The sequence below is a fragment of the Manduca sexta genome, chromosome 7 (assembly GCF_014839805.1).
Source record: "Manduca sexta isolate Smith_Timp_Sample1 chromosome 7, JHU_Msex_v1.0, whole genome shotgun sequence".
In the NCBI taxonomy this organism is placed as follows: domain Eukaryota; kingdom Metazoa; phylum Arthropoda; class Insecta; order Lepidoptera; family Sphingidae; genus Manduca; species Manduca sexta.
In genome coordinates this window covers 5,832,268-5,903,906 of record NC_051121.1, presented here as the reverse complement: position 1 = coordinate 5,903,906, position 71,639 = coordinate 5,832,268, and the positions used below count along the sequence as shown (strand labels likewise).

Genomic DNA, 71,639 nt, shown 5'->3' with positions numbered 1-71,639 from the left:
CTTTGAGTTTTTGATATGTACTACCTGATAATTTAATACAATATTGACAGACTATTGTCAAATGACCTCTAAAAACTGTTTGAATAGAATAAAGATACCTACATGATGTATATATAAACGTATGTCTATAATGTCCAAATTTACCTACTCCTTATATAGGACGCATGGCATTACAAGCATTCAAACTACATTGACGTATCTATAACTAGGTGCTGCTCGCGGCTTCGCCCGCCTAAAAACTTTTCATTTAAGTTCTTGAGTGCCTAATAATAGCTATAAGCCACGACAGTGCTATCTTTTAAAAAAATCTAATATTGCCTGCGAAGGCAAATAACCGGGAGAAAAAGTAGTCTATATGCTAATTGCGAATATAATCTATCTGTATGCCAAATTTTATACAAATCCGTTCAGCAGTTTCTGAGTCAACATCTGACAAACATTGAATCATATACTCATATATTTTCACATTATAACAAGTAAAATAAGATATTAAATATTCCCTGTTAATAAAAGATTTTAAAGTTTATAAATCTGTATACATCCTTTCACCTCATCATCCCCGTTTTTACTATAATAGAGTAATCATTATATAATGTTCATAACATGAGATTAGCGACAATGTAACTCCATTTAAACATACTAAAATGAATATGTTCTAACTCGACTTACATCACATAACACGTAGTGTGCCGTGAAGGTGCGAGCGCTATTACTTCGAGCGGAAAATATAGCAACGTATGACCAGTGTTAGTTGAACTCTCGGATGTAGGACAGTTTGAATTTGTTACTGTAGCCATCTGAGAATTGTTCCTGTGATTATAAACTACTCTGGACTGAATGTTTTATTGTAGTGTAGATAGTATATATCTATAGACTACGCTTTAAATCAAAGGAATTAGAAACTTTGGTGGCGTAGCTGTACTGCATGCGCGGTTCGGTAGCGCTCTGAGGCATAGGGTTCGAATCCTGGGTCGGGCAGTCATATCAGGGTGTTTCTGCTCAGTATCAGTCCGGAGTCTGGAATTTGTGCCTGATGTGGCGATAGGCTCGCCTCCTATCAAATCATGGGACGGAATACACTTGGCGAAAAATGGGTGCCTTGGTTGAAACAGTATAGTCAGTATTCTTCCTTATACGAAGTTATTTTGGAACATATATAAAAATTTCGCAAAGCTATGCTTAGTTAAAACACAAATTTACTCAATCAGCTGTAAGTCAAAACCCGCCATCTTGCCTCTTAATAAGGTTTAAACTAGGAAACCGGTGATGTTTTTGACAGCTATTTAAGCAATTCTTAAGCACCTCTTAACGCTAAAACAAGTTTATAAGTAAGACTGATAAAGTCAAAGAAATATAAGTCTTAGGTTTTAGGCTACTAAGTCTATTTCAACCAACGAGCTGCGGTGTGCGAGCAATGTTGGGTAGGACTTGAAGAACAGTGTAGCAAGTAAAATTATTGAGCGTTACGAAACAAAAAATTTGAGCGCAATGCAGTGCAATATTTAACAAACAATACGAAGCTCTTTAATAGTGCTATAGTTTTATTTTATCCGGGCTGACTGACCCCACTGCAACTGATGGTAAGTGGAGTGGATTAGAATGTCTTCTAAAGAGAGATGATTACCCCTCGATAGTCGACACAATTATGCCGGCTTGTTGGAGCCGGATATATACAGGCTGACCCCGGAACGCGACACACTTACATGGGCCAATATGGCGGGTTTTAACACTTAGTATACCGTGGTTGCTATCCGGGCGGATATAAAATATATTCAATAACAAAACCAGTTGCTCGGGCGAGTAGCTAGCTCGTACGTTTATTTAGATATCACTACTATAAGTTTCAGATTTATTTACGTCTCATTATCTAAACGCTTAAATTTATTGCGAATACACACCGTAAAGGAAACGGGAATGCAGATATTATATATTTTTTTTAATTTACTGAGACACCATCTCTTTCTGCCAACCCACTATCCATTATATTAAAGTCCCTGGGCACAGTCGATTGTTCCACATAACAAAATCCGTTGTGCAAAGATTTATCATTCGGTAACGGGAGCTTGTCACACCCATGCCTATCACTTACGCGCCATGACTAGCGATAACAATGTGGGTGGTACCATATTATTCAATTTATCGTCTCGTTGGTTTAGTGAACGCTGAAGCGTTATGGGTTTGATTCCAGGGTCTAGAAAAATCTGTTAAATACACGGTTGAGTTCTCGGGATTGGAATTTGTGTGAGGTAGAGCAAACTTACTCGCTGACATTGGTAAGAAATTTTTCATAATAATATAGTTACTAACCCTACAGATGAAAGGGCGTAAAAATGAATTTCATTGGTACATTTATTTATACAACACTGAAAGAAACGAGTTTTATTCTTAGCATAATATACAGTTACAAAATCAAAGTACAATTTTTTGTATAAAATTAATTAATGTGCCAACAATGGGCTTCTAGAGAATAGAGCTCATTTTACTACTTTACTATTTCCGATATGACCACGGGTCGCGTATCTTGTATGTGCCATAGTAAATCTATATTTTAAGATATTACGAGGTATATCTTATCAAGGTGGGTGAACTGTTGTTTGAACAAATGTGACGACATCTAGCAAGCTATTTTCTCATAAACTCAGTTGCACTAGCGAATACATTTTGAAAAGAAAAGCAGACACTGTATTTCACAACTTTACTAAGGTAAGTCGACAGGAATCTTAAAGTAAAGACCTTTGACACTTATCAGATGTCTTAGAAAACAACTTCTACATTTATAAAATATCACAAAATAAAAAGGAATGCTCAGCTGTGTCTGAAGAAGCAAATGTAAAACTATTTTATCTTGTCCGACAAAACCTTTCAACCAGCGACCTTGTCGGTAATGCGATTTATATCACTTTAGAAGTAAGGACTCGGAGTTGCTAGATGTGTCAGTTAATGTACACTTAACATTTTCTTGTTTTAGTGAGGTTTCGGTTCGCTTACAAGTTTTTAGTCCTATCTCGCGGCTGAAGGTCTTATGTAAACGACATAAGAGCTTTTAGCGAAGTGTAGTTGCGTGAATTAATGCTTGTTAAAGTTAGATTATTAGTTCTTTATAAGTATTTGTGGCTGGTGAAATATTTATTGTTCAAACGTCATAAAGTATTTTGTTTATTGAAAGGTATAGTCTATGTTGAAATTAATCAGATTAATGACAATTGGGCTTGCATGATCGACCAGCGCAGGTTCTTTGCCCGAAAAAGATTTCGCGCTATTCCCACCACGAAACCCGTCTTTAGCTTTATAGTATACTAGCTTTTGCTCGCGGCTCCGCCCGCATTATAAAGTTTTTCGGGCTAAAGTTTTCCGTTATAAAAGTCTTGCTATATATTTTCCCGGGAGCCTATGTTCGTCCCAGGGTCTCAAACTGTCTCCATACCAAATTTTATCCTTATACGTTGGGTAGTTTTTGAGTTTAACACGTTCAGGTAGACAGATGCAGCGGGGGACTTTGTTTAATAATTTATTTTTATTGAACTTTTTAAGAGGAGCAATCCCGTCATAGATCATTGCTGCATAACTTTAACCGTTTACGCAGCGCACGCACGGAAGCTCTCAAAACTACAAAATTTTCCCCGTTTTCTCAACATGTTTCATTACTGCTCCGGTCCTATTGGTCATAGCGTGATGATATATAGCTTATAGCACTCCACGAACAAAGGGCTATCCAACACAAAAAGAATTTTTCAATTCGAACCGGTAGTTCCTGAGATTAGCCATTACTGCTCCGCTCCTTTTGGGTATAACGTCATGATATATAGCCTATAGCACTCCACGAACAAAGGGCTATCCAACACAAAAATATTTTTTTTAGTTTGATCCAGTAGTTCCTGAGATTAGCGCGTTCAAACAAACAAACAAACAAAAAAACAAACTCTTCAGCTTTATATAACAGTATATAGATTCTGAGATTATCTAACAAATTCTTTAAGCTCTGATAAGCGCAGGTCACGTGCTTTTTTTATGCCCGAAAAAGATTTCGCGGCATTTCCACTTCGAAACCACGCTTTCGTCACATTCAGTAATTTGAATTCTAGACACACACTTTCTGCCTTTTCCAAACACATGTGCCAAAAGTTTCAAACCTCAAAGGAATGTCCTTTTTATTGTGATAATTCTATACTCGAAGAAAAAACGTTAAGTCTTCCCCAATGGCAAATTATAAAGACACTTGTTTTCAAACTTCTGACAAAATGTATTTGTAACAGAAATATAAGAGGAACGAAGTAAAACATTTTCAAGATTTTTTTCTGGAAAACACTTTAGTTTTTAATACGATTTTGTAAAGCACAAATAGATTAACATATTTTTTTAAATTTCTAGATGCTGTTTCCACTTTTTATAAATAATTAAAATATGTATTGAATGTGAATTCATGGCATCATGCAAAGCATACTAGTCAGGCCTCCCAGTTTTCAAAAATTGCTAATATAGTTGACTGCCTCGTTGGCGTAGTTGTACTGCATGTGCGGTACGACAGCGCTCTGAGGTCCTGGGTTCGAATCCCGAGTGATATTTGGGATTTTCTGCTCAGTATCAGCCCGGAATCTGGAATTTGTGCCCGATATGGCGAGTATGGCCCAGAACCGGTCCCTATGGCGCTCAATGGAGGATGCCTATGTCCAGCAGTGGACGATTCCCGACTGAAATGATGATGGCGAGTGGCTCGCCCCCTATCACATCATGGGATGGAACACTTGGCGAAAAATAGGTGCCCTGATTGCGCCTCTGCATACCCCTTCGGATATAAAAACGTGATGTTGTGTATGTGTTCGCTAATATAGAATATTTCTAAGGTAAATTTATCAATAGTTTATGTGTTTAGTACATAATACTGAAGGTACTTCCTATCTATTACGGAAAAGGTTTGACGACTGCCCACCCATGAAGTGCAGCTTCGTAAAGGATTTAGAAATCTTATAATATCATCCCTGTATTATATACTGTCCCACTGTTGGGCACGAGCCTCCTCTACTACTGAGAGGGATTTGGCCTAAGTCCACCACGCTGGCCTAGTGCGGATTGGTAGACTTCACACACTTTCGAAATTCCTATAGAGAACTTCTCAGGTATGCAGGTTTCCTAACGATGTTTTCCTTCACCTTTAAAGCAAGCGATAATTCACAAAGAATACACACATAATTTTAGAAAATTCAGAGGTGTGCGCCCTTGGGTTTTTGAACCAGCGGATATTCGTCTCGACAGTCCGTTCCACAACCAACTAGGCTATCGCCGCTTTTTTAATCTTATCTTAGAATACATATTTTTTATCCTGACTTACGTTTGTTAGCCTGACAAGGGTCTGCTTATAGAAACATACCAGACTTTGGGATGAGCTCTTTAGACGCTTGCAACATTTAAAAATTAAACAACCATGCTAACGGCAACCCACTAACCGGTTACGAACCTCGGATCAGAACGGTCACTGGGAGTGAATGAGGCATCAATGATTAGGGACGAACGTACTTGACAATCTATTACCTTATTCGTGTGCACGCGGCCGGAACTTTTAGAAGGGTTTTGATACGGCGAGGTACTCGGTGGTGAGGACGAAACTGCGGTCTTGTGGAGTGTAAGAATATTAAGTCATCTTTAGAGATTGAAGTTGAGTTGAATGAAAGTAACTTTTTGGTACATACTTACCTGGAATAAAGTAAAAAATGTTTTTAGATAAACAAATGGTTAAAGTAAACTTGAAATATGTCATTTAAAATCTTGAAATTGTTTAGCTGTTTTTGTGACTGACTGTCCATCTAAGTTCGGCACGCCATCCAGAACGGCCTGATCTGGTGGAATTGACAATAGGTGAACATGACGTGGTCAATCTAGTCATACACTCATTCTCTTCATTTAATGTTAGTTCCTTTTCTCCTTTCCTAGTTCTAATCCTGTATCTTGTACCTGCCATACTATCTGTTCTCTATTTATAGTAGCCCATGCTGGTTCCATAAATAATCTACCTAAATGATTTAATTATAAATTTTAAATATGGTGACATTGTTGTATGGGTCGAGCAAATGATGTAAGGTTTTTATACTCAGTATCAGTCCAGAGTTTGGAGATTGTGCCCGATATGCCAATAGACTCGCCGCCTATCATATCATGGGACGGAATACACACGGCGGAAAGTAGATGCACCAGTTGCGCTTCTGCCTACCCTTTCGGGGATAAAAGGCGTGAGAGTATTAAATTATTTCTGTATTTGTCAAAAGAGCTTTTGAAATATCTACATGACTAACAATGTATTGCCTATTACTTATAATAATTATATCAGTTACTTCATCACTACCCACAATAGAATAATACCGCTTGATACTGAATTATAGGAATATAATAACTTGTTCGCATTATCTATTCAGTACGCACACAAAGCAGTAGATTTCGCGTGATTACGTAAATGCTCGATGTAAACCGGCCCAATTTTGGAGTTTCATACACTAAGCGTACCGAAGTTTTCTCATATGGGAAGATTACTCTTCATCTGTCTTATATAACTCCCAAACTTCGCAGTACAATACATAATTTTTACCTGGCATTGTTCTTAATATAAGAGAAGGTCCATTTCCTGAAATAAAATTGCTTAAAGAGAAATAGGTTGAAGATCGTTGATTGAGTATTGGTCCTTCGAACCGGATGTACTACATTATTATAAATTATGTTTATATTTGAAAGAAGTAATCAGACAATCTTGCAAGTTTACTTATATTACTTGCGGTGAAATAATATAAATAAAATCATTAAGTCGTTATCATATAGTGAATTGAAATTTGAAATTAATTTAATGATATGACTGTTATAAAGGCGTTTTAAGGGCATGGCAAAGTGATCGACCAATGCCCCTGATAGTAAATGAAGGGTTGACCATTGGAGAGGCCAAACCCAAGAGTGGATGGTAAGTAGTAACCTTAAATTAACTTAACATTAAATTATTATAAACACGATTATTATCGTGACCGACTAAAGGCCATAGCTAACTCTTCACATAATTCGAATACGAACAATAATAACGTTTGTTTTTATTTAAATAACGTTACACCGCAATGTTGATTGCGTTCTGTATTTTCCATCGGAGACCTTTTGACGCGGTAAATATCGGGTTTTTCCTTTCAAACCAACATGTGAAGCTAACGACGGTCCACGCGCTAAATTAAAAGCGCCCTGTAGTGAGACATGCTGAAAATATTTTCATATTTACATGAAAATGGTTTCAAATATTTTGTCGTGGAAATATCTGAGTTATCCAGGATCAAATCTTTCGGGTTTCGTGACAGTTTGGAATAATGGATGGGTTATATTGAAAGTTCGTGTAATTTTTAGTAAGCGTGTTTTTGAATATATAGGTAACTTTATGGACTATGACACCGAAAGTATCAGGTTCCATTACGCTTTAATTAATTTTGTCCAAGAAGAAATATGTAGTAGTAGTAGTGAACTTTTCATGTGGATCTATATTCCTATGGCAGGTCTCTCATATGTAAGCCCGCCTGAGTAGGTAATTACCACCGCAATGTCTGTCTCTGCCGCCAACCAGCAGTGTGTACTGTGTAGTCACTGTTGTGTTCCGGTTTGGAGGACATTGCAGCCTGGTTAACTACTGGATATAATAAGATGGCGAGCTTAGTAGAATACCACACAATACTTTCTAATGCAAGGTGTCTGATGGTGTTTCTACAGTTTATGGGAGGTCGTATCGCTTACCATCAGGCGAACGGGAAGCTCGTCTCGTCATTCACAACAATAAAAAAAAATGTTACAAATCAATCAATCAATCCATGTTGTTTTTAGGCGACGCGCAAATCCTATGAACTTGTTGCCAGAGAGACACTAAATTTCCAAAGATTTCAGTAACCATCAGTTTCACAGTAATGTATTCCTGAACTTAATAAAGTCTGCGTGGTGCCTATTATTCATAAACGGATTCTAGTTCCCAAAACACTTTAGATTCACATCGCAGAACAAGTGACGGGGGAATTCCTTTAATCTTGGTTTTATGATCAGTCAGAATTACTTCGCTCACGGAGGTAATCTTCAATTGTGCCTCTAAGTTGAGATCTAATCTCGCCGTCTATAATGAGCTCTCTAATGGAACAAGCCTGTATTTTGAAAATGTTTATTGTGAACATTTTAAGTATTGTTTTACTATTTTTTTGCTACTCCTGGGAATCCCTAATATCAACAATATAGGACTTCGCGTATGGTTTTTAGATGTATTTATAGGTTACGAGCCGTATGTGTATGAATTTAGGCTTTACATTTCAATGTCATGTAATGTTGGTGTTCAAAAGTGTTCATAATTACTTATTGTCAAAACTGCTGACTAGTTTCTTTCATCATCTGGATGTCCACTGCTGAACGTGACCCCCCCCCCCCCTAAAGATTTCCGGATCGCCCTATTGTAAGCGGCCCACATCCAGCGACCACCTGCGACTTTTATGAGGTCATCTGTCCACCTCGTGGGTGGATGCCCGACGCTGCGCTTGCCAGTTCATGGCCTCCACTCCAGAACGTTCTTGCCCCATCGGCCTAGTTTCTTTACCTCTTTTAAAAACATCATCTTCATTGCTTCATTTGGAGTTTATAAATATTCCTTGTTTTCAAATAAAACTAAAAGATGCTTGGTGCTACTCGTGGCTTTGCCCACGTTAGAATCCCCTAAAACACTGTATGATAATCGCTATCTATCATCACCAGTTAAAGCATTATTTCCCATGGTAGTCAATTACTGAGATAAAAACCTATGTTGTATCTAGGTCATTATGTACCCATGTGCTCAATTTCATCCAAATCCCATCAGTTGTTACTTTATAATCGTACAAACATTTACACAAGCATTAGCTTTTATAATATTAGTAAAAGTAATATTAAAAAATAATCCATTCCCAAATCAAAAATAAATTTTAATTTTCCTAGAATTATTGCTTCGAAAACTCCAATTCTTGCAAAGTTTGTAACGAAGAATGCAGTGTTAATTAAATTCTGAATTTATAGGGTCATAAGAACACGGATCTCGATGTTATTTTTGGGAACTTAAAGGTCAGTCGTAGAAGGGTTGAGAAGTGATTGATTGTAGGCAACAATGAACAAACGTTGTTTCGGAGTTTTGTAACTAACTTCGTAACACTGATGTATCATGCCGTCTACAGAAACAAGTCTTTCGAACAATATCTTTTATAGTTAGGGTAGCAAGTACCTCATAAGTAAGTACTTAAAACATCAATAATTCCAAAGGAATAGACGGTGTGTTATTGATTAGTGAGCCGAAAGATGTTTGTTGAACATAGCGTAATAACTAAAATATAATTATTTTGACATAGACATAATGTAATTGCCGTCACGTTATGGAATACATCCACGGAAACCATTCGTTAGTAACAGCCACAGGAGTAACAGCGAAATTTCTACACAAATACTGCACGAAATTTGATTCAAAACTTCACTCATATCATTCAGAAACAGGCATCCATCCACACAACAACAGTAGTCAGCAAAGTTCCACACACACACTAACCTTTATTATATGTTATTTGTTATACTTAGTTTAAAGTATGTTACACATATAATTTATTTTATAAATATTTATAGTATATTATTGTATGTTTATGTCCCGCTAGTTCGAATTGGGTATATCCTGTAATTACTGTCTGTTTTGAATAAAGAATAAATAAATTAAAAAATCTAGGTGATTCCATTTTTAATGGACCTCGCTTTCCCTAAGGATCTTAGAGCGTGCGCTCAGTATACCGATTTAAGTTCGAGTAGATAAAAACTTCAAAATTTTCATTGTTTTAATAAATCAATTTTTGAAAGCACTGTCGTTCGTTAATTATGCGGTGAAATGCGGTCTTTTATCTATAAGTTTTCTGCCCTCTATCAGCCCAGAGTGTGGAATTTGTGACCGATATTGCGATAGGCTCGCCCCCTATCACATTTATACGACGGAATATTCTGACATTAGTTGTTCATCTACCTATCCCTTCGGGAATAAAGACGTGATGTGTATTAGTTGCTTTCTTATTTTTTAACGAATATACCGCAATTTTATGTCCACGGGTAAAAGGCTAATTGACCTAAAAGTATTTTTTGAGTGCACTTTACAATTTTTTATAGCAGTATCATGCATATTATGGATCTAATGTTTAATTTATAAATACCAACTTAGGACTTAAAAAGTCTCAGATATTGTACCCTGCTTATTATAATCAGAGTGTAGATCCTATGGACAAGCGTGACCCTTAATAATGATTAACGTGTCAAGATACAAAGAACGATCATCTACACTATTGGTACTTTACAGAATTATCTTCGAATTACTGAACACATTGTATTAAACGTGTACGACTGCCTTAGTAGCGTAGTTGAATTGCGGGCTCAGTGAAAACGGTGTTACGTTTTCATATCCTGGATTCTAATTCCTTGTCAGGCAAAGAAATTAGGTTTTTCCACTTAGTATTAGCCCGCTGTCTGGAACTAGTATCTTATATGGCGATAGGCCTGCCTGAAATGTGTGTGTATTGGTTGCATCTCTGCCTAACCTTCGGCGATGGAGGCATGAAAGAATACAGTAAAGTGGACGGTTTTCCAGATTTCAAAATCGTTCGCAATTCCATCGAAGATATGAACAATATATTATAGTTGCTTGTATAATACCCAATATTTATAAGCAACACTGAAGGCTTTACAGTATACTCATAAATTTTGAAGCTAACCTCGTGACGTCACCATCGGCATCGCGTGACTGTCTGTAACCGATCGCTTATTGTAGATACATTTCACGTAACCTTCTGTTTAACTTGGTAATGTATTGGATTATATTGGAATGTAGCTTTTATCTTTATTTTGGTCTTAACTGAAGTGGTACCTGTCTCCAAAAACTGACGTGGATTAAATTTGATATTGTGTTTGACTTTGTTAAGGTTACCGAAGACCAAACTATTGTAGGTTCCGCTCTCGAGGCAATTGCGTTTGGTCTTCTTGCCAATGCGCGCCCATTCATAGAGGAGCATTTATAACCCTAGGCAGATAGTGAAGTGTGTACAGCTCATGGTAACCAAATTCACATTGAGGACTATAAGGGGGGCCCTTCCAACATCTTCACTACTTCTTCACTCCACCCATTCTAAAAAAGGTTGCCATTCCTCTGGGGCCCTGCAGTCCTTAAGCTGTGGGACTCCAATATCCCATGCTCAGGTTTTCCCTGGGCGTAGACTACAGGGCCCTATTAAAAAAAAACCTATCATAGAAATTAAACTAATTTTCGGATTCTATCGCGGTGTTAGTATTTTATTTTCTCCCGACGTTTCGAAGACTTTGCAGCCTTCATGGTCACGGGGGGGACTGAGGTGTTGTTCATCCGTAAAGTCAAAGTTACAATATCTACTTACATTTTACAATTATACAACTTTTTTTTAAATTTTAAAATTTTTTCGCTGTTGGTGGTCCGATCTACGCAGAATGAGCTCACAGTGTCTTGAAGTCCTATCATAGGTTAAAGTGAAGGTGAAAAAACAATAAACAGATACTCTTTTTTTCTGCCAAGTAACATTGTGTTTACTCTGGTATTTTAGAGGACACAGTAACCGATGTATTTACCCTCAGGGTGACGATCACAGTGCAAGTACTTTGTATTTGAAATTCAGGTGGTGTTGTTACTCTTTATGAAGAATCGTAATGCCTGTCATCAGGCGACCAGCTTGCCCCTCTCATTGTTCATTTGGCTAAAAATAGTCAACTGAAACGGAGATCTCAATTCCAATGCTGTACTAGTTTCATTCTTTATCTTTCGTATTTAGTATAAAGTAATAAGGATTAATTTCCCTTGTCCTTTATACACGTAATGGTTAACGAATACACCGTTAGCAGCTGCGTACTAAACCCGAAATAATTGGGACTGGCGTTCCGCCAAATTGTACATTTTATTAATGAAACTTTGGAATCGAACTTTTTCGGATTTCATTTTAATACTCGATGACATTTACGTGATTGCGAAATAATCACCGTCGTTTAGAGTTTTTACAACAAGCAAGTTCGTCTAGTAATTGGTAATTGTAAACAATAGCAATATTAACCTAACCTTTGAATTTCTGAACACTATATATATTTATACTACCGCACTTTCAGCATGAGCCATTTGTTATTTTTTCTGATTCCCAATGATAACCTTACCTACTGTGAGCTTTAAACGAGAATATAGCATTTTCTGATTGAGCGGCAAAATTGGACTAGCAGCTGTAATTATGTAAGTGGGTTAGTAGAGAAGTTTGTTAAAAATTCTACGATTTGTACTAATTGGGACAATATCTAACATACTTCAGACAGATTATTCGATAAGATAAACTTTGGAATGTACTCCCTGCATCGGTGTTCCCCGTCTGCTATGACTGGGCCTTTTTAAACGAGGATTAAAAAGAATGTCCATCTCCCAGTATGCAACGGCTTGGTTGTGCCTCTGGCATTGCAAAGTCCATGAGCTACGGATGTTGCTTACCATCAGGCCAACCACTTGCTCGTTTGTCTACAAGTGGTCATAAAAAAAATACTATATTATTCAACCAAGTCGCTGAATGTCTTTGTTTGGTGTTATAATTTCCTTTGCTAGATTCCAGGCCCAGGTTCATCTTATAGTAAAGCCACCAATCCCTCTTAGAATAACTGATTTCGTTTTTGAATTTGTAATATAGGAAGGATATATAATTAAAAACAAATAGTTCGTCCATAAACATTTATTAATATATTTATCATTTTCATATTCCAATATTAATACAATTATATCATATTCCACGATAAGGAACGTACATTAAGAAGCTACATACAGAAGAACTACTAGGCTGCAATACCTCATACCCCCTGTCCGTGAGTCGCGTACAGAGTGCAAAGATTCGTTTCCATTATCATTATAAGAATGTATTGACATTAATAGATATTTAAAAATCTAAGTTGCCAATCGCAAATATGGCGTTTACAATAAAGGCTTATTATAGCGTCTTTCACCAAGTTTACTGTACTTACATCTAGAACATTTAAATTAAGTTACGTTTATATTTTTTTTTCTATTTAATAATGTTCACTACTTCCTATTGACATAAGTTTACCACCAATTATATTAGCCGCTACTGTTGTTGTCTCTACTTTAGCTTACTTAACTCTACATACATACATAGCGATAGAATATGGAACTACCCGCGAGACGGCGTCGAATGACAAAATAAGAGAAGTGAAACTAAAAGACGCGTCAGCGCAGGCAGTTGCCGGGGTCTGATTGGCTGAGCATGGCGTCGAGGCATACTGATTGGGCAATAAGGCTGGGTGATTGCCCAACCACGTAGGCGGACACTCAACCAATCAGAAATAAGGTAACGTAAACAAATAAAGGAAATCCTAAATTTTGTATAAACGATCCAAAAATATTTCCAAATAAAATCTAGGTCCCTGTTTTCGATCATCTAAAAGATTTACTGAAGAGGAAACAATTAAGGATAAGAATAACGTAAGGGGTCCGTTGGGTATGCGGTGTTTGTGGCATCCGATGGAACGGCGGTCAAGTCGGCTGGCGTGAGCTGGTCGCCGCTTCAGCGGAGCTGGTGTTGAGGTTTTACCCCCACTTCTGGAAGAGCCCCATGCGCTGGCAGCGGCAGTTGGAGCCCCAGAGGTTGCAGCGGCAGGAGGACGAATGGCAGCAGTCACCGGGCCGATGGTCGCAGTTCCCGCCGCGCGGGATACACGCTCGCCTGAAAACGTAGATCAGCGACGCTCGTCTGAAACCACATCACCGAAAACTAGCCTAAGTTCGTGTCCGTGCTAGGATGTGTGCAACGGCATGCTTAACGTGCTATTTTGTAATACAAATTCAGACAAACAGTTATAAAAATGTATTAGTCAATTGAAACTTGTTGAGTTCAGATAAATATGCGGCAAAAGAATAAAGAAAGCACGTGTGGTCACGACTTAATTCCTAATTAAATATAAGAAATCAAATATTGAACCAATAAGAATCCTTAAGTACATGAAATGAATAAGTAGGAACTTTCCAACACAATTATTACAACGTGTCTTAAAGCTCACTCCAAGCATTTGAAATTTGAAGGTTTCATTTGATCAGGCTAGAACTTCCATAGCACTAACATTACATCTTTATTAAATCTAGTTCCAAACAAAATCAGGCATTATATTTATATTATGAAGGTAGTTTATTCAATCATCAGATAAAACTTATTCTTAATTGTATTATCTAAATGTATAAGTGAGACAATTGAACCTTATTATTTATTCAATTCTCATCTGCGTACAATTTATCTTACAATCGAAAATCAACCTTATGTCAACTCACTTGCCAACATCCTGAAGCATTTGCAGATCAGCGGGGTCCTCGCCGTAGTCGGGCATGTTCACCTCCAAATCGTCGTCACCTGTTAAAATGCCATTTATTAATAAATCGTTATTAGTCAGAGTATGTAATAAAAAAAATATTTTTGTAATTTTTCATAACTGCCTCGTTGGCGTAGTTGTATTACGATACTTCTGCAGTGCTGATGTCTCGGATTTTATCTCCGGGTCGGGCAAAATGATATTGGATTTTTCTACCCAGTATCAGTCCGGAATTTGTGTCCGATATGGTGATTTCTATTTGATTACTTTCGTTGCGGAATAATGACAAATTAGTTTTCCCTGAGATTCGCCGAGCTTCACTCACGCAAGAAACGCCTAGTTTATAACAGAGTAATCCGTGGATACAACCTGTACAACTATATTCTTTTACTTCCATTAAAATAGGGTAATTTGCTATGTTTGATTTAGTTTATTATTTTATATGTAACAGAAATCATATGATAATTTTTTTTTTCTATAACATCAGCATCAAAATTGGTTGAAAAATCAAGAAGTTATTCATATTTGGAATATTTTGAGCTAAAGTGGGAGCGTGGTGGGGATATCGCTTTGTCCTTTTCTGACTCACACAGCGTTATGGCTGGTGGCATTGGCGACGTCACATTTCACTATTACTGTAATTTGACAGCTTCCCTTTCCACCAAATTTCAAAGCTTAATAATATTCCTTATTGCGTGGAGTTTAAAAACACTTTTTCCAAAAGGTTTTGGATAATAATGTCGTCAACTACCCTATTCTTTATATTCATATTCATTCACCTATCTCAAAATTGATGCAGATACCATCGCACGTAGATTGACAAGCTCTCGAACGAGAATTAAAAAGGGTTTACTTCCATTCATCTTTGTCACTCCAGCACGGGCCATAAATATTGAACGCTTTTAAAAAATTTTAAAGTGCGGGTCAGCTTTCATTACGTTGATTTATAACTTCATTACGCCAAGACATTAATTTACGGTTTTGGAATTTGTTATTTTCTTTTAGATTAATAAGCCTGGCTTTTAAGTCCAACGTGATAGTATTTATCAATTTTATTAATTACAGGATGGTTCAAGCTCCCAAAATATAATACCACTGTTGTTAAGATCGTGAAAGCAATAAATATATAAAATAGTTAGATGGTTTACGATACCTTTAATATTAAAATTTATAATCCTAATTTCACATGTGGTAATTGAAAAAAAAAAACAATGTTTATCAGAACCGAAACTAACTTTTACAGGTTGCTAGATAAATTACGGCAACATTTTCAAAATAATCTACATCTATATATAATAAATCAAAGTCCCCTTTTGTATCTGTATGTTATAAATTTTCCAAAATCTACTGAACGGATTTTTATGAAATTTGGTATGGAGATAGTTTAAGTCCCAGGGAAGGTCTTTGTTTCCCGGGAATATATATAGCGGGACTTTTATCCCAGAAAACTTCTCCACGCTACACTAGTTTAAAATATTTTCAACAAAAGACATTTTACTATCAACTATGTCGTATGACTTTCAGAATAACGGACTTCGATATTTACTGTACTTATACCAATTTGCCGCTGAAGTTGGATGGGTATTGCCTCTCGTCCGCTCAAAGTGGAACTAGCTGTGTCTGTGCTATTCAGGAATTCTAAGGACTTTAAAGTGCTGGGACGTAGAGAATATGGAAGGGCGTTACGATATATGTGTCATGTTTTAGTTTGTTTCAATTTAATATTGTAAAAGAGTTATCTTATATAAATAGACCACGTACTGTATTAACAAAATAGGCTACCTTTTATACTAATATTAAATAATTAGGTTTTTTGTATTATAATTTTCTTCCGACGTTTCGAAATCTTTACAGGCTTCATGGTTATGGGACGGAGGTATTAGTCATCCGAAAAGTCTAAAATACAATATCTACATACATTTTGCAATTATACAAAATTTTAAATTGTTTTATCTATTTGCAGTCAGGTCTACGCAGAATGAGCTTGTCTTGAAGTCTGGCAGCCGGCCTTTTGGGTTCCAATTTAATTAAATGTAGAACAGGATTAAGGGCTTGTTTAAGTACTTAAAATAGTTAGTTACCTGGATCAATGAAGGATGCGTGCGCCCACTCAGCAGCGAGTAGGACGGCCGCTAGCGCCAGCAGGAATGCGCCGGCGCGCGGCATGCTGCCAAACACCTACTGTTTCTCTGTAGACAACAAACAATTAAGTACTAATATTTTTTAACTGACTAAAAAAGAACAAGGTCATCAATTCGACGTGTATTTTTTTTCTTTTTTTATTTTTTAATCCAGTCATTACTCTCTTCGTAAGAATATTTAAACCTATTGTATATATACCTATAACCTATGACGGAGGACTTCTCTAAGGTATGTATTATGTGTTTAATTATAATTCTTCATCAGCCACATAAAGTCCACTGCTGAACATAGGGCTCCCCCAAAGATCTGTCAAAAGCGGCCTGCATCTAGCATGTTCCTGAGACCTATATCTAATTAAAAATACTTCTATATAAATTCTACATTGACTACATGACAAGTTAAAACTGTTCTTAATTGTTTATCGGGTATACTCATAAATTATTAACTGTATTAACTGCGATTTAGTAAAATTTTACTTCAATTCTTCAAAAACATTACAACTACAGTTTAAAACATTTTGCCATCGAATAATTGCAATTCTAACACGACAGAAATTCAAAGTAAATGTACTCCAACATATTGCAAACGATTTGCCTGTATTGAATCGGTTTTACAAACGGAACACGTCAATATTGCTTCACGCTGTCTCTCAAACATTTTAACAGATATTTGTGTGCTTTTCAACGTTCCATGTATTTTGATATGAGCCTGTCAGTTACTACACTTTTGAACTCTGTCTTAAGGTACCAAGAATGTGATGTTTATCGTGTTAATAAAACACGTTTTTTTATTTATTTGGGAAACAAACAGAACAAATTATGATTACAAATAAATGAATGTAAATTAAGTGTTATAATTAATTAATAAATTAATTATAATACGAGGTATATATCGAATGAAGTTTTTGTTAGAAAATGTCGGTTTGAGTTATGTGTTTAAAGTTAGTAATGTCGCTTTTTAGCGATTTTTTACTGTAATAAAAGACGTAAAAATGTACCTTATCACAATTAAATAAATTCAAAATTGAATTAAATTTTTAAATTTCTTTTTTTTAATTTATTTATTTGGGAAACAAACAGAACAAATTATGATTAAAAATAAATGAATGTAAATTAAGTGTTATAATTAATTGATCAATTAATTATTATACGAGGTATAGGTATGCATGACACAACGCACAAGTTACTGGTGGTAGGAACTTTATATCCGCCCGGATAGCGACCACCGTACACAAGGTATTAAAACCCGTCATAGAGGCCGACGTAAGAGTGTCGCGTTCCGGGATCAGCCTGCGTGTATCTGGCTCCAACAGGCCGGCATAAATGTCTGCCGAGGGCTAAACATCTTTCATCAGCCAACATTCTATTGGACCCCACTCCAGTTACCATCAAATACTGAACACTAAGATTAAGAACGATATACAGACACAAAATACAGAATATGTATGTATATATACAAAACAGGTATGTTTGAGTTATGTAGTTGCAATTATAATATTGAGAACAACATACAATTAGAAGGTAATTGTTTGAAGGTGTTAAGATAATGTTTTTACATTCATATTCTATAAATTATAAAGACTCGCAATGTCAGACATTTAAATCTTGTACAGGTCTTCTAGTTTTCCGAACTGAACGCTCTTTGAATACCACACAAGTTTAGAATTTAATTTATTCTACGAATAGAGATAGCAAAACGAAAGCGCAGTTTTTTTTTTTCAATTAAACTGTTTGAGAAGTTTGTATTTCGGACAGGTTCTAAAGTACCAAATTAGTTTTTTACTTGAGATAGTTAAATATTCTGCAGACGCGCCTTAAATTCTAGCTTCAAAGTACTTTGTTTCATGAATATCTAGACAGCAATCAGCCAACTTGGGATCATAAATGTCAAATTAAATTTGAAAATATTCAAAATATTTAAAAATCTGACGAAATATATTTACTTAGTAGATTTAACTAAAATGTATTGGCTAATATATATTATTATTATTATATATATATTATTGCTTAGAATGACGAAACGAGCTTGCCGCTCACCTGATGGTAAGCGATACGATCGCCCATAAACAGCAGAAACACCACCCAACACCTTGGTTTATAAAATATTGTTTAATAATAAAATAAAATAAAAAAATTAATTGTTTAGTAATATCAAAATAAAACAAAGTAAACGAGCTCCAATATTACGTCCAACATTTGCTAAGCAAACATTTGATCCAAAAAACCCACTTCCCTCCAAACATTTACAGTATAAAACAGTTTGAAATGATCCGAAACGATTTCACGCTCTGAAATACCCAATCAAAGGACCAAGGCGTAATCAAACTTGTCCAAACTATTTCCCTTTGAGAAATGGCGTTAGTTGGCTGATGTTGGAGCCAACTCTGATCCACAGCCCACATTTTGACACCGTGTATCGTACGTAAATTGAATTTCTGTTTGCTTACCCCTTTGAAAGCGGTTCGATTAATAAGAAAGTTAGTGTGAATTCTAATTTTAGATAGATGAAGACGTCATTAGTTATCAAATGACGCACGTGGATATGAAAAGTGTTATCAGTTGTAATCGTGTGGTTAAACGAAATTAGTTATGATTTGAAAGCTGGAATCCAGTAACTTAATAAAAAAACAAACACACATCACGCATTGGTCCCCGAAAGGATATGCAGAAGCGTAACAAGAGCACCCACTTTTCGCCAAGTGTGTTCCGCCCCATGATGTGATAGACGGCGAGTCTAACGCCATATCGGGCACAAATTCCAGACTCTCGACTGATACTAAGCAGAAAAACCCAAATATCACTTTGCCTGACTCCGGATTCAAACCCAGGACATCAGAGCCCTGCCATACCGCGCATACAGTACAACTACGCTACGAAGCACCAAGGAATCTAGTTACTGCGTATTAAGTAAATGTTGTCTGTCGTTGAAAACAACCGATGATTTTAAATTCGTAATGATTGCAATAAGTACAGCGTATCTAAGATAATTACGGATTACCTTATTGATATTGACTTGATATTATGTAATAAGGATCATCTACGTCGTAAGTATTATTCGGATATTCGGTATATTGATCGGGTGTAGTTCAGTATTACTACATAAATCTTCCGATAAAGTGTACGTGAGAGTTTTTCAATCATTAAAATAATCTATAGATACGGGCCGCTTCGAATCGGTCAATCTGGAAATCTTTAGGCCAATGTTCAGCTGGGACATCCGAGGCTGATGATGATGATGATTAAATTAAACATCCTATAGCAACTACAAATAGCCGTAAAACAATAGAAAATAATTCTTATAAACATATAAAAAATATACATGACACATTTACAATATGTTATAAATAAATTGTTTCGCAAAAGCCGTCACCATTAACCAGGTACGAATTTAGTTTTCAGGTTGCGGAGTTTGTACAAAACTACTTTTAGTCAGCGTTTTAATACGTGTAGAGGCGTCGTGGAAGCCATTGAAGGCGGTAATGAGGTTTGCTTCTACAAAAGTAAAGTAAATCTTTTAGCATATAGTTAATGGTCCGTAGTGTAGTTTATTTGAATAGATTTTTATTAATTTTGGTTTGCACCTTATGGTAACTTATTGAAGAATTTAATATTAAGATATTTAGGTACGGGAAAATTGTATTTGGATTTTATCAAAATTCACAGTTAAACAATAAGAAATCTCTGAACAAGTTTTATTTGGCGTTATTTTAAGACGCCTTGCCTAATGGATTATAAACTATTATCAATATAAAAGGCTTTTAGTAACTATAAAATAAATTACGAATGCTTACAATGATATATACAAAAAAAGAAAATTTTAATGTCCATTTAATAATTTGTCCAAAGGTATAATTGTTGTAACAATATTTAATTACTTCCTCCCATTCCATTATAAGAAACGACTCCAAAATCTCCATGTTACGCATAACAAGAACAACGTTAAAACAATAAAAAACACATTAATTCAACATCAAATTTTTCAAACTTTTATTGCGCCGTAATGTTTTACAGTCTTTCAAACTGGTGCCGCGGGCCCCCGTAATTTCCCCCAACTCCGGCGCTGTACAAAGCAACTTCCATTATGGAAACAAGGTATAAAGCTGCAGTAACAACGTAGCTCTTAATTAAGCTGGCCTGTTAACAGACTGGGCTACCCACCGTTTATCAGTGTAGGTATTGACTGGTGCGTAATTAGAAAATGTTTAGGCGCCCATTTTTGGGGGTCGTTTAACTGCTAAATGTAACCTAATTGGGTCACTATTGTGTTTCATGGATGTTTAAAAACTGTAGGGATATAAGTAGGACAGGCAATGGTAAAAATTCGACCTATGCTTGCTGTAGCAATCAAGTGATAAAACATCAAATATACTGGTAATAATATCGTACTTAAGCGATACTAAATTTTATACATATTTAAAATCAGCACTTTTTTCTTCGTTTTTTTAACCTAGTCTAAATTTTTCGAAAAACAATATCGAATAACAATTAGCCTTTCAACCATTGATATGTAAGAGTTTGCGAAGATATTCGCATGTTGGTTACAAATAAACGTATTATATCTTAGACGAATTCGTATGGAATTTGGAACACTGATAGATCTAGTCCCGAATTAAAATGTTTTCCAGAGAAGTATAAAGTGGGATTTTTAATAAAAAAAATACGTCCTTCAAACGAAACCTTACAAGAAAACATTCATACTCTCTTAATATACTCTCATAATTAAAATATGATCTCAATCTGAATCCGTCCTATAAATTTCAATATACCCTCCAAATATCAACTTTCACGAATACTTATCTCGGAAGAACCAAATTAAACTTCATCTGAAACTCTTGCTTGGTGTAATTACTGTCGGCCTTTGATGTTGAGGCGAAAATAACATCAACTCCACGATTAGAATATTTTATAAGTGTTTTGTTTATCCAATAGCGAATGACAGGCCAAGGCGTGGGGTAGCTGATTATTTTACACGAAGAAGGGTCGATTTTGTTATTAGATTTGTCTGTGAGTTGATAAATATGGATGCCGTTAACAATTATGAGTTAACTTTGCTAAGCGTAAAATTTAGTACAAATTAATGGCTCAACTTTTTCCTGAAAATACAACTATAGTTTATTAGTAATGATTAAATATAACTTTTGAAATACATCCCTGGTTTTTAAGAGTTTGAAGGAGAATCAAATGTTTAGTTTATATTAGTTCTCATCAAAGACATTAAACTATATAGTTAATTAAAGATCAGACCCAATTTTTTCTCCAAAAGTTATTACCAATTGGTAATAAGTCTTATTTCAAATGTCTGCATGACAAAACATCATAGCGTCTTTAATTAATATTACAAAAATAATATGCTAATATTCGAATTAAAAACAAATCATGATATGGAGAAAATATGAAGTATTTTACATTAATGTTTTGCTATTTCTCGGTAAATTTAGTAACCATCACAAGCGCAAAATTTTTGTATGACAATCTTCCCAAAGTCCGGTCTATATAATCTTAGAACTCTGCTACTCATAGATTTTAGACACAAATGGAACTTTCGAGAAATTTGTTTAGAATAGACCTTGAAAGAAATGCTTCTAAATAAATTAATTTGCAAGAGTTCCTCTAGTCTGAGCTAAAGGAACGGGTGTGTACTAGAAATCCACTTCAAAAATTCCTGTCATGTAAGAATAATTGGAATCAATCCAAATCTAAACTCGGCGAACTCTTAATTAAATTTGGCCTATTCCGAACTAATTGGCAACATGGGTCTACTTTATGGCTGTTACGAACGGGTTTTGAAATATTAATAAAATAACTGAACATCTGAATTAAAATTAGTTTCGGCCAAATGTTGAATTACAAATTTTTGCAGTGAATGACGAGACTAAGATATCACTCACTTATCTTATTACTTTATTAAGAGTGCACTCTTAATAAAGTAACGACCTAATTCGAAATTTTGGTTAAATGAGTTTTAGCAAAATAGTTCAAAAAACCAAGCTGCTTCGTCTAGGAAACAAAAATGCGCCTTTTTTGCATCGGAAATAGGGTCAAACTAGATTGAATCTATGTTTGTTCGTCACCCTGCGCGATCTAATATAATATCTTTATCTTAGTAGGACACAAACTACAATGTCCTTCAAACATTTACGAAAGACCTGCCACCAAGACTGATTTCTGCTGTCATATTTCAGCTTAGTGTATGACCCTGTCCTTATTATTTTCGAGATTATTCATAGAATCTATATAGGCCTTTTCACATTTCCATTTACCGATGAGTCCAGCTAAGCGAATAATGAACGTCGATCAGGCGACAATTCAAAGCTTATAAAGCGATTCCAATGTGTTGAAACGAATGTCGCGAAATTCCGTGAAGAGGAAACAGTTATGATTATTCACTCCTATTGCTGAATAAAAAGGTTTTTAGTGAATCATTTGCGGTACTTCTAAAAAACTTTTTATTAAAAAAACTCGGCAAGGTTTAACTGTACCTCGCGTTGTAAGGTGAAACCGAAAGAAAATATCAATCGGTAAGACATAAAATCATTTATAACTTGACAGGTTACGTCTTAAACTTTTTCACGGTGCTTCCTATAAAAAAAATACTTTTTTAATTGCATTACAATTTTTAATTGAAAATTAATCCTTATTCTCAAACATTGCCATTTAACTAATTGCCATTTAATTAATACTAAAGCATAAAATTATTTTGATTGGTTCTCTCGGAATCGGATTGAAGGTTGATATTGCGAGCAATTATTAAAAACTGTTAGTCTTTATGTAACCCACTTTATACATCATCAACATTAACTTTTATAGTCAACATAACCTCATTCAACACTAAAGCAATAACTAAACAATCTCCCAGCGTAGGCATGTGGGAAAATACTTACTTAAACCTAATAAACAAGTTGTCCACGGCTAAAGGCTTAGTTCCAATTCGAAACAAATATCTCCTTCCGCGACAAACTAAAACTCTATTATTGACCGGGCAAAGTTCCCTGTTCTATGTAGTTTCTATTATGAAATTTGCAGCTTATCCGGCTCGAAGGATCACGATTTGATTAAATGATATTTCTGTACAAATTATTTCGGTGTGTATTACTTGTTAGTGGTAAATTATATTTCAGTATAAATGTAGTTATTCGGTCTGTATTATGTTATTTTAGTAACGATGTAATTTTCTCCATTTGGAGGTAATGTAACAACCTATATTACAGGTTATGGAGCTACATTACGTACAAAATATTTTCTTAGACTTAATATTATTATTGAAAAGGAGAGTCCGTTCGTTCGCTGTAAATGTATTTGGGATATTCTTGGATCTTTAGGGTCTGTAATTTCACAAAGAAATACGGGGTACAGAAATCAATATTGCGTCTATATAACGTTGACTTACGTGTGTTAAAATAATAGAATACCAGGTTTTTGATTAAAAATGTTTCAGTATAACGAAAATGAAAATTATTTTATAGGTACTTTTTTTAAGGCACTAATCGTCTTATGTTATTTACAAAACGCGTAATAAAAAACGAAAACCATATAATATTTTAGTACAAAACACGAAATAAGCTTATAGCTGTGTATTCAATGCTAATTTAAAAACTGGTCAAAACACTCATAAATTTACCTTACTTTGTGATCGAACAAACAGCCTTGGTCGTTTATGGGTAGGTATCAGTCATAACGAATATAAAATTTCGTGAAGGAAAACTAAAGATGAAGAATCTATTAACATTTAAATTATGTTTACTGAATTTTGCAACATTAACAGAATAAAAATATGATATGTAAGTTAATACCTGTACAGTCTGTGCGCTAGCTACGGGGAGTCTTATGGAATGCTAAACTAATTATTAATACAATAATTTTATCGATATTACGATATCGTTGTAGCCGACTCCTGCGAGGGTTGCGGTTGCATGCGCCTGCGCAACCTTCGGTATTAGGGAGAGAGAGTCGAATGGCGGGGTTTTAGTCGGTAGGACGGTTTATATTGGCAGCCGGCAAAAATCTATAAAGAGATTTCCCCGTGTTAAAAAAAAATTAAGGTCCGACACCGAAAGTGCGAAATACATTCATATCATCATGTACTAAATCACATTGAGGTATATTTTACCGACAGACACGAACGTCCAGATAAACTATTTGTTCAAAATCTGGCGTTAAAACTAAAGTTCACTGCAGCGCTAGAACATCCGCCGTACGTCTAACCAAACTCTAAACATGCAGTGCTAAAGCGCTTTAAATAGAGTATAAGTAATGGCAATCAAAACCGGATTATAGTACACTTCAGTTGAATGTGTAAAACAGTGAGAGTCCGGAACGCCAAATTTAGTACGTGGTACATATATATCGATGCTAAATCAGTATTTCAACATTCTATAATATTTCTCGGAGTTCGTTCTCGGACTATGCCTATGCTTACTTCGAATTTCTGAATACTACTTATATTCAATAAGAATTTTTGTATGTTTCGGTATATTTAAAAAATGAAGGCTGAAAGCTGAATGTATTTAGATGGAATTTGGTAATGAGATAGCCCAATCTCTGGATTAACATTAGACGATGTTTGTCACGGTAAGTATGCAAGGTACTTTTATTTATGGAAAAGAGTTTGCCCAAGCAAAGCTGCAAACAAAAAGCTAGTATGCGTAACTAGACTTCATTCAATATCTTTTCTCAAGCATTTCATCCATTTGTGTTTCATTTGCCAATTAGTATCATTGTTCACCGAAATATCTTGTTCATCGCACAAAAGATTTTCAAACAGAATGCTTCTAATTATTCTTTGTAGATGTTAACAATGGGAAGCGTTATCGTGAACAGCACCGGCTTGTTAATGGAAACTAAACCTTGCACACATGAATTAAGGTATGTTACTTTTTGTTCCTGTATGTGAAATTTCCTGTCTTTTTTAAATTTATTATCTTGCTAGGTTTTGCTCTCGGCTTTGCCCGCGTGAAGGAGTTTTCCAGGATACATTTTTCCGACTTACTTGGTATGTATCGTTATATTATGATTAAATTACACAAAATCATTATAAATTATAGCCTATGTGTTATTCTGATGTATAACCAATATAAGTGTAAAGTTTACCAAATCCGTTCAGTAGTTTTTTCGTGAAAGAGAAACAAACATATGTACATCCATCCTCACAAACTTTCGCATTTATAATATTAGTAGGATTACGTATTATTTTATTCTAGTACGGCCAAGTGGCTTCACAGCTTGATGTTAAGTGATATGAAGCCTAAGGGATATGTCGACCAGTCAGAGATTTTGTATCGATGATCGGCATAATTATGACGGCCGGTCTAATTGCTGCTCGGTCAGTATAAGGACTCAATATCAAAGGAAGAAGGGACACGTATGCCGGCAAACTGTACCACAGCTTAATGGTGCTGCAAAGTTGGAGCTAATTGAAAATGTAGTGGCTTTATTGGGCCTGTCAAAAACATTCTAGCAATTAGTTTGGGGATTATTATGCTTTCTGCACTTATTTCGTAATATGTGAAATCACACATTTTTTATTCATTTCATTTTAATTAACATATAATAAACCTACTTCAAAAGAAACTACAATCCAAAATATAATAGTTTACACACAAGCAATTCGTGTTTTTATGATATGTTTTTTCAGTCTGTACTTAATTTAAATCGAATATCTTTTTTGTATGTTTGTTTATTACTTAACTGGCACAATGACAACATAATGAACAACAAATAGACCAACATTGCCTCTAATAAACAGCTTGCCAATCAACCTCACGTCGCTCGTTCCTAAACCTTAATTCGGCTTAATTAGTCATTCAGTAACTAGCGAATCAACACACAGCATGCTCGTTACAGCTGCCTTTATTGTGGAACGTGCTGGTGTTTTGTTATGCTATTTTGACCTTAATAGATTAACTTAGTGTCGGCCGTACGGTGACAAAAATATAAACAAATATGTGCATAATTAGTTAGTGTTATTTCATTAAAATTGTAGTACGGGGATGCAAAACGAATTCTTTGAAAAGTTATATAATATTGCTTATATTTGTATTTGAATGGATCTAGAAATAAAAATTACGATCAAATTAATGTGATAAACAATTATCTAAGATAAAGGTTTCGAAACAAACCAGTACAAAAACAGTGAAATTAGCAACAAATAGATAAAGTTTGGACGCGGTAAAGTGCCATCGAATCACCTAGACGCGACCGCTTACGAGCCAATGAGAACTTTCTAACGACATCAGTACTAATAATAACCATAAAATTGTAAAAGTTTCGCCTCAAACTTTGTTCTTTTACGAGAAAACATTGGGGATAAGGACTTATTGATTTATCTTACCAAGCCTACAATACATGCATAAACTTCTTTTTTAACTTTAACCATAAATAAACATGGATCCATGAAGTTTTTAATTTGAAATATTCGGTGTTTCTTGCCAGTATTTCTGTGTTCCAGGTTTGAATTTATGTCAGAATTTCAATTAAAAGGAGGTAAAGATTTTCCAAATAAACAAAATGAAGATGACAAATATTAAAGCCAGGCTAAATAGAAACTGGGTCTCACCACAAAGTCAGCAATCATTAAGAAATCGCTTAAAGCGAAATGTGTAGCAGTTGGTTTTATAACTGGCACTGTTCAAGTCGAGTAAGAAAATATGATTCGCAAACATTAATTGTACTGCTTCATGCAACACTAAAGTTCTGTGCAGACAATGCTATAGAAAGAATAAACAAACTTAACATTTGAGACAATAAAATAGTGCTTAAAAATAAACAATTAACGTATTACTCTACTCAATTGATTCCCAAAGTGATCCATGTGAATCCCCAGGAGTCCACGGGAGATTTGCGGGGGTCGACAATTTTTTTTTTTTTTCTGGTTGATAGTAAAGAACTAAAATATTGGCTTGACTTCACCTATCAATGTAGGCAACTAATATTTTAAGACACTCAGCAGCTGTTCCATGTAAAAACTTGCATTTTCTGGGAATATGGTAGAATTTTTCCTGCAGGGGCTCCAGAAAAATATTAAGTGATCTATAAAGAAAAAGTTTGGAAACCTCTACTATATTTATAACATCAGGAAGTAATATATCTTTAACATAACATTCTCATTATACAACAAAAATCAAAACACGATGTTCGCAGAATCAAGTAAATCCCATTACTTTTGATTTACATTTTCCTTACTCAAACTTTATACGAAGATAAATTGGCACACACCGGAACGCGGGGACAAAAACATAAATCCTTCAATCAGATCGAATGACATAAAATATAATGTTAGCGACACAAGCCGCGGCTTGAGTTTTATAAGCCGAAACACGCTAAATATAATTTGCTGTACGCATTATGCGTATTACTATGTAATCCAAAGCCTTCCTTTAAAGGCCGTGGCGCAAATAGGAGGTGATTGTGAAACGAGAGGTCGCGGCTTGGTTTTTACTGAGACGAATGTTGGATCGCAAACATTATTTTAAAAGATAAAGATTTCCTCTGATACGTTTAATTTTTTTTTTATAAGGGCGTGTCTTAGAGACCCTACTTCACCTAATGCTAGGTAGAGTGTCAACAATAATGCCCCCCTGTTGGAATCGAATGAAATTATTCCTGGTAAACTTTAATCATGTTTTAATATACTATTATAGGTATTGATAATCCATAAAAACGACAAATACCAATGTTATATACCTAAAGAATCTAGGTTGCCTAAAAATATCAGGCTTTTAAAAAATAGTCTGATTTCTTGATCAGGTTTATCCAATTCAGCACGAGGGGAAGTCAGCCGTTAGGTTTACAATCAAAGCCCACTGAGCTATGATTTCTAAGCAAGACAAGCAATTTAACGGATCGCTGCGGATTCCCCGTCCTGATTGGACCCCGTATAAAGACCCTTTGATTGGTCCCCTATTGAGTTGTAACAATTTCTATTGGGTTTATGGAAGTTTATAGATGAGTGTTCGATGATCATTGATATCTCATTTGTGAGGATAAGGTTGGTCGGCTTGTTAATGTTTTCTATAATTTTCTGTTTTTTTTTATGGCCTACTGTTTTTTTTTAACAAATTTTTTTGGTTTTAGTTTTATTGACTGCCTCAGTGGCATAGTTGAATTACGGTATGACTGAAGTGCTGAGGTCCCGGGTTCGCTCCACGGGTTGGGCGGTGATATTGGGTTTTCTTACTCAGTATCAGATCACATTATGGGACGGAATTGGATTTGACGAAAAGTGAGTACGCTAGTTACGTCTCTGCTTACCCCTTCGGGAATAAAAGACTTGAGTGTGTGTGAGTATAGAGTTCTATTGTCCCTATAACTTACGTTTATATAAGTTGAGTTTCAATAAATTATGAAACAAATAACTATAATGCTTTATCAACCACGCCCCCGTATAACATAATATCTGACGTTGCCTTTAACTATCAGCAACAGTATCCTTTGTTACTGCCTCATAAATCAACCATATTCATCCGACTATCATACACTGACCTCTCCTTTCCGGAGGCCAAACTAGAAAGGCGTATCTTATATATATTAGACGTACAAACACATATATGTCTTAAGATAATATTAATAACTGTGAGTTATGTTAAAATATTTTTTGTTTAGAACACATTGAAAACTTTTTAGATCATTCAAATGAAAGAATGTTTTTATGTTAACCTGTTTTAAAAGTAATTTTTAGAACATATCACCAACTGCATTTAGAATGAAGATAATCCTCCTAATGTGAATACTCAAGATGATAAAGCCAATGCCATTTCTTATTTAAGCGTAAATTATGAATACAATTAAACAATACCAACGGGTACTTACGATCGACGTATATTTTTATTAAGGAGTCTTGGCTAATTCTTTTCTTATTTACGATAGCTTATCTGGTCTCTTGACAGGTGGAAAGTGAGGACAATTACCTTCACCGTCAAAGAATTTCCAATTATTTTCCAACAACTCAAAGAGTGAATTGCCTGAACTGAAATATTATTTTATACCTCGCAATTTGGAAAGATGTTCTCAGTGGAATTAATTTAGGAATGGTAGCGAATTTTTATAAATTGTTAGTTTTTATTTTGAACAGGTTTGTTTTAGCGATAAGACTGCCTTTTGTTATACTAGCTCTAATGTAATACGTATTCATGTTCGCCATTTTTTTACAAATACCTAGTAAAAATAAGGAATTTCTATTTAACCAACCCAAATGGCAAATTCCGTGTCATTGAGCATAGAAATTAACAAAAGAAACCAAAAGTTTCCAAACACTATTATTCTTATAAACTAGCACACAACTAGTCTCAGACTTTACTGCAATACTTAATTAAAATCGCCCGGGCACTCGAGATGCAACCTGACCTCATATTAGGCGGCGAGACCCTCGGGAGGACGGATTTATTGGCACAGATAATCAAATTGGAATTCCCATTTCCTACCTCAAAAATTAAATCACTGCTCGTGTCGAGGGGATACCCAGCGAATATGAAGCCCTCGTATTTTTGCTCCATAAATTAACGCCTATATCTCACAGGGATTGGCAGAGGTGTGACGAGTACATTTACAATTTGATAAAATATTTTATGACCCTATTGTCATATTGTACAGCTTTTTAGCATGTTTAGTAACGATCAAGTCATCTTAAAGCATCTATGAAGATATTTAGGCCTCTGATCACTTTGTATCATTAAATCCACAAATTACCACAAAAACTAAACCTATCTTCACATTTGATTGTCTCAACAAATTGATAACAGAGATATAAAGAAAGTAGTCCAAGATGGGGCGTCGATCGATCAAGATGTCAAAAGTCGGTCGACTGCGACAGAATAGCTCTAAGGAACTTAATGAACGGGCTGTGTTCCATCATCGCTTGGGATAGTTTTACTCTCCTTAATTACATTGTGGAGATGTATCACATCTTACGTCACGTTTGGCTTTTGAATTTCGTCTGCTTAAGTAAGTTCTTCAATGAAAAAGCGACTTTCTAACTCACGTACTAAGTCGTCATCATTTACTAATGATATTACACCTAATGCAGTAAAGAGTACTTTTGTTGATACAATAATGTCATACCTAATAAGTATTTAAGTTAATTTGCAGTTTTCTAACTAAAGCTACAATAAATTACTTTTGTAAATTAAGCTGATATAGGTTACGTGTCCAATTAACTAAAGAGGATTACGTATCACCCAAAATGTAGCTAAAAAGGTTTTAGCCACCTAATAAATGGATTATTCCACTTCAACTAACTAAAACGGTCCACAATGATTCCAGCCATGTCTAATCTCATTAATGCATAAAATAGCACATAACTTAGCCTGGATTACCAAGTTAATGCAATTACCCAGCTAATAGGCTTCATTTCGTTGAATTTACATTTTGGATTTACTGAATATGTCTGCAAAATTAATGAACCGTTAGTAATGACAACGAAATGGGTGCTTGGACCCTTCAATATTTAAAGTAGTTGAGAAATGAGAGATCAGTTGATATGTTACTTATTATAAATGCAAATGTTTGTAAAGATGTATGCGATGTTTGTTCAAAGTAAGCGTCCAAATTGCTATTTCCAAACTGGTTATTTTGATAAAATTTGGCAAACAGACGATGTGCGGTAGTAACATATACACTACTTTTTATTCCAGAAAACACCATCGTGATGCTTTTGTACTGGGATAGATTTTTAACATGTCCCGGCCAACCCAAAACTAACTTTGATAGGTATTTTAAAAGCCGATGATTTTAAAGTTAAGATCTAATTCAAAAATTAATCTGAGATTCAATGTAAATTTTATAATTAGCACCTGTCGGAGTTCGACGTGAGTATCAAAGCGTTCTACATGTATGACCATTTTAAGTTGATCTCCTATGAATTATTAAAGTTGGCGACTGATCGTAAAGCCGTGAAGCAGAACCACTCAATTGAAACGTATATCAAATAATAATAGACAATAATGGTAACATAATGATCAACACAACAAATAAAACAAAACATTCGAACCAATTCAACATTTCTACCCTCAAAACAACTGAATGTATTGGTCCCAAAGCAACACTCAACGGTATTAAACCTGATGATTTATATTTACTAGAACTGTTTCAATTCAGCCAGAGTCCGTACAGATGGCATTGTGCCAAATGCCACAACCGTGTCAGCTAAAAATGTAGGTTGTGCCAAAAATAACTCAAAATACTACCTCCTGGAACGCACGAAGTACTTGACTTGATTGTATGTGTATTGAATGGGTAAGAGTCTTATTAAATCATGCAAAATTGGGAGATTTAAGTGGCGTGTCAGAAACTTAAAGAATTATTTTGAAAGTTATCATGTGTGTATTTATGAGTGTGTTCATGAAATATTTCAAAGGTTTGGTATTTGACTACCTTACACTTCAATATACTTTATAAAGCATGTTTCAACTACCGGCCTGTCATCTCGGCCGGCCATCTTCAAGGATCGTGATGAGGACAAATTATATTAGAAAAACCCACATCAAATGTTGCCCAAATGTGTTAAACCTAGGACTACAGTCCATGTACAAGATACCAACAAAATTCTGATACAATCAAATAATGCAATATTGAAACCTAACGAACGCTAATAGAGGTATAATGCTAGTGGTATTTAATTAATTTCCGATGGTAATTTACATAATTAATTGCATCGAACGTGTGACATTGATCGACATTATCGCAAGGAATTTCGACGCGATGGCACTGATAACGAAGTTAGGCCATACGAAACTATATTAGTACAAACATATCGAGTGTTAGTTAGTTAGTTAAATAGATGACGGCGAAATTGTATTTACTGAAATAAATAAGTTATTAAGTCATGATTATGATGCTAATTCTACTCGTTAAAATACTAATAATAGAAAAATATATTTAAATTCATTCTAATTTCATTTCAAGGTTTTGAATGCCTAAACTAATAATCTTCCATAGTTTGTTAAAATATGATAACGAATAGTCAAATAGATATAAATCTGCAGTTACCGAACAGACAAATACTTTTAAGAACAGTACTCTCTGTTTAATACTAACTACCGTCGATTGGATGCTATTAATCCACCTACCCGCATCGGGTTAAGATAGTTGAAAGAAAATCTTCGCTAAAAGTTCATTCGTTCACTTTTCTTTATCTATTAGGTTAAAGTGCATTAGTTTTTGAACTTGGTTATTCAGTTAATGTACTTCTTCTCTAGAGAGTCTTTGTTCAGGCACTAAAAAATAGACTTCATTGACATCGAGTGTCCAGTCAAAGCTAAAAGTCTTTTCAGCAACAATTTCTCGTATTGTCCGCAAACGCGTCAATCGTCACTCAAAGTAAAGTTGCTTGCCCTAACCGATGACAAAATCAACTGCAGCCATGTTTGATGTTGTATTAAACTAGAAAATTTTAGCAAGAAATTTCTATATTGTCCACACTAGTTCTATTCTCATTTGTAAGTTAACATCTAACAATAACAACAGAAACATTTGACCATCAAAATTGTTAGTTTCCATGCTCCCAGAATCTAATTCAACCAAAGTTAAATACTAACTACTGGAGTCGGTCTAAAAGTTAAATGTAGTGGTCACATACAAACAGTCTCGGAGACTAATCATTGGGGCTTGTAAACTTCCATTTATGTAGCCACGTCGTTCGCGAAATATTAGTTTGCGCGACAGTTTGTTTTTAGAATGTAATATTTTATACACACATTCCTCTCATGCATTATAAAAATGTAAAGGGTTTCATCTACACCCAAAACCTTGTTACTAATAACGTATTTGTTCATTATCTTATCAATATTTTGTCCATTTCCCCCTATTGCATATAATTTTAAAATCAGAGACAAATTGGGAATAACAACTAATTCAAAATTTACCCTCAATATAATTGCAACAACAATAGCAGTCTTCTTTGACAGCTGGTACAGTGCTGATTTACATCTAAGGCGCAGTTTGTGTTTACTGACATAAGTTTCGCAAATGAAATATGCAAACAGTTTCAAGTGTGTGCGCTTTTCAAAGTTTTGAATCTTAAAACGCGGGCGTTCGTAGACGTCGTTCAACCATGTTCAGACTTGTGTACCCACATCATATGCAGTAGTTTAATAATATATGTATAAGTTACTAGTTATTTTATTCTCCAATCCCTTTTATTTATTAAGTTCTAGTTAAGTTTCACCATTACTCATATTAAGGTTAGTACAGAACATAAAATCTAAAAATTTATGTACAAGGCTTTTGAAGTTGCCACAGCATGCATTAGAATAATTCTGAGTACTAATTATTAATAAACAAAATAAAACACAACAATAACTTAGATTAACAAAGTAATTGATAATGCAATGATATTATTAATGACGACAAAAAAAACAAAACAAACGTTTATGTTTACCTAAAACAAGTCACGTAAATTGAATACGCTAATGAGAAAAAAACGATTGTCATATTCGTGTGTTTTGTTTCACCTGACCATCGTAAACGCTATCACGATTGTACGTAGGCGGCAAACCATTCCCTCTACATTTGCAATTTACATATTGTAAATGACTTTTTTCGTAAATTATGAACGTTGAAATGGGCTAGACGGGGATGTAAAAACGGTACTGTAAAATTATGCGACAATACGATAAGACGCTGGAATATGGAATTTGATGGTAATTTTGTTATAAATTATTGATAACCCGTGGGAATTAGACACGCTGAGACTCATAATTTTATAAAAAATGCCAGAGACATGACTTAAAAAAGAAATAATATAGTTTCTAGACGTTAATAAGTTTTTATCCTAGTTCATTTTCTGATAAATGCCCTTGTCAGCCAATTGAGCCGATTAGCTAAGAATTTACTTTTACTACTTTTTTGCAATGTATACCACCATTTAAGCAATCTATTTCCCCAGAGAATTTCGTACTAACATTCAGTAATTTAGAGCCAGCAAAGCGAAAAACTATTGAATGAGTGAATGGAATAAACGCTATATATTATTCGAACTGCCAAGACCAGTTGGTTCACTGGATCCAAACAAAAATGATCGAAAAACACGCCAAGCACACATGAATGCATAGCGATTTAAAAATTGGAGCTGAAGAATTCAACTTGTTCTTTTTAATTGACCTGCATTGGGCTATTTTAAACGTTTTAAGGCCAGTCATTGACGTATATTCTTCGCCAGGTAAAAATAAACACTGCATGCGGTCTAAAGGGAAACTGGACCAATTTTCTGCAATTCTTCGGTAACACGTAACTGGGTTAAGCTATTTTTACATTCTTTAAAGGTCAATGAATTAGTAGGGCTCCAGTTTGTAGCGCGAACACTGGTGACGTCATTGATTTTAAATGGGGACATCAACCCTGTTCAATGAATGATAAAATTAATTAGTAAGATACAAATAATGAAATGTATAATTATAAAAAGTTGATATTGTAACTTTGACTTTTCGTATGACCTAGGTAAACCTCAGCCCGCCCCATAACCACTAAGGCTGTAAAGTTCTCGAAACGTCGGAAGAAAATTATAAGACCGCGATAAAATCCGTAAAATAGATTTATTTAATGTCTAACATAAGACACCATTAAATAATAATGAGTTAAAAATGTATATAAAATTTCTTTCTAACAATGATCCGTGGTGTTCGATTTTATTACAAAGTGAGAAAAGTAGATACTGAGCTCACTAAGGTTAATGAAACAAATTCAAAGCCGCTTACTACGAACGTGTCAGTTTACGTAAATAGGGCTTAAGTCCGAGGCTCAGGCAGACATTCCAACTCAGTAATACAATGTGATCAGAATTAATACATTTTAGATGAGGGACGGTGCAACGAAAATTGGAGACAACAAAGCTTACGTCATGCAAATGTAGCTACAAATGTCGAGTTACAAGAATTGAGTTTTAGATCTGAGTCGATATGAGTTTCTTCAGTTACTTCGGAATCGACATTCAATATAAATGGCGGCTGACATTAAATAACCATATTCAATTAAGAGTAATAAGAATCAAATCTTTTAAATCATACAAATAGATACTAATTAAGCCATGTTAGTGTGATATAGTCCTAACAAACGACATTATCGAAGTTGAAATATATAATTAGATTTTACCTCAAGTCTATAAATACATCAAGCCCATTGAACAAGACCCAAAACTTACGATAACATTTGAAGCAAATACAAAGGTGGGAGATGGGTGAAGGTCCATAGAATAAACCAAGGTAATCGAAACAAACCGAACAGTTTCATATGAAGCTGGAAACTGGGACGCAGGTTTCATTATGAGTTGACAGGAGCTACACACTTGTTCTACCACCACAATAGCTAATAGCTGCTGATTGAAATTACGCTTTAACTAAATTGAATAAGGCTGCTATTCGATCTAATTCAATGCGCATGAATGAGAAATTAGATGAAACAGTAGTGGATTACGATTTGTTTTTAAATGTTGGATTTATTGTTTTATATTATTTTAAATAATATTTTAGAGTGAAATAAAATTAGATAAAAAAAGTGGATTAAGTTTTGTTTTTAAATGTTGGATTTATTGTTTATGTGACTTATTTTTTGCGGCTAACTTGTAATGTCTTTTGAATCTTTTCATTATATTTTATCGAATATATTTTTTATAACCTCTACAGGTAATTAATGAGCATATGAAGATTCTATAAGCTATTTCTTAAATTGTATTTCATCTAGTTTTACCTTTTCACGCCCTAGTAAACTTTGCGTTCAAATTTTGAATTCCGAATGCTAACTTGATTGAAATAAATTTAATTTTAATATTTAGTTAAAGGGTATCTATCTAGGACACGAAAGAGGCATCGATCGTCGAACATAATTTATGCATTGAAGTGGCAGATTCGGTACTCGACGTTGCTTATAATTAAGCGATATTATGGAAATGGGATATCATTGTGAAGACAGCTACCCTTGTTTATAGATCAGGCGGGAATTTGTAGAAACACTTCATGTTTGTAGACTACGTACTGAAGATAGTTGATGAAAAATTGTAAATTATTATTTCAAATTAGTTTCAACTATCGGATTTACAATCTAATTTGAAAAGATTTTTTTTTGGATTGTAAAATGTGAACCATATATACTGTGTGCTATGGGTGCCGCCAATATTATTTTTAGGGAGGTGCATCTGCATAAGTAGATACTACATAATATCATTTTTTACATAAAAATGGCGCGGGTTTTTGCATATGCAAAATCATAATAAAACCTCTGTGGTCGATAGTTCTCATAGTTAGTTATATTTATTGTGACTTGTTCCAGACAGGAGGGTGCACGTGCACCCCCTTGCACCACCCCGCTCCCTCCCGGCGCCCATGGCGCGAACTGAGTAAGAACTTCTCCTTGTGGTGTTATTCACTTTCAAGCCCGGATTACAGAATAATGGCAGGATTTAAGGCGGAATTATACACGATGTACAAGATTAGAGCATTGTTTATGGCCGCGTACACGACCTTAAAAATAAGGGCGTATTCCTACCTGAACACTATGCTCGTTTGCCCCTTACTAAAAAAAGCACTAAACACCAGCGCTCTAATGTGGGTATGCCGAACCACTTAATACGTAATAACATGGTGACTGCAAGATCATAGTCCATTCAAACTAATGGACTATATCTATACTATAAACCACTGTTCAAACCTGAAACCCGCAATATATTCCAGGTGACAGGTCGATATATTCTCCTAACGAGCTGGTAATTATCCAGCTTGGAACAAGAGGTCGGTAGCACTTAGGTATATGTTTATGCATTCTAATTTAGTGTCTCAGTTCTACCAATGTCTTGTAACCTATACTAAGATTTAAAGCGAACATTGACGTATATTCTATTGACACGAACATCCATATTTATTTGTTCAAAATAAACTATAATGGCAACCAAAACGTCACTGTTATAACCTATTTATTCACTTGAACAACAAATAATTTAATTGATTTACTATTATTTTTTATTCAAATCCATGTTTACACTTTTTTATATTCTTATATATAATTCTTAGTTTTTATATCACTCCATACACAACCACAAGCATCAATATTAACACCATACTAAAATCTGTTTGAATGGATGACAGTTCAATTCAGTTAAACACAATGAATGTTCGGAACGCCAAATCTAGTACGTAGTACATATTATATTTCGATGAAAACGACAGAGTTTGTTTGTTTGAACACGCTTATCTCTTTTAACTATATTTTGTTTACTATATTACTCCTGTGTGTTATAGGTTATTTATGCCGTGAAAATATTTATCCCGGAAAAACTATTACTATAATTAACGTAAGTGTTTCGCGTTCCGGGATCAGCCTGTGTATATCCGATGCCAACAGACTGGCATAATTGTGTCGAATGCCGAGACGTATTCTTCTTCTGTCAGGCGTCTATTGAACCCTACTTACCATCAAGTACAGTGACGTCACTTTGTCGTACATTTATAAAAAAATAAATATATTCTTCAAAAATGTAAGCATTTAAACTGTTGTTTAGTATATGCTCCGCTTCTAGTAAAACGGAAATTTGAAAATACTAAATAATGAGTAATGCCGAGTGAAGATTAAATTGCTACCTCTTTTAATGAATCTATAAAGAATACATATAATCTTTGTTACTACAGTAGAGATTCACATTTTTTTTTATTATTTGACACTTTATAAATTATCAATGAAAAGTAAACTTAATCTACCTTTATATCTTTCAAGGTTTTATATTATATTTCAAAGGTATTTTCCTCAAACAATTATGAACTAAATTTGTATAGCACGATCTCCCAATTTCTAAACTAGAAAACTTTAAACCTTAACATCCAAAATTACAAGTTATTTGTTAACAACGTTTGAGTACAAAATCAACATCGTCCCGATCTCAAGAAGGTCCAACAATATGATCTTGAACTAGACTATTTTTAATTCCAGGGTTGTCAGACGACTACCCCGGGGCCGTTCCGTATGCGCCGAAGAAGGCCACCGTGGGTTTTGGTTGGTATGCCGGTGTAAGGTACACAGGGGTTAGGAACTCGGTCCAATGCTCGCTCGGATGATGTTATACTCCCGAGTGTTGACATTGGTCCGTAAGACCGGTGAAACCAACATAACCATTCCACTGACCTTCCAGCTGGTGGTAGGGATAACGCGTGTTTTTCCCGCGTAAAAAAAGGGTTTGTCAGACGAGTGACCTATTATACTCTTTGTCCTTTAATCTAATAGGATAGCTTACTACGTAGAAATTCCGAATCATTATGCTATTCTTCATTAGGATGCGAATTCCGTGAAGGCATTTATTTCTACGGGCCAGTCAAATAACTTCACTATACCTAATGGTAAGTGAATGGTGGTCCATATAGACTGGTGACGACTAAAAATGTTTATGCCTTTACGCTTCGCCAGTCGACTTATGCCGTCCTGCTTGTAATAGGCTAGCGTGGAGAAATACTAAACCCTTTAAGTAGTAGAGGATCCTGGATCTGGAATAGTATAATACAGAGGTATGATAATTAGTATTACAAACTACTAACTTGTTGAGTATGTTGATGTTTTTTTTATCGATAGCATGTTGAAGTGTCTCTACTGCTGTGATGTTAAATGATGCCGAAAAGAAATGACGTTCAACAATAGATAAATACATCCCTGAACAGTTGATTCAGTTGTGCCGGTCTAGTTAATTGCTTCTTCACGCATCGCTAAATGAAGACCGAATTGTTGGTGGCAAACCATTCCACAGCTTAATGGTGCGGCAAAAGTACAAGTAATCGAACCTTTTGGGACGAAAGAGACCAAATGTAAGTACTTAATTACAGCTGCCAACGTCGGAATTTTATCTTATCTTACTTCTTACTCATATTATTATAAATGCTTGTGAAAATGTTTGGATGTTTGTTAGAAGTAAACGCAGAAAAAAGTGAACGGATTTAGATGACTTGGCACACGGACAAACAATATTTTAGATTAACACATAGGCTAATTTTTATCTCTGTAATTTGCTCTCATGGGAAATAATAGGTTTTTTATCTAATTTTTAAATAAATGGCGCTGACGTCGTATAGGTGACGCCACAAAAAGCTACAGTGTAGGAACATTTAAAAAGGGGCCAAAACGCGAGCATCGCCTTGTAATTTCAGAATGTGAAGTCCAATGAAGATCAGATTTCGTTGTAGCATTAAAGCAGAGAATATGATGTATTCTAATAGACATAAAATTTTGTTGTTATCTCGGAAATTAACAAAAAAAACACAAGCAACCAGGCACCTAATTTTAGCTATATGTGTTCAATCGCATGAAGGTATAGGAAGCGAGCCTATCAACGAATCGGGCACAAAGTACACTGATTCAGAATTCAATATGTTTTGAATCCTACGTCGGTTTTTGAGAATATAGGTATATATTTTTATTCGTATGTAAGAGTCAAACCAGTGGTCCAAAAATCAATTACATAGCCTAAACAACCGTGTCTAATGCCTATACCCTACCTTATCTGGCAATTTACTCAGTATACAAAATTATAAACGATATTTACCGCTGTAGTTGGTGTTGTAAAACTTTAAGTATGGTTACGCAAACTCCACGACAAACTTTTGCATGGCGCTCGAGTATTTTACAGTTAGTATGAATAAATACTTTTTTCAGGCCAATATTTTGTTTAACATTGGCTGCAATGTACTGCGGATTATAGTAATCATTGATAATCTCAGGATGAGGATAGCGGGTTATATGTATTGTACATATATATTGATTCTTTTTTGATTAACAAAGGTGTACAATATTTATAACAATTGTTCGTGTTTATCTTTTAACAATAGGGTAGTTGACACCTTTTTTTAAAACATTTATCAAAAAAGTATTTCATCAATAATCTACGGGTAAAAGAATTTTCAAAATCCTCGCAATATTAAATAAGTTATATAGCTTTGATATTTGATGGAAAGAGAAGTTGTCAAATTACAGCAATATTGAAATGTGACGTCACCCACTGCCACCGGCCATAACGTTGCGTGAGTGAGAAAAGGACAGCGCGATATCCCCACCTAGTCCCCACATTTACTCACACCTACATTTCAAATATGAATAACTGCTTTATTTTTCAACCAATTTTTTTACTGATTTTACAGAAGAATTGCTTTTTCATATTATTAACTGTTACATATAAAATAATGAACTAAATCAAACATAGGAAACTACCCTATTATGGTGAGAGGGTGGGAGAGGGAGGTGGGAAATTCCGCTACATAGTACAACACAGTTACTGTGACATGAGACAAATCTGGTACATAAAACTTTAAACTACACCAGCAAAAGGTGGTAGTAAGCTATGTACTGGTATTGTATTCCAAGAGGAGCGCTGGTTAGGTTCACCATCCACCACCCAAACAACACCCAGGGGTGGTGATGGTTCTGCTTGTACGCAATCTCTTACCAACACGTGGTCGTCTTGCTGTTGTCACTTCTTATTTTTAAATAATATTAACTCTAATCCACCCAATAATATACTAACTATAACATTCAGAAATGATAAATTACACACCATTTTGCATTAACAAATTAACCTATTTACAAACTTGAGTGTCTGAAGTCCCGAAACTAAGCGAAAGCTGTCCGCTCAACCTTTTGAATTCCTTTTACGAATTCATTTATTCTGGAGTTTGTCCTATAATTTTGTTACTAGAGCTTTCAATTATTGCTTTTTATAATGTATAACTTAATAATTTAATATAGTTTTCAGGATTAATAATAATTCAGTATTACATTGACTGCCTCGGTGGCGTAGTTGTATTACGACTGCAGTGCTGAGGTCTCGGGTTCGATCCTCAGTTCGGGCAAAGTGATATTGAATGTTCTACTTAGTATTAGCCCGGGGTCTGGAATTTCCCGATACGGCGATACGCCCGTCCCCATCACATCATGGGACGGAATAATACCGATGGAAAGTGGGTGCACCAGTTACGCCTCTGCCTACCCCTTCGGGGATAAAAGGCGTGAGTATGTGTGTACCATTATGATACTGTCCCACTGCTGAGCAACTAACTTCCTCTATTACTAAGAGGGTTTTAACCTTCTACCGCACTGGCCTAATGTTTGCAGATTTCACATGTCCTTTAAGTCTTAGTCCATCACGCTGGCTTAATGCCAGTCGGCAGACACTACATACCTTCTAAATTCTAATGCAAAATTCTTAGTTATGTATGCTATTACGTAATAATTAGTAACATATTGTGACTACGCAAAAAATACCTAAAATGTAATCGAGAAAGAATTTTAATATTTCACACACGTTCTTCGAGCAGAAGGTAATAATGTCGTGAACTCTCACGAAAATAATAAATTAAGTGAAAAATGAAATAGGATACATTGTAATATTATAATGGAAAGTGTAATATCAGAATTTACTATTAATTTTACGTATTATTAATTTTATATCGTTGTTAGAACGATAGAAAATAGATTTTTTTATACAACACGGTAAGGTGAGCCCTGCACCTTATGGTAATTGGAGTGGTGTTCAATAGAATGTCGACTGACGAGAGATGTTTACAGTCAACACAATTATACCGGCCTTTTGGATTCGAATATACACAGGCTGATCCCGATGCGCGACACACTTACGTGAGCCATTATGGCGGGTTTCAACACCTTGTGCACCGTGGTCGCTATCTGGACAGATGTAAAATATATCCCACTACCAGCAAATTATTAACTTTTGTTCTCCGCGAAAAAAAAATATGTTAGATCTGTGTATGTTTAGGGATGATACCAAGGAATTAATCGCGTATTTACCTCATCTGCCTCTTGTACCAATCAAAGTCCCGCTTTATTTTCCCGGGATAGAAAGTAGCCTTTAATCATCCCAGGGTCTTAAACTATCTCCATTCCAAATTTCTAAATATCTTTTCTGTAGATTTGAGAAAATCTATCACATACAGACAGACAGCTTTTAGGGACTTTATTTTATAATATGTGTAGATAAAAAATGGTAGGTACTAAGAACCCATAGTCAGATCAAATGTTTTTTTTTTGTAAAGAAAATCTTTCACTCGAGGTCTACGCGATTCGTGGCTGCATATTCGTTGATACGTGGTCTTAAGAGAAGCTTAAGCCTTAAACATTTCCCTTTAAATTCGCCGCTGCGATCTTAAGCACAGTCAGCTCCAATAAATGAAATAACTCAGTATTTCAATAGATGTAAACTCGTATTTTTATTCTTCACCTTGCTTGCTTTAGTGAAGAAAAAAGTGATAACGACACATAATTGTATAGGCGATTTGAATTTCGAATTTCTACGGCTATTTTCGGTTGACTATACACACAAGCGAAGGCTTAAGAAGCTTCTTTCGCCTTTACGAGTGCAGCGCAAGAATTCCAATGGGAAATCCTTTATCTCCTGCCTTTTGCTCAGTTCCCCGGACAGCATTCCGAAATACAGGTATCTCGGTATTCATTCATTTTGGTTAAAGTGGAATTAAAAAAAAAATCACTTACCAAAATTAGCAAAATGTAAAATTTTAATAAATAAAAAATATATATTTACTTTTTATTTCAATTTATATTGTAGCTGACTTTATTTCCATGGGATCAACTGGTACCTTAATATCTAAACTAGGTCATACAAATTAATAACTGGTAAACTAAAGAACCTTACATATTTTACCAAAATGATCGATTATGCTGCTCATTAAATTATTTAATTATTATTAAATTACATTTCAAATGAATCAGTTACAATTAAACATCCAATGCACAGACGAAAACATTCCCCGTTCCATTCAAACCAGGTCAACTCAAAGTATCAGAAGAAACCAATAAGTGTAATAGGGCCAACATTATGACAAAACAAATACTTTAATATTGCCCCACAAAGTAAACTACCGCTATATTAGGCAATAAACCGCAGTGGGTCAGTACGGGAAGATTAAAAACTTTATAGACTCAGGGAATCAATGTCTGCTCATAATGCTTGAGATAACGGGTAATAAAACATTTAATGTACTGCGCCAGACCTGTGTTTATAAGCCAAACTTAGTTTCGGGATGAAAGTATGCTTCTAAGAACTTTGTGTATCAACAAAGCCACAACTTCGTGGAATTGTAAACAACTTTCATACAGAATATGTTTATTCTAAATTTGAAATTAGAATTTTTAACAATAAATAAAGTACTTAAGCGGCACTAGCCTAGTTGGTCGTGGAACGGACTGCGAAGACGAATGTCCGCAGGTTCAAAACCCAAGGGCACACACCTCTGACTTTTCTAAAATCATGTGTGTATTCTTTGTGAATTTATCGTTCGCTTTAACGGTGAAGGAAAACATCGTGAGGAAACGTGCACATCTGAGAAGTTCTCTATAGGAATTTCGAAGGTGTGTGAAGTTTACCAATCCGCACTAGGCCAGCGTGGTGGACTAAGACCTAATCCCTTTCAGTAGTAGAGGAGGCCCGTGCTCAGCAGTGGGCAAGTATATAATACGGGGCTGATATCATTATTATTAAAGTACTTAATAAACGCGAGATCATGGTGTATGCGTAAAAAAGGTTACTATGCAATATAAACGATATGGAAAAATTATATTAACTGAATTTATTTTTCTCACAAACTGTAATATTATAAATGTTCAATGTTAAATACTATAGTGAGGATTTAACTCAGACATGTTATATAATATTTTTGATACATCTATATATATAAATAAAAGTATGAATGCACTCCCTATAAATTTCGAAAAGACTAAAGCGATTATAATAAAAGTTTGGTAGCAATTGGACGCCTAATAGTCATAATTAAATAGTAATAATTATTAGTTCTGGCCGTGTAAAGCTACGGCGGGTCGCTAATAATCTATATTAATATTATAAATAAGAGAAGGTTTTTTGTTTGTATGTGGAAACTAAAATTGTAGGGGGGAATGTTGAATAAAGATAAATTTAAAGGTTTATATAATATCTTTATAAACATATTTAATATATTATATTGTGTATTTAAAGGTGTCTTTGTAAACGTTTTTTGTTTCTTTTCATATCCGCCGTGTGGCGTTGTTGTCTTTCGTGTGTCAAAATATGTATTAAACAGTTCGTTTGGCGTACGAATTAATAAATGTAAATAAAATAAATCTTACTCAATTTTATTCAAATTTAGTCATAACCCAACAGGGAATTATTTATCCGGGTTAAACTTTATCACACGGGCAGAATCGCGGGCAAATACTTTTTCTATATAAAGTTAAAAACTACGATGTAGCAGCATCAAAATATACTAAACCTCTTATATCGATAAAGTCTTTATATGTCAATAAACAGTTACTTAACGATGCATTTAAAACACAATCACGGTTTTAAGATCCGTTATGTTTACATCTCTGGAGGCCTTAAGGATTCTTAGTACCTATATTTCGGGAAAGCTTTTATGAATGCCCTTTTTGTAATAACAACCGCACCGCTTTTAACAATGATCGTAATAAAACGATATATGAAGGACTAGGTGTTGCTCACAGCTTCGTCCGCGTGAAAAATCTTTCTCGCTAAAAAGTCCTTAAAACTGCACCATGCTAGCACCATCTATTGATCAAATTAGATAAAAAAAAAACATAATTTCCTATGGAAGCAAATTTTTTAAAAAATGTCTGTGCCAAATTTCATACTCATCCGTTCAGTTGTTTCTAGGTTTATTTCTAACCAACAACCAAATATTTGCACAAAATATCGCATTTCTAATTAGTAAAAACTAACATGTATGCTATATTTCTAATTAGTAAAAAAAGGCGGCGATAGCTTAGTTGGTTGTGGAACGGACTGCCGAGACGAATGTCTGCAGGTTCAAACCCCAAGGTCACACACCTCTGACTCTTCTAAAAAAACGATGTGTGTATTCTTTGTGAATTATCGCTTGCTTTAACGGTGAAGGAAAACATCGTGAGGAAACCTGCATACCTGGAAATTCTCTATAGGAATTTTCGAGGGTGTGTGAAGTTTACCAATCCGCACTAGGCCAGCGTAGTGGACTATGGCCTAATCCCTCTTAGTAGTTAGAGGAGGCCCGTGCCCAACAGTGGGACAGTATATAATACAGAGCTAATATTATTTATTATATTATTATAAGATGTATGCTACCCACGACTTTGCCTGTATGAAAGACCTTTCCGGAATTATAGTTGTACAGTATGGTTTTCCGAAATAAAAACAACCAAGGCATTTTTTTTAAATGAACACGGCATATTTTCCTCACTACATCTGAGTAACTGCAAGTGGATTAGGCTCCAATAGAATGTCGATTGACGAGAGGTGATAACCCCTCGGCAGTCAACAAAATTATGCCGGCCTGTTGGAACCGGATATACACAGGCTGCTCCCAGAACGCGGGCCTCTATGGCGGTTTTAACACCTTGTGTACACCTTGTGGTCACTATCCGGGCAGATATAAATTATATCCTACCGCCAGCAAAAAGTTTTAAAGGGAAATCATAGTACTGAGTATACTTAGTTTTTTAGTGTAATTTGATGAAACAGAAACGCTTCGGAATATAATTGCTTTTAGATTTAATATTTGCTAGACTTAATTAAGTGCTAAGTTTGTCAAGGTACTTAGGTGTTCAGTAAATTAATGAATATTTATTCTTGCTTACATTAGTAATTCTGTTACTGGGGAAATAATTAAATATTATGTTGTGTTTTTATAAATATTCCATTTTTTATCGACATATTTCAAAAGGATTTTTAACAGTCATGAAATCTGCTCTAAAACATTATAGTTTCTAAAGTCTTTAATTACCAAAGAAAAATACAAATTACAAATAATTATACAAAAATCTATATAATTTCATAATATAGTTCTATAAAACATTATAGTCTCGAAAGTAATTTAATTACCAAAGAAAAATACAAATTACAAATAATTATAAAAATACTCTATAAAATATCATAACATAGTCCAGAAGAGTAATTAAAATAATTATATCAATTTGTCTCATACGAAACCCTTATTCAAAGCGTTGTTGGCTTGAAATTCAAGATGGCCCTTATTATTTATTATTATCTAAACGAGTATAATTATATGAGGGTAATTAGCACTGTCTAATGTATGGTTTTCAAGCATAAAATGATGGGTTTAATGTGTAGGTTTATGTTTCATATTCAGGTCAGATTTCCTTGCGAGTTGCAGGCATGGTTAGCCTACAAGATAATATGTTAATAATTGACAATTATTTTTTAAGCAAATAACTGTTATGATTAGTGTAAATGGTTTCATAATTCTTCTAATCAAATAATCAATAAATAAAAATAAAATAAAGAAAATGTTCGATAATCAATACCATTGAATCGATTTTGATGCTATCAAAATATCAATGAATTAACTTTGACCCCACGATGCTATATTCAAATTACTTTCTTTACTGAGAATAAATTAACGAATGCCTCGATGGCGTAGTTATATTTGTACATTGTACAAGTACGACTACCGAAGTGAACTCTTGGGTCGAGCCAAAATAACTGTGACTCGGTTTTTCCATTTTAAAATGACTCAGTCGCAGCCCGGAGTCACGAAGTTGGCGGTGTGATACCCCCGTATCTTAGAAAGAACGTAAAGCCGTTGTCCTGCGCCCGATCTCTCTCCGATTATGTCGGATTGCTGTCTCACTGAAGTAAAAGAGTGAAGGAGCAGAGAGTGCACCTGCGTACTGCACACACACTTGTGCATTGTAATATCTCTGGCGTACTTGGCTGTTCTCCGTTGAGATTAGAAATTAAAAAACATCCTAATTTCAATAGGGAAGATGGTTGGAAGCTTGCACAAGCCTGGGATCCAGTTCTACATTTAATTAAATCGAAACCCAAAAGACCGGCTGCCAGACTTCAAGACACTGTGCGCTCATTTTGCGTAGATCGGACCACCAACAGCTAAAATTTTAAAAAAGTTGTTTAATTGTAAAATGTAGGTAGATATTGTAACTTTGACTTTGCGGATGAACAACACCTCAATCCCCCCCGTGACCATGAAGGCTGCAAAGTCTTCGAAACGTCGGGAGAAAAATAAAAAACAAAAAACCGCGATAGAATCCGGAAAATTAGTTTCATTTCAAGGTTCCGTTTCCTTCCCCTACGCTTCCTTTCCCTAGATATCTCCTCCCTACTTTCCTCTATAGTCCTGCAGTCATTAAGCCGGAGGGTTCCAGTATGCCATACGCAGTTTTCTCTCGGGGTTAACTGCGGGGCCCAATAATAAAAAAAAACAAAACAAATAAACATACAGACAAAGCCAGACGATGCAACTAATAATACATTTTAAATAAGCATCATGAACTGAAAACGTGGTTAGAAATTAGAAAACATTTGGATTGGGTAGACCGGGGAAAGTATTCGACACACGGCACAACAGTCGAATACGTGATCTGCACTTATTACGAGGAGGTTGGGGCAAAATACATTTTCCTATTTCCAGAACTAAATCTAATTTCGTGACTTACCGTTTAGTAGCCTGTGTTCTTGTATAACCTAAATATTGTTTCGCCTCGTGCCTAATATAATGATTAAGTGTTCTTTACATGTTGTATAACTACAGCCGTATTTCAAGTAAATATATTTTGATCAGTTAATTTTATTCACAAATGAATATATGATTATAATAATAATAATAATATCAGCCCTGTATTATATACTTGCCCACTGCTGAGCATGGGCCTCCTCTACTACTGAGAGGGATTAGGCCTTAGTCCACCACGCTGGCCTAGTGCGGATTGGTAGACTTCACACACCTTCGAAATTTCTATAGAGAACTTCTCAGATGTGCAGGTTTCCTCACGATGTTTTCCTTCACCGTTAAAGCGAACGATAAATTCACAAAGAATACACACATAATTTTTTAGAAAAGTCAGAGGTGTGTGCCCTTGGGATTTGAACCTGCGGACATTCGTCTCGGCAGTCCGTTCCACACCCAACTAGGCTATCGCCGCCAATATATGATTAGTAGATTAAAATTTGTTTATAATTTATTTTTTCCAATATCCTAACTATTTTTATAGAGCTGCTAAATTTCGGTCACCTAAGATAGTAGAAGTTATCTTAATATATTATTATGAAAACAATTAATCCCATATCGGATAAAATTAAAATTATACTTATAAGTTTGTTATGTTAGGTTTGAGTTGATAATTTTAATGAGTAGCTTTTACTATAAGCATTCGCCCGCGGGAAAGATTTTTTCCGAGATAAAACTTAGCCTATATCCTTTCCAGGGACTCAAACTATTTCTATAAATTTCATCGATCCCTCTTCAGTACTTTTTTACACGGACGAATACGGCAGAGGACTTTGTTTATAATATGTAAGTATAAAATTCAATACTCAAACTACAGTAATTGGCAACGCGATAACTACATTAAAATATAACTTTAGTTGTTACAGTAAACCAACCTTTAATAATTAAACCGCCATCTCCTTGATAAATTGTGTCTAGTATTACACTAGAATCTTAAGACATGACTGATGATCCCCATTCTCCTTTATTCCGACGATTTTGCATTTTCGTAATAAACGCAGTGTCACCCCTTCGTGCCGCAAGGAAATTCCGGGGACGCGTTTCGGCGCGCGTTGCCTTAGATTAAACAGGGTTGCCACGCGTTTAATATTAAAATCGTACCGCCATTTGTTTAAGGAAAGATTTGGTTTCTTCCTTGTTTGCGATGTTTTTTCTTTAATGCCCTTTGTTTTGTTTCAAAGGATTCTTTTGTTTACGCTTTTGTGCGATGGAGAAATCCGATATGCACTTTTGTGGTGTAAAATCGGGATAACGGGTTTCTTTTAATCAATATTGCTAAAATCATTTATTTTAATGAATAAAGGTTCATGGATAAAAAAAATGAGATTTCGTCTTATCTAAAAGTAAATCGTTGTATTCTAAACATTAGAAATAAATAATCTGTTTGTCGAGAACTACAAGCTTAAATATGGATTTTTTAAACATTGTTCGAGCAGTAAGGATATCTTAAATAAAACATTTTAATAGCTGCTTTTGAATTAATGTATTCCGTAAAGTGTTATAACTGCTTAACTTTTTACAAGTCGTGTCGCCTTGCCAGCCAGTTATTATAGTAATAAAAAAGTGCATAATCACAGATAAAACAAAATATATTTAATTATTATAACAATAATGAAACTATGGTCCTCGAGTAGTCCACAGCACCGATATATGAGACTATGTTGTGTAACAGACATGAAACAAGCTACAAACAGACATCTGGTTACAACGATTGGATTTATATTTTAGATATATCTAGAAAATATTAAAATTAAATCGGGTTCGAAGTGGCGATAGCCTAGTTGGGAGAGGAACGTACCGTCGAGAAAAATGTTCGCAGTTCAAAACACCAAAGGCACACACCTCTGAATTTTCTAAAATTAGGTGTGAATTCTTTGTGAATTATAGTTTGCTTTAACGGTGAAGACTGACATCGTGAGGAAACCTGCATACCTGAGAAATTCTCTATAGGAATTTTGTAGGGTGTGTGAAGTCTACCAATCCGCACTAGGCCAGCGTGGTGGACTAAGGCCTAATCCCTCTCAGTAGTAGAGAAAGCCCGTGCCAAGCAGTGGAACAGTATATAATATAGAGCTGATATTATTTAAAAATCGCGATCAAAGATTACCTGATACATAAATATTCTAAATGCTTGTAAGATACTGTACTTCTTACGGGTGTCAATTATCGCTCTATATAATTAATGTTGCTATATAAACAATTGGTTCAGTATGTATACTACACCAAAAAACAGCATTGTAATCAATAACAGACCTAATACTGCTAAAAATAAAGTACTTTCTGATAAATTGTAGCCAGAACTTATTTTTATTGCGAACGATAAAGTGTAACAAATGTCGGATATTATAATGTCCATAATATTTTCCGAAATAAAACGGGCAAAGGACAGCCAATTGAAAACATACCCTTTTTTGCATATTTTGGTTTATGTACGGAAACTGTAGGCATTAAGTTAAGATTATTTTTTTTTGCGCTGAGAACATTATACTGTTATGCCACATTTCAAACATAATTTTAAATTTTAATGAAATGATTAATTTCCAAAGTCATTCTATGAGTTTATGAACAGTTTGCTATAATTTGAGACATATATCTATTTCGAAGTCGTGTTAAGTCTGCCAAACCGCAGACTAGTTTAATTAGTCAATATCTATACATAATATTATAAGACAAAGTCCCCTTTTCTGTATATATGTTATCGATTTTCTCAAAATCTATTGAACGTATTTTTATGAAATTTGGTATAGAGATAGTATAAGACACTGCAAAGCTTATAGGCTATACTTTGTATGCCGAGAAAAATTTTGCGGGACTTTTATCCCGGAACACTCTTTCATGCGGACGAAGCCGCGAGCAAAAGCTAGTTTATAATATAATCCAAAAATTTATTAATGTTGACTACTTTGTGAAACACATCTTTACCAAATTAAACTAACAATTCAACTAGAATTATTGAGTAAAACGCTACGGCTGTTACAGTAGGTAAGTGCGGCTTACGCTAGGTGCTTACGTGGAGAATTATGCGAACGCTTAAAGCAGTTCGGTCTAACACAGCGGTCAATAGAAGCACATTAAAAAGAAAGGAGTGTTCTCTGAAGGGTCATACAATCGGATACTTCTAACCTGTACCCAATAAATTCTTCTCTAAATGGTTCGTACATTTATTGTAGCCTATTTATTGGGTGCTGATTTCCCGTACACAGCGAAGGTATTTTTAATTCAGTCCGTACCTTTTGGATGAAACTTAGTGTGAGCTTTTGATATTCATTCATATCTACTTGGGTATTCACTCTGAGGAATTTATTTTGGTTTGGAGAATTTCGATGCGTGCTTTTTATTAAATGTGAAAAATGTTAATATTTTACTTATAAAATATTATATAGGTTAATTTTGCTTGTGTATAACCCAAAATTTATACTATTGTAATAACGACTGAAAATATTTTATAGCTAAGGACAAATAATAATAATATCAGTCATGTGTTATATGCTGTTCCACTGCTGGGCCTCCTCTGCTACTGAGAGGGATTACACCTTAGTCCGCTATGCTGGCGTAGTGCGAATTGATACATTTCACACACCCCCAAAATTCCTATAAAGAATGATGTTTTCCTTCACCGTTAAAACAAACGATAACTAATAAGATAAGTCATTAAAAATACGGCATTGAATTCGTTCTAAAGATACTTAGATTCTAAATAAATTATCCATAAAGGGAAGCCGGCAGCAATCGGGTTATATGGACCTATCGCCACTGATCAGTATGATTTATGGCCTACTGCTCTATTTCTATCCTCTACTCCCCATGGAAGGTCACAATTATATAATACTATCTGAATATATCCTTCCTAAGACGGGTTCCATAAATTGTATTACGAAGTAATAAAAGAGATGTATAACTAAATATTATTGATGAAAATAATTTAAATTTTACCCTGAAAATAAAAAAAAATTGAACAATGCAATTGTTTCCGAAAACTGACAATTCACAATAAAATTGAAACTTTATAAAACAGTCGAGTGTCACGAGGCTCCACTTAAACAAGTTATTCAATATTTCGATATAAATTTAAATAAAAATGGTATAAAAGACCAAAGCGTTGACACAGACTGAAAGCGGGTTGTACGCTACGGTGGGTCTAAAAGGCCAAGCGTGATAACATTTTAGCACGCTTTGTGCAGTGAGCAACTCTGATGTCACGTAAATTTCGGGGTGTTTGCACACACATGTCTATCGGTATTTGATACGCCAAATTGTATTCTGTATGTGTCTCGGAGTTGCGATAAAAAATTTTTATTTTTTCGAAAACATCGATGCTGTATTTTTAAATCAGTTTTATTACAAAACTAGCTTTTGCCCGCGGCTCCACCCGCGTGATGTAGTTTTTTCGGGATAAAGTTATCCGTTATAAAAGTTATGCTTTATATTTTCCCGGGATAGAAAATAGCCTATGTTCTTCCCAAGGTCTCAAACTAATCCATACCAAATTTCTTCTAAAGCCGTTGGGTAGTTTTTAAGTTTACCGCATTCAGTCGGGCAGACGTATGTGGCTGGAGTCTGTGTTTTATAATATATTTATTTGATTTTTTTTTAAGAGGAACAATCCCGTCATTCATAATTGTTGCATAACTTTAACCGTTTACACAGCGTAAGTAACGGGAGCTCTCAAAATTAATAAATTTTCGCCTTGTTTGCAACATTTTTCATTACTGCTCCGCTCCTATTGGTCATACCGTGATGATATTTAGCCTTCCATATTTTTCATATATATCCTAGTAAAAATTTCTAGAAGATTCCCTACAATCATTGAACCGCATACCACACAAAAGTCTTAAAACAGAGTTTTTCTGTTAGAATGGGTGCTCGAATCATAAATCATGCCTCAGTTGTAATTTATCAAGCTTGGAAAGACTTCGAGATTCACACAATGGGAAGCTCTGAATAGTTCCTAGTTCCCACTCTAGTTGTTAGGTGAATATTTCATACTAAGGTGTGACGTGACAATATGCTTTATCCCTAAAGTAGTACAGATGCTCCTAGTTCTGAAATATTTTTCTTCAATTCATGCGTAAAAAGAACTAATAATATACGTATTAGGATTTGATCTATGTTTAGTTTGTGTGAAAGAAAGGAAAAGAAGACTTCTTTCTTGTAGTTCCCAGTCAAACCAGGATATTGCACCTAATATTGTCCCTACTGCACGTAATGGTAAGTGGAGTAAGTTCTAATAAAATGTCCACTGATGAGAGATGATTATCCCTCGACACAATTATGCCGGCCTTTTGGAACCGGTTATACACAGGCTAATCCCGGAACGCGACAATATTACGTGCGCCACTATGGCGGGTTTTAAGATGTTGTACGGTGTTCGCTATCCGGGCGGATATAAAATATATTCTACCACCAGCAAAGCACGCTAAGTCAAAGTCCTTTCAGCAGTTTCTGACTTTACTTCTTCCAAACATCAACACATCGTTAACGTCTGCGTTAATCAGTATACACAATTTTGAAATGAGAATGCCTGCAGAACATTCCATTAAAAAAGTAGTAATTACAGAGGCCGCGGACTAAAAAGTATATTTCCTGTTTCATCATGAACTTCCATAACCTCAAAGATCTAAAAACAACAAAGAAACTGGGCCAATGCGCCATCTTAGACAACCAACAAAAGAAAGAAAAACGCATTAGGCACGAAGTGTTTGAGGCAACCCTACGACCGCTCTACCACTCAACATAAAAGCAACATTTCAAAACGTGACCATAACGTCGCAGCCCTGAACACTTTGTTTGCAATGTCACGTAGGAACCAGTTTCCTGTTCAGACCAGGGTTCCCGCAACAGTTGTTTTGGATCAATTGAAACATAAAACATAAGTTGTGAAAACCCTAAATTTATTTTCCATAAGGAGACCGCACAAGACATATCAAACAATTGTAATTTCGAATACTAAACAATAATTAACTTGTTTACAGCAATTTTAAAATCTAAAATCGATAAGATTATAATTTTTTTAAATGATGTTTTTTACCAACACTTCAATGCATTTAAAATATGTTTAGTGGTTTATTAAGTTGAATTAATTTAATGCGTATTACTGCCGTATATCATTGAAAAATAAATAATGAAATAACATTTAATTAGACCATTTTGATAACTTGATTTAATACACAGCAGATCATTCAAAATGGCCGCTAACTTTAAACCTTTTATACTTAAATTGGAATTAAAAAACCAACAGAAATAAACGCAGCGAAGTAATAAAACGTCAAACGTCTCTCTAAAAAGGCAAGCAATAAAATAAAAGTATTAAAATAAAACCAACTGAACTAGTACTGAAGTCTTCGCAATGTCGTATAAAGTGCTATTAACAAGCGAAGACAATTTCTATTTACTGAAGAAATATTTAAAAGAAAGGTGAACTCGAGGTTTCTTTGAAATACCTAACAAATATAAATGCGAAAATTCGTGGAGATATTTTGATGTTTTCAGCCAGGCATAAATGGAAGGAAATTTTCCACACAGATGGCATTGAATTTTACATAGAGTTATTATTCTTGAATATTTCTCATTTTGGTAATATATGATAATTTACGTGTTTTGGAGATATTGTAAATATTACATTTCGATTTTTACTATATTTTTTTTACCGCTTTTGAATGACGAGACGAGCTTGCCGTTCGCCTGATAATAAGCGATACGATCGCCCATAAATACCATCAAACACAATTACAAAGTATTGTTTGGTATTCCACTGCGCTCGCCATCCTGAGATACGAGATGTCAAGTTTTACCATGCCCAGTAGTTACACTAGCTACAATGTCCTTCAAACCGTAACATAACAGTGACAACACACTACTGCTTGAGGGAAGAAATCAACGTTGGTACGTACCTATGCCGACTCTCACATAAGAGAGACCTACCACCAGTTAAGTATATGACGTCATCGAATCAACGAACTATAGCTAAAATCGAAATAATAATCTATTGATGGAAATAAACGCTAATAAAAAACGCCAGTTAAAAAAAGTGACAGTTGCCATCAATGTTAAACCGGAATAGACTTGGAAATATTGTCTCTCGCCTATTGCTATGTCCAGATACAAGCAATGTTGCAGTCAGGTGACCTAAATAGCATGCTATCAGGTCAACCGTATAAACACATTTCACAGACTAAACGAACTATAAAAAACCTAGCCAGGTGCACTTTATTTCAATCTTTCCCGATTCTTGAATTAAAAATGTATAAATTAATACATCCTACTAATATTATAAATGCGAAAGTTTGTGAGGATGGATGTATGTTTGTTCCTCTTTCACGAAAAAACTACTGAACAGATTTGGATGAAACTTTACAGTAATATCGGTTATACATCAGAATAACACATAGGCTAATTTATAATGATTTACTGTAATTTGGTCATAATATCAAGTAAGTCGGAAAAAAAATGATCCCGGAAAACTCCTTCACGCAGACGAACCCGCAAGCAGAAGCTAGTATATTTATATGTTTAATAATAATAAGTAATTCGACGCGAACTAAGCTGCAACTAAGAACTAGTTTTGCAGAAATTTCAAACTAAAGTAATAAACAATTGACGAACAATTTTACAAGAGCTTCTGCAACACTTTAACGAATCATTACGAGTTGCCTAATCTCGTTGGAATTTCCTGGTTAAAGCTCTGCAAGTGTCTCAGAGTTATGGTTTGGAAGCTACAGCGATTTAAAGCTTTAGCTTTGTCTATTAATCATATTAAAAACTAATTGGTTATTTAGTATAAATAATATGCGGTAAAACTTACATTATATTATGTAATAGTGAGAATATTATTTTTTGGTTTAAATTTTATTTCGAGAAATAATTTTATAAATACCTCTCTGGTTCTTATTTTTGTTATTTTAAATTGTATTTCTGTAAATAATATTAAAAATCTTTTTCAAATTCTCAAATATATTCTAAAATTCAAAATTAACTCAGTTGACGATATAAACTCATTTTTTAACTAAATATTCTACAAAACAAATGACGTAGACAAAAAAAAATTCAGAAACCAAAAACAACGTCGCGTACAAGTTGCTAACTTTAATACTTATTCAACTTTAAGTAAATATCGAACAAGCATCTCCGCATACACCTTTCTCGATAGAAGACTTGTAAAATGTAACTTTGGAAAGATAATAACTCATCTTTAGATTTTATGTAAAACTTTAAGTTAAAACGAACCTGAAAGCGTGTATTCCAAAAGTTGTAAGCTCCATTTTCATATTAATTAGCGAGCTAGGTTCTCAGTTTCTTAAAACAGTTTCTATTTTACACATGTTTGAAGAATTATCAGGGTACAGGCGCTTATTTAAGGATTGGTGACAAGGACCACTACACAGTAACATTTTTTTTATATATAGGGCAAACTGACCCCGCAGCACTTGATGGTAAATGGAGTGGAGTCCAATAGAATGTCGAGTTACGAGTGATGATTACCCCCTCGGCAGTCGACACAATTTTGCCGGCCTGTTGGAACCGTGTTAACCCTGGCTGATTCCGGAACGCTACTTACTTACATAATTTGGCGGGTTTTAAAACCTTGTGTACTTTGGTCGCTATCCGGGCTGATATATAATATATCCTAGCACCAGCAAAATACAAAATACAAGTCATACTTTGTATTTAAAAATACTATCTTCAAAACGGCTTTATATTTGGAAACAGTTGTTGTTCGCGGCTTCACACGTTTAAAAAGCCGTCCTGCTAAGAAAATTCCTAAACACTGTAGCGATTTATAGCGTCTGTATGACACCAACGCCATCTGTTTAAGAAATATATACAGAGCTGAATTATCTCCTTAAATCACTTTTCTGGAATCCATATTTCACCCATGTACCAGATTTCAACGTGGGCTAAGTCCAATCAGAAGCTAACAGATTTCAGTCTGTTTATTCATTAAAAGGTTACAATTGATTACAAAACACAATTTAAATTAAATAGCGATATCCCTGAGAAACTATACTGACCCTTCCCAAATTTAATTCTTGGCTCCGTGCCAGTTTAGACGTGGGTGAAATACAGAAACTAAATTCACTGTATTTGATTAGGCTTTAGTTTTCCAATGCGCTTGGATAAGGCACTGTTTATTATGTAAAGCATTAGGTAAAACCCACACTTTTTATATATTATTATCATGTCATTCACTGTATTTGATTAGGCTTTAGTTTTCCAATGCGCTTGGATAAGGCACTGTTTATTATGTAAAGCATTAGGTAAAACCCACACTTTTTATATATTATTATCATGTCAAGGGCTACGGCCCGTAGGGCGAGCACAATTTTGTCAATTTCTATCCCTCGGGAACAGTACTTACTTTTTCTGAATGCAATGTGCTCCATATCCTATTCTGTACCCCAAACGTAGGTATTGATTGATTGGTTTGATTCCTTTTTACGCGAATTTCGGCCACGATTCGATTGGTCGCCAATCTTAACGGAGATCAGCGAGGTACGCAGAAGATATCATAGTGCATAAATGTGTGCGCATTACACAGGCCCTTCACACTCATAGCTCGGTGAAACGAGAATCCGACATGACCTAAGAGAGATCGGGATCAGGCGGCTTTACGTGCTATCCGAAATACGGGGGTATACACTGTCAAATTTCTGACTCCGAGCTGCGACTGAATAATTTTTAAGATGGTACAACCCCGTCACAATTATTTTTGACCCGACCCAGGATTCGAACCTAGGACAATTACAATTAAGCTACCGAAGCAGGTGACGTCAACGTTATATACAAATTTTGTCATGATCGGTTAAGTAATTAAGGCATAAAAGAGTAAAAAAAAACGCATTTTTTATATTACGAAATTTGGCAAGCCTCCTGGCTCCCTCTTCCTTAAATCGAAGTATAGGCGGCCGTGAGCATTTATATTTTTAAGCTATAGGGTGGTGTGCCAAAAATACTTGTATACGCCTGTACTGAATCATAACCGATGGATGGAAGTGGCGGGGTGCTGAGAGAATAAAAAAGAGAAAGAAGAAAAAGAAAAGCAAGGCCTTAACTAATCAGTATAATATCTAAAACTTGAAAATAAAACGTAGTTTCGATTAATCTAAATTTTCTGTTTACCTGTCTGAAAAACTCAACTCAATTATAGTAGAAACTGCAACGACGCATTGATTAAAACGACGAAATTTCAAATGCGTGTGTGAAACAAAGTATCGTTTATAACGCCTATCGGATATAGCGTCCGGAAATGTGGTCCAATATCGTTATAACCAGTATTTATTGTACGGTATTTTTTTTTCCCGAAAACACGTAGAAATACGATGGTTTTTTTACTTAGCGATTTGAACCCAGCGCAGTTCGTATCATCTCTACGTAAATTAAGAATAAAATACTAGTTTTTACCGTGTTTTGCGACATGGAATAACTTCAAGAGCAAAAATGAAACCTAAATTTTAGAACATAGAACTTTAATTGATATGTTTAAAAGTATTCCACATTGTATAAAACACCTGGTTTGAGCAGCTAGTCCGTAAGCGCGAAATTCGGCGCGACTACACCATTTTATCCCCGCCATACACAAAGACAGAAATCCGCTGCCAAAACTGTGGTTGTATCTTTTGGGCTAGAACCTGTCTGATAAGTCACCAGCGAAGGTGGATATGATACCTCGCATCTTCAACGAACGCTATTTAATTATCTCTCGTAGATGTTAATTGCCAATGATGATAAAAATAAATAATATGTTATTATTTTGTCGATTATAATTTATATTCCTTGTTTTTAAAGCAGTCTACATAATGAATTCGGCTAAGCCTAATATCTTGTAAAGCCTCAGAAATAACGACAAACGACAGAGTGTCGTAGTCCCGGCTTATTAAGTAACTTGCGGCTTACATTGGTCTGTTAATGTTAGTAATAGCAATGAATTATCATTACAAGACACGTGGATACTGTCTAAAAGGAAATGAAAACGAGTATTATTTTATACTAAGTTTTCCTTGAGGATTCCACGTAAAGGTCCTTTCTAAAATGTAACCAATATGTGGCGTGAGGAACTAATTAACTTAAATGTTATAGTTTTGACAAAATAGAGATTGAAAAAAAATTTTTTGGACATTTTAATAAATGTAAGATAATTTTAACCAGAGAGAGATCAGGATCAACGGTTTGACGTGCTATTCGGTATACGGAGGTATGACACTGCCAACATTCCTGACTCCGAGTCGCGACTCAGTATTTTTTTAATATCGACAAAGGCTAATTGACTTAGGCGATCTTTTATTTCGAAAAATTTAACCAGTTTAAAAAACATAGAAAAAGTTCTGATTTTAAATATGTATGAAACTGCGTGTCCCAAAAATGTCGCTTAAGTCAATTAGCTTTCCAACCATGGCTATGGACAAAAATCCGTCACAATTATTTTTGACCCGACCCGGCATTCGAACCCCAGACCTCAGCGCGGTAATCGTACGTACCACATACGCATTACAACTCCACCGTTCCAGTAAAATTTTAATGTAGCCCCATTAACGACACAGAAATTTTCCAGTATTATTACTTTTCAAGTTGTTAAAGAGAAGTCGGGGCTGATATCTGAATGAATTAACCTTATGGTGCCAAATAGCTGTATTGAGGTTTTTAAGTATCAATATAAAGCATTTATTCGTGCCAAAATTACAGCCGATCTCAATATTACCGCCGTAATTTTCACGCCATTAACTCCAGCGGCGGCAATTTGCACCGTACACGTATTGAATTAGGTAATATTTTAAAATATTCTTTTTTTTGCGTCTCAAAGTCGTAAATGACGAAGTTATAAAAATATGAATGTAATATTTTAGTGTTATAGAAATGGGTGTCGTTTTTATTTATTTGAATTTTTATAGAAGATATTGGATGAAAGAAATATAAAGGCTGCTGAGATCGTTGCTAAGTCGTCCAAAATGTTTGAAAAAGTTTTTTGCACTTACCCCGCATTAAAGTGGAACATAAGCAGATTTTAAGAATATACATAACGAGAAATACCTTATCAGGAAATAAAGTGGATTTTTTTTAATATACGGTGGAGAAGAAGTAATCCCACTACACCTGATGTTAGCGAAGTGAAGTCCAGATCAACTGACGAGATGATTATCCCTCACCAGTCGACACAATTATGCCGGCCTGGTCGAAACCTGTACACAGGATGATCCCAGAGCGACTCTCGGGTCACTATAGCGGATTTTACTCGATAAAGTATTCGTCATTCGGGCAGTTACAAATATTCGATCGGCAAAATTTTTTAAACAACAGACCTATTCAAAAATAAAAAAAGATTTTTCAAAGGACCCAACAGTTTCAACATTTGATTAGCCCGACGTAATTGGATTGGACCGTATTAAAATTAAAACAAACCAGACAGCTCAAAGGGATCTGGGCCGAGCCTCATTCTCGCAGATGTAAATCGGGTGCCGTAATTAACGAGATATTTTAAAACGTATATTTTTGGAATTTATTTTTGACAAATATTTGTAGGTGTTTCCGTGGTGTATTACGGTACTACTAATGCTGAGGTCTCGGGTTCGATATCCAAGTCAGGCAAAGTTTTTTCTACTCAGTATCAGCCCTTCTTGCGGCCGAAATGGCGATAGGGTCCTCTATAACATCATAGGACAGAACACCCAGAGGAAAGTAGGTGCACTAGTTGCGCCTCTGCCTACCCTTTCGGGGATAAAAGGCGCGAGTGTGTAAACATTACATACAGGGTAATTTTGACATTGCGTTACTAATTGAAACCACATACTCGCTTTCACCTTGCCGACATTGTGCGTAAAATCATCCATTACTAACTTATATTTTCACCAAAATCCTGGTTTTAGTTTCTGACTTTTTTATCATTTTGTAGTTTGATGAAGTATGTTGTCACTGCAACGAATTCTTTTATAATAGTGATAGTGGCTTTAGGGCACGTAAAATTAAAATTACTTTTTGTTAATATTTATTTCGTTCGAAACTTACACTTTTTATTTTACGTCTACGGCTCAAGTAACTTATAGTAAAGTGTTATTTCCGAGTAGATAAGTATGTGGTTTCATTTAGTAACGCGATGTCAAAATGACACTGTATATAAAATGCGGGTAACTGTTACTGTTAAGCGACTTTTTTTTCACTTAGCCTATAGATCGGGCCGTTGTGCGTGACATCATTTTGGCGAAATACATATACAGATGTATTTGTAGAACATCGCCAAACGTCGACTTACATTGCGGAATACGCCTATGAATAATCAATTTATTCGTAAACAAACAAATAAACGTACGTATTACGTTATTCCGGAAATGTAGACTACAAAATAAAAAGTATAAACATTTATATCGCTTCAGTTGACTGTAATTAATTTTTTAATGGTTTAATGATTAAGTATATCTAAAAATATTCCACATAAATATTAGGGCAATAATTTTGTTCCAAAGACATATTGGAAAAACTTTACGTTATATTATAGAGCTTAATTATTTTATTTTATTGCAAAGATATTCTATAAAAATGCCTTCTATAACTTTGTAGAACGTCAACGGAAAATGTGTGCCAGAAATCTATTAGATTTGGCTGTAAACCAACTTGATAGACCACGACAAAGTTAGTCTATCGCCTCATTAAAAAGAAGACGCATTCCATTCTCCATTAAACTAACAATCAAATATTGATACTAATCAGATAAAAAATTGAATGTTTACTGTTTAATCCTTTAATATTAAAAGCATATAATTAAAATAAAAAATACAGTAAGTATGTATACGATTACGCTTCAATAAACAGCTTTATACTTAAAAAATACTTTTTTTTATATGCTTGTACGACAACGTGATCTCACTGCACCTAATGGTAAGTGGAGTGGGATCCAATAGAACGTCGACTGACGGAGATGATTACCTTCGGCAGTCAACACAATTATGCCATGTTGGAACCGCATATACACAGCAGGGGCGAAGGGTGAAATTTTCCAAAAGGTAACCTGAGTTAAAAAGATTTTGGCTTAATTAACATATCGCCACTAATTTAACTGAAAACAAAAACTGAGGCAAACGTAAATGAACCTAAAATGGAAGCTGGTAGGAATCGGATTGTATTGAGGCTTCTCCACTGCTACACAGGCTGATCCCGAAACGCGACACACTTACGTGAGCCACTATGGCGGGTTTTAAAGCCTTTTGGTCCTATCCGGTCGTAATATATACAAAAACAATGTAATGAATGACAACTGATATTACAATACATAATTACAATTGAAATTACGCGCCGAAAACTTCTGAACATCAAAGCGCAATAAAAATTTGAAACTATTTTCCGATATAAATGAGGCCAGTTTTGAGCAGGCTGGTTTAAGCTGGCTACGTGCCAACTTATCCCATTGTCTGTTTTGGAATATTATTATCTATGATATTATTAGAGCTTCTAGGCGGATGTTAGTTGCAATCGATATGTATGTTTATTTTGGGCGCGATATTACGAGTTGTGGGATTTTGATATGTAGTTATCATAGGCTATAAAATAGTGCGTCATTTGATGAACTAGTTATGGTTGAATAATTGCTATTGATAAATAGTTTGGTAAAACAATTTTATTTTATGAAAATAAATGTTTTATATTTTTATATCCGTTTGTAAGATTATATTGAAATTTTCATAATATAAGAATAGATATTTTTTATTCAACTTATATATTTCGGATAAAAATACCGATAAATCACATATGAGTAAAAAATATATACTCCAAACACTCGATATTAAATAATAATGAATTTAGAAAAATTCTACGTCCTCTAGTTGGTTGTCACTGCTTTACAAACAAAACATGTACTTACATTATATATAGATACATAAAATATCTATAATAACCGCGTTTTTAATTACATTACTATGCGTAAAAGCCTATCAATTAAGTAAATTATGGCTTCTAAATTTAAGCCCCCATTATCTAATTCATTTTACTCAACACTTACGTCAATTTACATGCTACGACCCGTAGCTCGACCGCTACGACTGCTACGCCCGCCGTAGCCAATAAAGCAGGCTACTAAGTGGATTAGTGTCCGTATTAGCAATTCAGTAAGATCCTACTGATCTGATACGACAAGGATATATAATCCTATTCGTCTTCGCGTGTTCGATATTTGAATTATAATATTGTATGTGGCCAGTATTTTTTTAACATTTTTTTTTAATTATTTAAGAAAATAAACAACATAAATTATTATAAAATATTACCTCAAATTTGCCGCCTAACACAAATTAAACTTAAAAATAATTTCAATACATCACAAATTAAAATAACACCACTAAAACCACGACTCACCGTATCACAACACTTACAGCGGAACTGTTGAAGGGACGAGTGCGATGTTCAGACGCGCGCGAGGCAAGTGCGCCGTCCCGTGCGGTCGGGAGGCGAGTGAGGACTCGAGTGAGCTCGCCGGCGACGCGCTGGCCCTTATACCCCTCAACCCCTAGTGGGCGGAACTGTACAGAGCTGGGTTATATTGACAATTTTACATGACATTTGGTGTTTTTCCTCATACCGGTCTACTTCATTGATAGAAATGTTTTAATTATGTTTTATGTGTTTATTTGGTAAGTAAATGAATATTAAATTACAAGCATGGGGGTGTTGCGTGTGTTCTTTATTTATAACTAACGTGTGGAATTATATTTATATCGGACTACAATACGTGTCCTATTCACAATTAAAATGTTATTAATTATATCAATTAACTATTGAGACTACACCTAAATTCAAGAGTTTTTTAGAGCTTTTTTCGTATATCAAGTCAACGAACTGACAATTTATTTACTAGTAAAATTAATTTGTAAGATAAAATATATAATCAAATTAAAAATCACATTTATAGGAAAAAAATGTTCAATTGTCTCACTTTTATATTCAGTTAAGTTATAATATCTGTCTATTGATATATCAGAAGGATTGGTGATTCCATTAAATTAGATATTTCATGAATATAATATCTCATACCTTTTTCTTTGATACTAAGATATAGTTGCATTATTTAAATGTAAACACTATGTAGATATATGTAAATAACTTCATTCGTAGACAGTCTAGACTCTAACTAGAGACTTGCTTTCATCAGCTTTATTGCGTTGCATTTCACTATCTCAATAGCAGTATTACTCGCACCCTACACTTCATAACAATTCTAAGTTTTAAGTAAGACGTTATTTTGTTGGAATTTGTTACTTATGTGTGAGCGACAGCGGCGAAGGATGAAGTTTTCTGAAAGTGAATCCGACATAACATAATGAATGTGGTCTGCAAATCGTTCTAATGATTATTTTATGTTCTATATTAATTCCATATAAAGGGAATCCGAGAAAAATCGGGTTATATGGACCCTTCACTACTGGTGTATATTATTTCTGTATGAAATATTTATAAATTTGCCTCATATTATTATCCCAGCTATATTTTAAATTGTCTTCGATTATTTATATTCAACATAACTACGAAAATAATTCTAAGTGAGTCTGCCTGTTTAGCTGTCACTTGAACTACTGAACCGATTTTGATGAAATTTGATAAGGAGATAATGTGAAAACGTGAAAAGGCAGGAAAATATATAGCGGAACTTTTCCGGGAAAACATTTTCACGCAGGCGGAGTCACGAACAAAATCTAGTAGGTATATACTTCCAGGTAGGTTTTTCTGCTCAGTATCAGCCCAGAGTCTGGAATTTGTGCCTGATATGGCGATGGCTCGCTACCTATCACATCATGGGACGGCATTTACTTGACGAAAAGTGGGTGCTCTGGTTACGCCTCTGCATACCCCTTGAGAGATAAATGCGTAATATTGTGTGTGTGTGTATGTGTGTGCATACTTCTCAGAATTTTGAATTATAAAGTAATACATGGTTCTAAGCTAGTCACTCCAGACGTTACCTATAACATGTTGAGATTCGATCTGCCTGGAAACCCTCTATATAACACAAAATAATTTTGCATATCTGTAAAATCATTACAATATCCACCATATTGTAACATTGATTTTTCGGACGACCAACACCGGAGTCTGCCTCGTGATATGAAGGCCTGCTATCTTCGAAACGTCGGGAGAAAATTTAAAAAATATATAAAACCGCGATAAAATATGATAATTCGTTTTATTTCTACAGCCATTCATTACAAGTTTTATTTTTTCAGTTCCGAGTCCAAGTTTTGTATCCAACTTCTTTTTATTATGAGCCATTTTATCTGATGTACTGACTCTCTTCTTATCTTAAACACTCTTGGTAAACAGTCAGTGTCCTGTTCACCTCTACCTACACTTTCTATATTCAAACATTTTAAGGAAAATAAATTAATCCATTTTTATGCACACTAATGCTATGTAGGCGGGTGTAAGCACCCTAACAAGCTTTTCAAGCTATGTTAATAAGGTTGAAAATTCAAAGTAAACGCCCACGATAGTTTAAAATATCAAGCACATCATTGAAAACTAAGCTATTTTCAATTTTTCTCAGTATTTTTCAATAGCTTATTGGAGAGTTATTAATATTCATTAAATCCGAAGTTTTAGTATACAAATATTTATATATTGGGTTTTTCTATTCACTGTCGGCCTGAAGTCTGGATTTTGTGCTCTTGATTGCTTGATATGGCGATATGCTTGCCTTCTATCACATCATAAGACGTTTAATACTCATGACAAAAAAAAAAATATTTTGCACCTCTGCCTACCCCTTCGGGGATAAAGGTGTGTGTTTTGTTTATTTTTTTAAATATATGAAGGGATCGTATAAGTCAGTAACCACTATGTCATATTGCTGTAATGGCAGTAGGTTTAGTACCGCGGGGCTCTGGGTTAGATGCTCTGATCGCGTAACAAACATTGGTTTTCGATGTAAAGAAGTCACTTCTGTTGCTTAAGGTTTTTTTTATATATAACCACGGCAAAGTAACCCCACAACACTTGATGGTAATTGGAGTGGGGTCCAATAGAATATCGACTGACGAGAGATGATTACCCCTCGGCAGTCGACACAATTACGCCGGCCTGTTGCAATTGGTTATATACAGGCTGATCCCAGACCGCGACACACTTACGTGAGCCACTCTGACGGGTTTTAACATATTGTGTACGATGCTCGCTATCTGGACAGATATAAAATATATCCTACCATTAGCTAACTTGTGATGGTAGGATTTTGAGGCTGATATGACGACAGGCTAATTTATTAAATCATACTTACTTACCTTTATTAAATCATTGGGCCCAAACATTAAAGGTAGCTAAATGCTGATCCAATTGTGCATTTGCCTTGCCCAAGAGTAGGTTAACTGACACTCCCGAGTCACATGAATCTCTTAACGCAAAATTATGACTGAGGTCGCCTAAAAATATATAATTAAAAACCACGCTAACTACATATTACATAAATGTTTGTGATATTCAAAGTTTACTCACAATTGTAGAGCTTTTGGGAGTCACTTGCCTTTGAGTAAAATCTACGACCAACTATGAACCGTAATACCGACATAACTTTTAATTAGCCCTCAGTACTGCACCACGTTTATAATCTTGAGACGATATATGTAACTGCACCACCTCAGATTTACTGCTAGAAAATACCTCTGGAGTTTAAGAAAACTTTAATTTTCGTAAAAAAGCTGAAAAAAATATGAAAAGCTGTTCCCATATTTGACAGTTAAAATGTTATATATCAAAGTAACCGCACTTTCTCAAATTAATATTTAAGTCGTAGTTAATTTTTAAATCAACAACGTAACAAAATACGTCGCCGTAACAACATTTAAATTTGGAATTAACAAACTAATTGAACTTAGAACTCATTTAAAAACAAGGACGTGACGGTTACATATTTTATGCTGTCAATTTAAAACAAGAACGTAATTTAAAAATAAATTAAACTTATATATTAGTGTAAAAATAACACTTCAGTGGTTTTATGTGCTGAATTATTACTCGTTATCGCCAGGGATTGCCTGTTTTTATTTTATAGCCGTTTTTATCGCTGGCTTGATTTTTAAAAAGGTTATTAAATGTTAGTCTTATTTTTATGGCTCTTTGTCAAAAGATAAAGGTATTTTTAAACGGTTTTTTACACAATTTGTAATGTCCTTGGAAAATCGGGTTAAATTTTTTTTTAACAAAGTGTAGCGCAACCCTGTTCGCCGACCGAGAAGTTCTCGGTCTACCCCACATTATACATGAAACTATGTAATTGAGACGAAATATTTTAAATACGATAATATACAGACTATTTTGTATAAAATAAAAGTATTTATGTGAGGTTATATGAGTCGTCACCTACTCTTTTTGCTGTGAAAACAGCGAGCGTTTGACAAACCGAGGCAGTTGATCGTTGACTGTCGTACCGTTCGATTGGCTGTTGTAATTTTTCGACAGTATTACTATAAAATAAGTGTTAATTATTTCATTTTAATTATTCAAAATATATTATCTTCCTATCATTTAATATTAATAAAAATATATTTAATCAAAATAATAGTATGTAAGTAAGTTTTTCTAACAATAACAAACGAGAATATAAAAATTCAAAATTACAAATATAGTGTACAAACATAAATTAATACCCATTACTCATATTATAATTAATGCTATAAATTGATTAAAATTGATAACCAAAACTGACTCCCAAAATCGATTCAAATTGCAGTCCAATGTCCAAGGGAAATAGTACAAATCAAATCTCTATCAAAATTACATTATACTATTTACAAAATTATAAAATGTCGCGTAGACGTTATCAAATTGTTACCGAAAAATCACACTACTTCGAAATTGACTGTTTATGAAACGACTGTTCTTGCAGCAAGCAAGACAACGTCTACGCGGAACCTAACCGTTATAAGCGGGAAATCAACTCCTAGGTAAAAATTAAGATATCCTATAATAACATTAATCACGTATACTCCTTTCACACACCGATAAATTGCTATATAGCTTCATAAATCGATTTTTCTGCTGGAGAAAAATAAAACAAACTGCAAGTGCGAAGACCGTTTTCTTTTCACTTTCATACAAAAGGATTAATATCAATGGATAGCGATCATCGTACATACATAAGGTGTTAAAACCCGCCATAGTGGCCCGCGTAAGTGTCGCGTTTCGGGATCAGCCGGTGTGTATCGACTCAGGCCGGCATAATTGTGTCGACTGCCGAAGGGTAATCATTTCTCGTCAGTGGACATTCTACTGGCCCTTCTACACTCACCATTAAGTAGCACTCACCACTTTTCCGTGCTCATATAAAAAAGGCTTTATGTTGCTGCGTATTGCTAAAAATAAGTTAAAACATTTATTCAAATTAAATGGATATCAGCCACAAAAACTTAGCAACATTATTTTCTTTACTAAAACAATAAGAATGTTTTTATTATACACTAGCTTTTACCTGTTTTTTAGAAAAATATTTTCCTTTGATTAAACCACTCATGTGTAATGAATCTCTGTCTTGGTGCAAAGATTTACAAAATCGATTCAGTAACACCAGAGATTAGCCCCTATAAACAAAAAAAAATGACAAACATTTCCTCTTTATATTATAATAAAAGTAGCAATTTCAATTGCAATTAAGTGTTTTCAACATGATATTTATTGCTGACTGTTTTGGTTACTGCCAGCAATTGATTAGTATCCGAGTTTCTACGAGACGAAAATAGCTACGGTATCTCACATCTATTTATATTCAACGTTCAAATTCAAAGGATAAAATATAATATACTCTAGGGCGCTTTAAATTTAATGTAAACTGTCATTGATAAATTGGTTATACAGTGTGCATCGGTACGGGAGTGCCTACTTGTGAAATATACTTCTGATAGTTTTTTATAAATATAAAATCGAGTTATAGACATGTCAGACTTAATCTTTAGTTTATAAATGCAACATAATCATGTGTTCTAAAAAGTAAGCCAGAGTTGTAATATCTGTAACATTTCGCAAATTTATTCATGTATTTAAGTTTGATGATGACAAAGAGCAAAACACTATTGGACAAGAATTCTAATGTCAGATAAGTTAGATGTGAGTGTATCCAAAAACGAATTAATTTTCCTTAATGAAATCTCCATACATAAAACGTTACCTACAACTCTCAGCTCAGACATTCACACTAGATAAATTATACTTACCATACTTGAAACATGTTTTTATATAAGAGTGATTGAAGCCCGGTTCCTAATATGGCTCATCACCCATTTCTTTAGCTTATTTGTGCTGTAATGCAAAAATACACTTGCATTTAGTATTGAATTTTACAATAGGTGATATGTAAGGTATTAAAAAAAAAATCCCTTATATTTTTAATGAAAGTATTTTATGTTTGGTTGACGCTCATTTGGGGAGGCCTACCTTCAACATTGGACAGAGACAGACTGATTGTATTGATTTGATGAAGATTTTAAAATGAAGTGGGCCATCGGTGGTTGCATTAACTAATAAAAAACAAACCATTGACGCTCCGCAATGCTGATCATAATCAACTCTAACCTTTATGTATGGAAGTGAAATCACTGCTGTATTTCTAAGGGACGCGAGTTTTGCGTTGTTTACTAATAAATAATGTGCTATAATCAATATTGGATATATTTTGTATAATAAGCTATTAAAGATCATTTTTGTTTAACGACTGGCTTAATCTTTATAAGTACACATCGCTCGCAAAATCCATTTAAATGTTGAAATATAATTTCCTCAATTGAACTGAAACTTTGTATTACATTAATACTTTGAAATTTGGTTATTATTCCAATCGTTAATATTTACTCTTCGACCCAAATCTTTAACAGCTTTTAGTTGTTTCATACTAAAAGATATCTTTATTCTAGATTTCGTGTTCCTTACATCGGAATTATTATTCTATTAAATCTTTTGAATGAATTAATGAATTTATTTATTATAAGGACATCCAGTTGTTACATTATACCTGGGCCTAATAATGTATAACAAATTGACACCTTTATCCTCACGGGTTACCCCTTGGGGGATAGATGAGGGTCCCACGTAGAGGTTCAATCAAGGCACAAACTTTTCGCCATGAGTGTTTCGACCCGAAATTTTTGCCCCATATGGAGAGAGGCTCGCCCTCTATCACATCATGTATTGGAAAACACACGGTGGGAAGTGAGTGTAGTGGTTACGCCTCTGCATACGGCTTCAGGGATAGAAGACCTGAATGGATGAGTGTTGTAGTGTGTAGTGAACGTAAAGGCTTTTAGATAAGACGTATAGTACTCGGCAGTAAATACTAAATACCTTTGCTTTAGGAAGACATAATGACCTATCTTCGGCTTTGTATAACATGCTCTCTCTCACTCACACCTGTGTGACGTGTCGATTTTCTTTCTATTGCTGGATGAAAAATACTTATTCCATCTTACAACAAACAGACGTCGTCTAAAAGCATCCATTTACGAAGCGCCATTTCTCAAGAAGTGCATAATAATTTTCAAAGAAAACAAACAAATTAAATAAAGCAAGCTTCTTTTGTCTTGGAAAATGCTAGCAAATTGTATGACCACATAAAAGGTAAATGCAATTTAAACTAATAAATGGAACGTAATTTCGTTGGCAGATATTGTTCCATCCTGTATTCTTGGAATCTCATACAACGAGTGATTGTAGAAATGAATTCAGGATTCCGACAAATATTCTCTTTAAATTATACTGACTAGTATTTTGCATTATACATTTTAGATAATAGTGTCACATTAAATGTGTAATAATTTTATAAAATTTTAGTTTTAATAAGATAAATTACTATTGAAATTAAATGCGAGAGATGTTTTTTAGCATTTAAGATACATTTAAAAATACTTATGTTTGTAATGCAATTAAGAATTGCTAAGCAGTTGTTTAAAACACAAACTTCCGCGAGTTTTGTGTGTGTAAAGGGGATGAAAAGGGTTAATGACCTCCTAATTCCATTCCGTAAGCGCATTTACTGCTAAGAACGAAAGAGGTTTATTTCCGGACAGAAATTATATTTATTATATCTATGCGGTATATGAAATATACCTTAGACCCTACGTAATGAATTGCTTTACATTGCTCTTAAATGTTGATGTGATGCACTTCTGCCTAACCCTGAAAATGAAAAAAGGCATAAATCTTTTTTATTGCTTTGTATGACGAGATGAGCTTGCCGTTCTCCTGGTGGTAAGCGATACGACCGCCCATAAACAGTAAAAACACCATCCAAAACCTTGAATTACAGAGTATTGTTTGGTGTTCCACTGCGCTCACCATCCTGAGACATGAGGTGTTAAGTCTTATTACGTCCAGTAGTACACTGGCTACAATGTCTTTCAAACCGGAACACAACAGTGACTACACACTGCTGCTTGGCGGCGAAATAGATATTGCGGTGGTACCTACCCAGGCGACCTCTCACATATGAGAGACCTACCACCAGTAATATATGTATATATAAATTTAAAAAATCTTCGAGAAAAACAATTTGTGAAGACAGTTTTGCTGTAACAATTCTTGATTATATTTGACTAACATCTCAAAAGGCGCGTTAAAAGCAATTGTATCTACTTCAGTGTAAACAGCAAGT

General features: G+C 34.7%; 1 protein-coding gene across 3 annotated transcripts; it reads right to left on the bottom strand.

The window, feature by feature from the left end:
* Nucleotides 1-12,748: 12,748 nt before the first annotated feature.
* LOC115441413 (U8-agatoxin-Ao1a) lies at nt 12,749-63,511 on the bottom strand. Of its 3 annotated transcripts, none has more exons than XM_030166194.2 (4): nt 63,374-63,511; nt 16,488-16,595; nt 14,369-14,447; nt 12,749-13,796 (listed from the first exon to the last, which is right to left on the bottom strand). In XM_030166194.2, exons 2-4 carry the CDS (start codon nt 16,570-16,572, stop codon nt 13,634-13,636), a joined length of 327 nt encoding a protein of 108 aa, XP_030022054.1. In that variant the 5' UTR covers nt 16,573-16,595; nt 63,374-63,511; the 3' UTR covers nt 12,749-13,633. The 3 variants fall into 3 exon arrangements, with proteins under 3 accessions (XP_030022054.1, XP_037292240.1, XP_030022053.1); XM_037436343.1 differs by having other exon boundaries at nt 12,749-13,769; XM_030166193.2 differs by having other exon boundaries at nt 63,391-63,511.
* Nucleotides 63,512-71,639: the final 8,128 nt, after the last annotated feature.

What these genes read in the sequence shown, in the direction of transcription:
- LOC115441413 (XM_030166194.2), bottom strand. Translation starts at nt 16,572, where the DNA reads ATGCCGCGCGCCGGCGCATTCCTGCTGGCGCTAGCGGCCGTCCTACTC. An exon ending in CGCATCCTTCATTGATCCAG is followed by an intron (nt 14,448 to 16,487) that starts GTAACTAACTAT and finishes GCATTTTAACAG; the next exon opens with GTGACGACGATTTGGAGGTG. An exon ending in ATGCTTCAGGATGTTGGCAA is followed by an intron (nt 13,797 to 14,368) that starts GTGAGTTGACAT and finishes ATGTGGTTTCAG; the next exon opens with ACGAGCGTCGCTGATCTACG.